This window comes from Lactuca serriola, chromosome 6 (assembly GCF_051521515.1).
Source record: "Lactuca serriola cultivar US96UC23 chromosome 6, Lser_US96UC23_V15, whole genome shotgun sequence".
Taxonomy (NCBI): Eukaryota; Viridiplantae; Streptophyta; class Magnoliopsida; order Asterales; family Asteraceae; genus Lactuca; species Lactuca serriola.
The window spans coordinates 88,357,210-88,429,298 of NC_136413.1; the positions used below are offsets into that span (position 1 = coordinate 88,357,210).

Genomic DNA, 72,089 nt, shown 5'->3' on the forward strand with positions numbered 1-72,089 from the left:
TGGCCTCACCACGTTCTCCACCACCACCATTAACCCTAGCCGTCACATATTCTCCCCAATTTAAACAAATGGCGCTCAATCAACTGAATTGGAAAGAATAAACACACACTTCGCAAATGAGTTGCTCATTCTTTGGTGTTTTTCATGATCTGAAATCTTTTCCTTCTCCTCCGATTGATGGATTGACATTCTGGTCCCCGACGGTAGTACTACCAGGTCATATACGCTACTATGTCTCCATTAATTCTCCTTCATTTCCTCTTAACTTTGTATTTGTATTTGTATATATTTATATTTATATAATTAAAAAAGAGGTCTTCGATTTCGTTGTGGTTTTTTTCCCCGATCCCTATGACAATTCGGTAATTCCTGCTTGTGTGTTTTGCTTTTTTTATCTCATCAACTACCAAAAATAGGGAATATTGCCTTACTCAGTCCCTGCACAAAAACGCAGAGAGTATGATCAATATTCTGCACTTTAAATTGAAATTAATTTATTGATATATCCTTACTTTTCTTCTAGTTGATACATAAATGGCTTCAATTTCTTCTAGTCCTTGTACAGCAGAAGATATTTTTAAAGATTATAGCGGTCGTTATGGCGGGATAGTTCGTGCTTTAATTCATGGTAATTCAATTTGTAACCCTAACCCTAGTTTTAACCCCCAAAAACTTCCGATTTTCACTTGCTAGTTTCTAACCATATTTTTCATTTATTTTTCTCAAATGTCGACGAATTCTATGGCATTTGTGATCCACTTTCCCTTTTGAATAGTTCGACACATCATTTTTTTCTTACTGGATTTTAAATTGCTTTAACACACACATACAAACAGATATAGAATCATTTTTTATTTATTTATGCTCACACTAATGTCATTGCAATGAATAATAGTGCACATTTGCTTCTATTCTTTGAGGTGGATTTTTCCAATTCAGTTGATAATTCCAGGGATATTTCTAAAAGGTGTCAATTTGGCTATGTTGTTCCTATAGTAATTGATGTTTCAGTTCAACGATACACTAAGTTAGTCCGATTGTACTCAACAGTAAGTTTATTTTACTGTTTACCCATGTTAATTTAGTTCCACTTGTAATGGATTTCTAACTATTTTTCTCTAAAAAGATTCATAAAATGCCAGGTCATACTCACAAATGCAACAACAATGCCATTTGAATTCAGATTCGATAACCCATTTGGTGTATCTCCCAAGATTCTGGACCCTATATGTCATCCTATTCGTTGTTGTGTGTCTGTGCATGATGTGTGTTGGCCTTCTGCTGGGACTGGGAGGGTAAACAAGGGATCAAATTTAGATATTATCATGATGCTAATATTGCTGACAAGATAGAGAACCAGGATCAGTCAAATAAGAGGTGTATTCACATGATTACATTAAGTAATCCTTTAATAGTGAAAAACTGTTTACCAGTTGAAGTATCTGTCATGATTGAGGGTGGTGGAGTTTCACATAGCATGCTGCTTTCAGAGGTTGGTATCTCTATCTTCCACATTTTCTTTATGTCCTTATAATTTATTTCATCATGAGTTATACTTTTCTAACATCTGCAGGTTGAAACTTCTTTTTATCATATTGATTCTTCTCATGATCTTTCGTTAACTTTTGATATACGCGGGTTTAGAGCTTCTGTTCTCAAGTTCTCATGTGCATAAAAGTTCAAAATCCATTAACTTCTCAAGTTCTCACGTGCATAATGGTTTTTTATCTGATGATGATACGGGATTTATGCCTTATAGGATTGATAATTTCTCAAATGAGGTTTCTTACTTCCTGCATATTCTTGATTTCTTAATTTCCCTGTGTTTTGATTAATGATTCAATTTTGTTGACATGTTGCAGAGAGTATGTATTTATCAACAAAAATGTGAAGCTTTTGAGACTGTTATACATTCCTACACATCTTGCCCTTATGCATGGGATTAACCTTCTTACCCACATCGTCTAACTGTTGAGGTATGCATTCCATTTACCAATCATATGTTGTAATTATTGATATATATATATATATATATATATATATATATATATATATATATATATATATATATATATATATAATTTTTTTTGAAAAATTAGTACGACCAGTAGCACTTCTTTTCTTTTTAGGTTGCTGCTATTGCCTGTTACAAGTTTTAATTTCTAATTTCGATTATTCAATTGATTTAGATGTAGGCAACAACGAAAAAAATTGTATATCAATTAAATGTTGAGGGTGTTCATGGAAAAATTATTATAGATATTTGTACTTTAAATTTTCTATACTTATTTATCTGTTTTTACTACCTCCTCACAGTGGTAACCATCAATGATTAGCTTGCTCCACGTGATTCTGAGTGGATGGTTCATGTTCATTGCTTCTTATGTATTTCTGTTAGTCTAATTACTTTCCGCTTATATCCTAAAGATGCCTACCCATTATCATGTTTCTATATGATTGAGATTGGGTTATGAGTAGATTGTTGTATTTCAGATGCAAACATTCCTATTTATCACCTTATTCCTTTTCTAAGTGCTACATTTTTTTCTATATCATACAGGTTCTCAACATCATTGATTCCAGTTATCATCTCTTTAATGATATAAAAATCCCATGGGTTTCACAAGGAGTGTTGGATTTGGCATCAAAGATTTCCTCTCAGTTCCAGCCAGAAACTTTATGAAGGTAATATCATCACATCACATTTATAACATGTTGCTACTTTTTTAGCATTTGAAACATAAGTATTATTAAGAAATAAGTACTACTTTTGGCTTTTGCAGAGTCTAGCAGAACTCGTCACAGGCATGACACATGGAATCACTAGTCTTCTTAGTAATACAGCAAGACTCGGAGGAAGTTGCTTGCAAATGTGGAGACTCAAATCGAGCAAGTCAAAAATAATATTGATATGAAAAGAGATGAAATGAGAACATAACTTTTTGATCATTTAAGCCCAGATGAAAAGACTCTCGTTTCATGTTTTTCTATAAAAAGTTGTTTTTTTAGTAGTGGGAGAGTTCCTTCATGGAGGTGCAGTTCTTGATTGTTGCTTTCATGATGACACCTCTGGTTTTAGTGCTATTGCAGATAACACTGTCACAAGATATGACTAAATGATATACATATACTTTCTTGGATTATTGACTTATTTTTTTCTTGAGTAAGTTTCAAGCTACATTCCTTTTACATCTCTCAGGCTTGTTTTTTACAACGAAAGGGAGGATCTTTTGAGACGCCATGATGCCCCTGTTCGCTGTATCGAGTACTCTTATGCAACAGGTTAGTGTCATTCATTTCCTCATTTGTTTTCATTTTGTTAATATCATCATGCATTCATACTTTCATTTCCTTCTATTACATCGTTGTGTTTTCAATTCTTTTTCTTGTTGGTGGTTTTTAGGGCAAGTGATTACAGGGAGTTGGGACAAAACTTTGAAGTGTTGGGGCCCACGTGGTGGAGGTGCACAGGAGAACATTGTTCCAAGACCACTAAATATGAACATTTAACATTTAGCATATATATATATATATATATATATATATATATATATATATATATATATATATATATATATATATATATATATATATATAAACATTAAATATTTGTTGTTTTTTCAAGTTTTTGGCAGATATACAAGTTGATGACGAGAACATTGTTCCAAGACCTTCAGTGAGTTATGATGATGTCCCTTAATAACAATGTAGTATTATGTTATATAGTTAGGGATGATTATTTGTATTTGACATGTTAGTGCAATGAATTATCTTTCTTATTTATAGTATTTTATTTTGTATTTTGTATGACATTAACTTTTGTGCAATGGATTGTATTTTTTGTATATGGTATTTTATTTTCTATTATGAGACATGAAATGAAAATTTAATTTGAAAATTAGTAAATCTAAAAATAATTTTTAAAAAAATAAAAATAAAAATTATGATACGCAAAAATGTGTGTCATCTTCATTTATGACATGGTCTTTCTTGACAGCGGCTTTAATGAAATACGTTGTGTGTCATAAATGTGCGTCGTCTCTCGTTATGACAGGGCCTTCCTTGACGCACATTTGCGCGTCATCTGAGCGTTTTACGACGCGCAATGAGCGTCGTAAAAGGCTGTTTTTGTAGTAGTGATGGTAGTTTACTAGTAATCTAACTGGGACGTATGAACATGGATGTATACCCTTGCTATCCAAGGGCATGGGATGAACTGGAAGACCTTTTATGACTATATATGTACAGATGATATATAACTAATATTTAAACGACCTTCGGACGAGTACTCGATATCCCACCAGACCACATCTCAAGCGCTAAAAGGAAATAGGGTGGATAGCCTTCCTAAGTCTTTTAAACATTTCTTATATAACTATACATATAGAGGCATGCAATTTATAATATAAAAGCATAAATAAGTTTTGTAAAACCTTTGAACATAATTATCATCTTAAGAAAAGATCGACTTAATGTCAATCTATAAAACGGTTTGAAGGCATGGGTTTGATAAAACAATTTAGTATAAGGAAACATTTGTTTGAATCACAATTGTAAATAAAGTTTGAAATAAAACATACAGAGTAAAATGTACAGTGTAATAAGGAGTTTTAAAACATATAAAATGTTTATGAAAATCATTTGAAGGAAACTGTTTGGTAAAACGGCTAATGAGTAGTAAATCATTTAAATGCTGCTTATTAATCACATGTGATTGATATAATAAGTGGCATGATTCTACTTGTATCCCCCCCATAAAACATTTAAAAATAGTTAAAACATTGATTAAGGGGTATGAACTCACCTGTTATGGGTGATACGGATGAACTGAAGAGGTAGGACCGCTAGGTGTCAAGTGAAATCTTGAACACACTCTATGATCCAAATTAACATATAATTTCACATATATGTAACAAATTAGTCTATAAACAACTAATAAACAAGTCAAGACACCCTAGGACATGCTAAACACCTTTATCAAGTGTTATTAGCCTCTAGGATTGCATCTAAGTGTTTGTAGGGGAAGCTATTGTGTGTAGGGCTCAAGGAAAACTCCACCATGAAGTTCATGGCCCTAATAACACTACCAAATGAGTTTACGGTCGTAAACTCATGAGTTTACGGCCGTGAAACTCATACCTATGTGTCCATTTGATGTTTGATGCTCTATAAGGCCCTAATAAGCATTTCTACTTAATGGCTTGGTCTATGGAAGAGTTTAGGGCATTATATAACTCTTTTTAGGAGTTTAAGGCCCTGGGACCATATTCCCTTGGAGATTATGGCCTTTATCTCCCTTGGGAGGATGTTTATGGTGTTTTCAAGTCCCTAAATTAAGTAGGAACTAAACTAGGCTATTGTACAAGGCTTAAGAAGAGTTTATGGCACCATTTGGCACCATTTTATGGTGTTCACGGCCCTAGAACCTTTTGGGCCGTGAACACCTTACTCTTGGTGTTCTAATTGTGTTAGCTAGTCCTAAACTCATTTAGGTACATGCCTAAATTAGTCTCTTGGCTTAAGGATGATTTTAAGGGCATTTTGGTACTTAAACATGGAGTTCACGGCCCAAGAACCTCCTTGGCCGTGAACTCACTTTCATCCTTGTTTCTAATTGATTTTGGTGTCCTAAACATGTAATAAAGGCTTCTAGTTTGAGTTCTAAGGCTTTGAGGGTCATTGGGACACTTTTGGCCCTTAAAATGGAGTTTACTCTCCGCATGTTCTTGGGCGGTAAACTCCCGAATCTCATAGATTTGCTATGTAATCTAAGCTATTAAGCACATTATAAGCATTATAAGACAACTAGAGAAGTGTACTCATGATTTGGGATAAAAACCCGAAGATCCGTGCGAGAGAAAATGGCTTTTCTCTAGTTGGAAATGTAACTAATGACATAATTTGGTTCAGAATTCTATTTATAGTCCTGAGATATTTTTGGCAGAAAATATTTTTATTCCCGAAATGATTTCTAATATAACAGAGTATCGGAATAACAGTGTTGCATGAAACCCTAGTGCATCCACTCTCCTGATATTTCCTTAAGTGTAAATCTTGAAAAACTGCCAAACTTATACCCGAAGTCTGAATTTTCATTGTAACTGTTCTACTTCTATTGGCTTGATATGGTTTGTTCAGAATGGAAATTTCGGGTTGTCACAGTACCTTTGGATTTGGATTTGATCAAGCAAATACTCTTATCATATCACTTTTCATTACATAGCAGAATTCGCTATCAAATTCAACCCGATGGCCTGCCTTACATAGTTGGCCAACACTGATGAGATTGTGTTTAAGACCTTCCACATAAGCGACACTTTGGATAGAGAAATTCCCAGTTGTAAGAACACCATAACCTCGGATTATCCCATTCGCTTTGTTGCCGAATGTGACTTTTCCGCCATTGCAAATTGGCCTAAAATCCCGAAGGTACTCCAACCTCCCGGTCATGTGCAAGGAGCAGGCATTGTCGATTAACCATTCTTCTTCTTGTTCCTCCTTGTGCATAGCCTGAGAATTACATGGTTAGTTTGGGTACCCAAACGAGTTTGGAGCCTGGGGTAACTGATGATTTTCTAATTGATGCATGAGCTGAGGTTGCAGCGACAGGTTTCGTGTCAAGTTTTAGGCCTAGTCCTGGGTATTTGTGAGTTATTGGTGTGTTGTGAGATTTAGAAAAGTTACGAGGTTTTTGAAAATAACGAGATTTGACATGAGATGAGCCTTTTTTGACAACTACATAGATATGTAGGAATTTTGTCATTTACCCTAACACTTTGCTTGGTCAGCGGTCTGGGTGAAGAAGTAGGCTTGTGACCAGTCTGAGAGAAGTGAGATCTGACCGTGGTGCAGGAGTGGGAGAAGGTGTAGATCTCTTGGAAAGTGATTTCATAAAACTTTTATGTGATTTCAAAAGTGTTGGAGTTGGTAGAATCCCCTTCCATTTTGGGTCATCTGAGGAATAGATTTGAAAACAATTGCTTCGGAATGACTTTACTTTCTTGTGGGTTGTGTCAGATGTTTTTGAAAGGGTTTTAGAAACTGTACATTCCCTTTTCTTTGTTTTCTTGATTGAAGAATTTTTTGAAAAGTAATTTGAGAAAACAAGCTTTTCTGGACTCTTAGATTTTGGAATTTTGACCTGTTTTTTATTTTTTGAAAAGATTTCTCGGTCTTTGCCATGAGATCGAATTTCCTCTTTGAAAGCCTTTTTAGCCTCGGTTTTTGGAGAACTGCAGTCATTGATGCTCAGCAGTGGTTTCCTGGAAACCTTTGATATTTTTTGAAAACGAGGACTTGATTCATCCGAACTAGAGGATTCAATATTTTGGGAGCATTGACCCACTTCAAAGTTTTCTATGGGTATTTCATGATGAATTGGATGAATGGTCATAGTGCTCTTGACTATGGTTTGTGGTAAGGAAGATTGGACTATCGCAGAGTAAGTCTGAGTTGAGACTGTTATGGGACACTTGATGATAGGCAGATGGATAGACTGTTGTTCATGACTACAGTGAGAGACACTACGGTCTGAGGGCAGAGTTGGAAAATCTTCAGGTCCTTCCACAATGATTTCCTCATCAACAACTGATGAAGTCTGAGAATTGGGATAGATTGTGCCATTGATAGGATTTTGCTCACTTGAGTGACCCAAAAATTCAGGAAACATTTCCTCAATGACACAATTGTTACTCAGATTATGAAGACCGAAGTGAGCACTGATGTATTCGGGAAAGGTTTTGTCATTGACTGGGAAATGGAATTCTCGGTCGGGAGGGACATAGAGACGGTCCTTGTTAAATCAGGGTGATGAGTCCTTTGGCGGTAGAGTACCCATTGGACCAACCCCAATTGTATGTGTTGTCCATGGTTCCATTATTTACAAGGTTCTCAATAGCTTCACTTTAATTAAAGAGATTTTCTATTAAAAGATTTAAACGTACAATTTCAATCTGAGCTAAATCTCTTTGGTTCAAATCTATTTCTAACTATGTTTCACTCAACATTCTTGCATTTTCTCTAACACTGAGTCTTTTTCTCACATATCTACTTTAAGTCTTTTGTCCTCCAGTCGTCCTCTTACGTGAAACATCTCTTGTGACGCTATGTTCTTCTCATCTAGAGCTTTGTTATAGTCTGTATGGACGGCAACACATGTGTCATTAAGATCGTCTATGAAGACTTGATAGTCATGCATGCTATAATTTAGAGTTTGAATCATAAGTTTTACCTGTTCGATGATGCTTAGAGTCCCATCCTTTTCCATGTAGCAGTAGTTATTTTCCAACTTTGTAGACTCATCCTTGTCCGCAATTGCCAACATGAAAATCTTGCCTTTTCCCTTGACGTTGATGATGTCTTCATCCTCATCTCCGGATGACCAAACTTGATGGTCCCTTTTCACATGGGCTACATATGCCCTTGCTTTCTCCTTTTCCTCCAATTCTTAAGCCAATCTAAGATAGAATGCTCTATCTTTCACCACATTAGCTTTGCAGTCTTTGGCAAAGTGGTTCTACTTGTTGCACTTATGATAGATTACAATATCACTTTTATCTTCTGAAGAGGTACCGGAGTCATTTGAATTGGTGGGCTTTAGTGCCTCTTTGGGTTGATTGTTATGAGGTTGTGGTGGTGAGTGAGTGTTTTTAGAGAAACGGGAATGATTGTTTTGAGGATTGAAGTTGTGGTTGAAGGGGGGTTTGTTGAACTGCTGATTTTTATGAAAAGAAGAGGGTGGTAGCCGATTGAACTGTTGGCTAACAAGAGCAATTGCGTTCTGGAATTCTTCATCATCATCATACTCTGAGTCAGCTTCGTATGACTGTGGAGGATTTTCATACGAGGAGAGTAAGATTGAGTATGTGGTGCTTGTGCTATGAGAGCAAGTGGTCCTCCGAAGTCAGCACAATCCTTGAGTATCGTAGATTCTTGTGCTTGCAATTCACCATAGAGCTTGTAAAAAGATAAAGAATGGATCTTTCTATCTCCTTGGACTATCATCTTAGCAGTCGTCTAGTGTCTTCCCAGACCATTGAGAAATTGAAGATTTGTCTCATGGTTGCTCGAACCGTGCCAACATTAGATAACTTAGTGACAATCAAATTGAACCTTTTGAATGAGTCTTCCAAACTTTCACCAGCATGAGCTTTGAAATTGTTAAACTCATTGAGTGCGGTTGTGAGCTTCTTATCTTGAGCTTTTTTTGTACCCTTATATAAGTTCTTGAGAACATCCCAGATCTCTTTTGTTGATTTGCAGTTTATGATAATGTCGAAGTTGTCAGGAGCAACTCCACAGGAAATTTCATAAAAAGCAACAACGTCATTTTCCATTTTGTCGAGATCATCTTTGGTGGGACGATTCAAGACTGGTTGACCTCCTCTTAGTCTGGTTGTGGCTCCGTCAATTTGAACTGGTGTAAGAACAGGGACATGTGGCCCTTCTTCTACAGATCTCCATACATCTATTCCAAGTCTCCTTAAGTATCTCTCCATCCTCTGAGACTAGTGATGATATTCGTTTGCCACCAATAGTGGAGCTCTGTTAGAACCACCATCACTGTTGGAAACATTGAGTGATAATGCTTGTTCCATATTTCCTTGTTTTTGAAAATGCTTTTTTTTGTTTTTAAGAAATGAGTTTCAGTGGTATAGAAGGCTTTTTGAAAATCAGAGTTTTGTTTCAAAACGCAACCACTTTGGCTCTGATACCAATTGTTGAGAGAAAACTTGAGAAAAACACTTGAACAAATGTTAGAAAAAGTTTATATTGCGGAATTTAAAGTTTAACTCAAAGGATCATAAAGCTCAACAATAATAAAAGTTAGAGTTAGATAGTTAGATGGTTAGATGCGGAAATATAAGGAAATATAAATGGCAACAAGTATTATATCAAGTATACACTTAAGTTGATTCTTAACAAGGAATGCAATCAGGCCATGTTAGTAAGTGATATCAAACTCAGTGATTAAGTCAAGATTGACTTGCTCTGACGGAGAGGTTTAGATCTGTTATATTACAAATTATGTTTAGTAGAATTTTGAGAGTAAGAAGGAGATGAGAGAGTGAATTATGAAGTTCAAGAGCTATGATATTCAAGATGCGTAGACTTGTATTCATTTAGAAAGAGAGAACTCTTTTTATAGAGTCTCAAAGATTACAAATGTCCTATCTGTTTAAAGTTGCCATGCAAGGCACATTGGATAAAAGAGAGTACATTTAGAAAAACAGATAAAAGACTAAGACTAAGTGTTGATGACGATGACTGCGGTTGTGGTACTTGACTGCGGATGAAAGAGTGGTTGCGGATAAGGGAGAGGCTGAGATTTGGATTAAGTTTAAGAGGGTCACTTCTATGTTTCAACACCACAATTCTTTATCGGCTGCCGCTAGCATATCAAAGAATTTTTTATCTAATACATTTGGCTCCTCCTTAGGATTAATAGTATTAAAATTAGGAGCCATTGCATCTATGACCATTTCTCTATAAGAACATTCACTTTCATTAAATTTTTTGTTTGAATCATCCACCCCTAAAAACGTATTGTCATCATCAATGGATGTTTCACCATGTTTATCCCAAAACCAATATTCCTCAACAAAACCTGATTTATACAAATGATGTTTAACAGTATCAGTGTCTCTATATGGTATGTTACGACATTTGATGCATGGGCATTTGATTCTATCTTCATCTATGAACCTATGTTGATTGGTAGCAAAATCTATGAATTTTTTCACTCCTTGTATGAAAACATGCGATATATAACTACGATTGTCTTTTCTTTCATACATCCACTTTCTATTTGTATTGTTCATGGTGTTAAATTTGTAAAGTATACATTTAAATAACACAATATTATATGTTCATTAATATTGATTTGAATTAATAGATGAGATTTGAAGTAAATATATATGTAGAATATAAATATTGCAAAGGTACCTTAACAACAACTCGTTTCACAAAGTTAATGATCGAATGTTGAACCAATCTTCAAAGTTTTCTAATTTTAATGGTTGATAATTTGATAATGGATTATAATATTTGTAGAATGGTTTAATTGAGTTCGAGAATTGCAGAACACATATTCAAAGAAAGAGTGTCTGAGGGAACCTTCGACAACCCTGATTTCAATGTGTTAGATGGATACTAGGTCAAATTATTGGGTCAATATTATTCAATACTAGGTTAAGACTCGTATAGTACACGGGTAATTATAAATTTAAATAACATGCATAATAAATATAGATAGAGAGCTAATTATATTATATATTCTATATAGATAATTTTTATTAATAACGACTTGATTACCAACTTATTTTTAATTCCATTACCTATACTTGATTACCAAAAAATATTTAAACCTACTCAAACACCATAGCAACCAAAAATGACTAAAATGCCCTTTTACCAGAAAATAACAACATAAAAAAAAATTATATACAACTACATATGCAATACAATATAAACACTAACATTGAAAGACCAATATTATCAACCATTTATATTTTTAAGAAATATACAAAACCTACCAAATTCCACATACCAATGGCAAACCATGTAGTATCTTTGTGAATGCTCATCCTCTTCATGGCCTACCGCAAATGCTCCTTTAACAGAATGATGTGGCTCTTCACATCGGAATGTGATGTTATTCGTTGTAAGTACATGAACAACATCAACAGTCCGCAACAACTCTTTGGCACTATCAACAACACCCGTGTACTCCCTATTATCCGGAACTACCCAACTAAAATACGCATCAAGTAGTTGTAAACCTACACATTAAAATAACTATGAATTAATCCAATGTAGTCGTTTCAACACAACAGTAAATATTATACAACACAACACAACTAATATACTAGCCCCAAACTACAAACATGCATTAATTAACTATATACAAAATTTAATGTACATATAAACCATACATACCTTGATCACACTGAGGAGGCCCTCTTGAAATGTAGATCATTCCAAGAAAATAAATTGCTCAAAATGATCCACATCTGCTACCTCTTTTAACAAAGCCACTCCGACTTCAAAATTTTCATTACAAAAGCACTCCTTCTATTAACAGAATAACAATATCATTAACATCAATTACACTAAACATTAATAAATGGAATAGATTACATATAGTTACTGAAGATACATATACCATTCCTTGTCTAAACATGGCTTCAATGTTATTATGCAATGCACATGTGCGTATAAATAAATTAACATTCAGATATTTGGGACCCATTCCTTCAATCATATGCAGAGATGTTGTTCTGAACACTTGAGGATCACCCCCACTTCATACATCTTCTTTGAACTTCAAAAATTTAAATACACATGAAATAACTAATAAATAAAGTTGTATTTCATCAAATATACATTCATTAGTTGATGTTTATTGAGAATTACCAAAGTCTTGTAGAGATGATGTCTTTCACAGATTCTGACCCTACTATTACAATAATCCGACTCAAAATCTCTATTGGAAGATCATCTAATGAACGACAACTTTTGGTATTCGACATTCTACTTACAAAATACACATTGGTGTAGTTGATTTCAATTTTTTTTTAAAAATTAGGTGTAACTGTGAAAAACAGTGTAACAGGGTATGGAAAAAAACTTACTTTATGATGCTTTGGTCGCAAGGACTAAATACGGGAGTCACTATTCTCGGAGAAAATTGATTTTAAGAACGATTACCCTTCGATGATTTGGGGGTTTAAGTGTTCGTCTGCAGTTTTATTGTCAGGAAGATTTGAGACGTTATGAATGGTTGAAGAACTTAAACGCCGATATGACATCAGAAACATCATGGCGCCTAAACGATATAAAGTGCAAAAAGACCAAAGTGACCTTGAAATCATTCCAATATGTGATTACTAAGGGTAGTTTTGTTAAAACATACTATTCAAACATTATAACCTTTTATGGGTCAAAGTGGAACTTTGGCTATTTAAATGAAAAAGATTAAAATAACATATATATATCATAGTTCATAATTATAACACAACCATTTAATTTTACTAACATAATATAAACACTATTATAACACAACCATTTAATTTTACCATGACATATATGGCATCCATGGATGTTACCATCACAACCATGACACATATGGCATCTATGGGTGTTATCATGACCTACATGGCATCCATGGGTGTTACCATCACAACTATGATATATATGGCATCCATGGGTGTTACCATCATAACCATGACTACTTTACTATGTACCATACACAATCCACATTCTAATTACCAAATCCAAAATAGAATACATTTATGTACTGATATTAAACCAAATTACAAATATATATTAACATTTCACCAAATTACAAGTATATATTCACATTACACCAAAATACATATATAATATGCATCACTAATTGGGTGAATCAAACAACCACCATATAACTACTCTAAACTAATGTCAAACATCTTAGCAAACTCAACCAAACATGTACCCTACAAACAAATATCACAATTAAACAACCAATTGTATTCATTCATATAAACTTTTCCATATCTGCTCACATAAGGATGCTTTACACAACTTTTGTGCAAGCCATGGAATTGTATCTGCTTTGATCTCCTTCCCCTAACCAAGTGGCTTCAAACCTTGTAACAGGTTTGTTTCAGATTCCAACTTCTTCTTGTATTAATGTAAGAATTATTCAACATGATCAGAGCTTCTTGCTTCCTTTTCATTGTCTTCGGCCATCAACAACATTCCCAAAACGAATATCGCATACAACTGTCCCTTATCGGCTGCATCTTGAAGCTACTGTTTCCCCGCTTCATCTTCTCCTAACAAAAAATACTTAGCCTGAAATACATTAAGTAATCATACAATTTTAATATAAACAAATACAAATATAGAAAACAAATTGCATGTGTAAATTTTAGAATGCATAATAAAAGAGTACAATTCCATCGTTGAAGAGTATGTGCGGGTGGTTCAACTTTCTACATCTATGGATGACTTCATCTGTATCAACACTAAATAGAAGAAACCTTAGTCGATTTGTGAGTCCTTGTTTTTGCTAGATTTCACACATTTTTTATTCTTAAACTATCCTCTAAACTATAATATCTAAAGTTTCAATTCTTTTACCCAAGAACCCTCAATTAGGCATAATTTATCATAGCATATGTCACAATTTATATTCATAATAAACACAATTATAATATAAGTCTCGATGCTAAGAAACATGTATTACAATTGTGTGCTAGATACATGTGTTATTTATAGTCTAGTGTAAGTAACTAGAAGTCTGATAATTCTCGGATCCTCCAGAATCAACATATGAACGTTATTTGACTTGGTATTCCGAGTCTTTTGTCTGGTTGAGATGACCCTCCATTGAGAATGTGTCTTGTGTTGACTAGTTCTGCACATGTGAGAAAAATAAAGAAAATATAACCGTTATAAGTGTTAGAAGTAGTAGTGGTAGTAGTCATGATCCCGAGATATGTTTAAGAATCCTGTGACTTTAGAAATATTTAAGGATCCCGAATATGATTCAAGGATCCTGCTCCTAACATATACTAGGCATGTCTGATCTAGAACATGACGGAATGTGGGGGTCGTAACCCAAAACCTCTATAAAATCTTGGACATGGAATATTATGGAAAACGTGCACAAAACGAAACAAAGAAGAAATACACAAGTTTGGATATGCTTGGGGATAACTCATTCCACTTGTTAGCCAAGATGTATGGTAGATGAATCTGTTGACAACTCACATATATGGTCGTGGCCAAGCTGAATATGGCAGCTTCATCTAGATCTATTTGGGCAATTTTATTTTTCTAGAAAATGTTTTCTATTTGCAAATTTCGTATTTTTCGTTGTTTTTATCCAATTTTTAGATAGATGTGTATATGTACTCATATTCCGCATATTGGGAACACTTATGGATTTAACAATCTATATACTTTCTTTTTGTGCCTAAAATTTTGAGCTTCGCCACACATTATCTGAAGTTGAACTTCTCCATAACCTTAAACATTATAAGGGAGTACGAAAAGCGATCGGAAACAATACGTGATATATCCGGAGGAATACCAATATTTTGTTTTCCTACCCTATATCTAGTTCAATTTTACGATAACTCAACTTGATACACGTCATTTATTTGGACCAATATTTTGGGTCTAGCATGAATATGGTTGCTTTATTAAGTATAACTTTAATGGGTAACTTTAAGATTTCAAATCGAGTTTAAGTTATTAAATACTACGTTGATAGTTTATTCAAAGTTCAAACTAATCAAAATTTCAAGTATTACTCGAGTCAAATAAATCTAAGCTTACATCAAATTGATTTTTAGAGTTATGACATTGAATTCAAACTTAAAATGTTTATTTTCCTTGTCGGGGTAGCCTTGGAAATATTGGTATTATTATTTGGAAAGGTCACCGTCGGAGAGAGTGGTCGGCTGTCGTACCTTTTCAACATGGGCTTGGTGGGGCCTTTTACAAACCGCCCCAATAAAACGTTAACAACTACGCTCCATTTTGACCCACCGAACCCGGACCCGAACCTCTATCCATAAAATTATGATTTTTAATTCTTATATATATATATATATATATATATATATATATATATATATATATATATATATATATATATATATATATATATATATTGGTTACTAATATTGTTTATAGTTTATTATACATCTTATTTAATGATTTATTTTGACTTTGTTACTCCACACACATCGAATGAATCCGTTGTTTAATCTTTTAAAACTTAAAAGAACCTAGTAAACCGTTAGATCTACTCCTTTTACTAAATATATTTTTAAATTTATTGGACATAGTAGAAGTGACGGTGGAAACCATAATTTATAAATTAAATATTCCCATTAATTATAGATGACGGTGATGATTAAAGAAACACTCATCTAAACATGTTAAAATAATTTTAAAAATAAAATAAAATTATTTTTTTATGGGATGATAAAAGAATACATACATCTTTATTGTACACCGTCTTATCTTAATTAAATTGTTTTAGCATTATTCACCTTTAGTAAGAACATGTACTTTTAAACGACAATTGTGACATATTAAAATCTCTTTTGACGATTTGTGGTTGCCTTTTATATTATTTCGTGAACCGATTTTGATCTTTTCAAAAAGTAACTTTATGTAAAGACATTGTTTCTATCTAATTACAATTTCTTAATATGATGAACATAGAAATGTCATTAAGAAAAAACCAGACAGTTGTGTCATATTTTTAGCTGACACGATACGATACAACAATTTTTATATAACACGAACATGCATGATAAAATGCCGTATTTTGTTTTACTAACACGAAAATCATCTAATTAAAATATCATAAAAGCGACCAACATGTCTAACACAAAAAAATAATAAATAAAATAAATATTTAATTTATTTAATTCAAAATTAATCTTAGACAAAATTGCATTTTTCGTCCCTATGGTTATCCAAAAATTGTGGATAAGGTCCAAAATATTTTCAAGTTGCATGGTTGGTCCAAAACATGAAACTTCTTGTGGTTTTGGTCCCTGGAGTTAACTCCCGTCTATTTCCTTCCATTTAGTGTAGCACGTGCCCTCCATGTGAGGGTAATTTCGTCTTTTCATCTATTGGTCCCTGTGGTTTGAAAACTCCTTTAAGACCCAACCCACAACGTCTCTCTTCTCTTTCATCTTCATTCAGACAACGCATCTTTCTCTCTTACTCTTTCTTGGTTGATCGATTTCTTTGTTCACTCACAATGGTGCAACAACTGTGTTTTTGTGGAAGAGATGTTGTTGTGCGAACCTCCTGGACAGATTTAAACCTTGGTCGTCGTTTCTTTGCATGCCCTAAACAGGTAACAATGTGCAAAATTAGGTCAACGATTTTGATTTAATAATCCATCCACTTTTCTGTATAATTATAGGATTCAAAATGTGGATTTATTGGGTGGGTTGACCCCCCCCCCCCCCTCATGTGTCCAAAATTGACAACTATAATACCAGGATTGTTGAGAACAATCAACAGGCATGAGCTGGATTTGGGGAATATGCAACATGATTCAACAAAACTCAAGATGTATTTGGTTATAAGTTGGGTTCTGCTTCTTTTGGTTATCTACTTTAGGAATTAGGACTTACATGTTAGGGTGTAGTTTTTGGAAGATTGTTGTAATGTTGTGTTTTGTAAGCTGGAAGTGTTAGTTTTTGTTATAAATTGTAAGCTGAAAGTGTTAGTTTTTGGTTATCAGTGGTAACTTGTTTGAATGAAAGTGTTAGTTTTTGTTATAAATTGTCTCAGTAGTTTTTGTTATAAATTGTCTCAGTTGAAATGGTTATGATAATAGTGTATGGTGCAATGCTGAAAATGTTAAATATTGACTATGATGTTAACCATAACAGAATACCAGAAAGTACATTACCAATAGCTGCTTTAACAAAACAAAAACCAAACATTACCATTAAGCAGTACCAAAATTACATAGTTATTGCATAACCATGTTCAAAAGTGCATAACCATTACATAACCAAGTTCAAAAGGGCATAAATATTACTTAATAACTATAGTTTTAAAACATTACCAACTATTACAACCACAAATAAAACACAAAATCTAGTAGCCTACCCTTGCAACACTTCAAACTTCATTTGCTTGACTGGTACCTCCATTCCCCCCCCCCCCCCCCCCCTTTACCCTTGCATGTCCTGGCATTATGGCCCTTGTTCTTACACTTACTACATGTCACACTCACAAATTTCCTAGTTAGCTTCTGACTTTCACATTGACCTTGTTGTGGGTTCTCTTTCTGACTTTGGCTTACACTCTTCTCATCAGCAGTCTGCCGCCTTTTCTTTTTTGGTCTTCCTGGCTGCTTGTGGTGTGGTGGAGGGGTAAGGGTTGTTGGGCAATCACTCTTAGGTCACATGCTCCTTCCTTTGATAGGGTCGACTGTGAAAGAGTACATGCTTTTCCATGTTTCTAGCCAATACACCTTATGCACATAGGTGTACAGTTCTCCTACTTGCTCACCATTGTCTGCCATTTCATTGATTGTTGCAATTGCATGCTTGCAAGGCATGCCTGTCAACTCCCATTTCCTACAACTGCAAGTCATCTGCCCTATGTCCACAACATGTTGATCATGCCATGCCCCTTTAACCTGGTACTTACTCACTCCATTCCATCTTGTAGTGTATTGTGAAGCACTTGATATGTTTGCCTGTAACAACCTTTCACCAGTAGGTGTTAGTGGACCTGTGCACTTGTTTATCACCTTCATCACATTACAAACTCTTTTCATAAGATATTCCCTTATGAACTCCAAACAGGTTATTATTGGTTTATCCCTTCCTTTTACGAGCTTACTGTTGAAAACTTCACACAAATTATTCAACAACATATCTGACATTGCCCTACCTGTTATTATATAGTACATGTTGGTAAGTAAAATCAATGGGAAATAATGAAAATATATAAAATTATACAAATAAGTAATTACCTGAGAAATGGCTTCTAGCCCAATGATGGGGAGGGATTTTCATAAGTCATTCATACGCTTCCATGTCATAGGATATGAACTCTCTCATCAGTGTTTCAAACTCCGGGATGGTTGTGGCTTTAGCACAATTCCACAAATGTTCCTTGTACTCCGTAGTCCTCCATACTTTTCTCATATTCTCATAGATATGCCTTAGACAATATCTATGTTCAGCACAAGGAAATATTTGTGCAATAGCAGGTATGAGACCCTGTTTACATGAAGGAAATAACTAAATTAGTATATAAGTATAAGTTAGTTGTCTAGCAAAATATGCTAACCATAAAAGTACCTTCTGTCTGTCACTGATAAATGTGAAGTTTGAGTTAGCATGCATGTCCAAGTCATTTCCAAGACATTCCAAAAACCATTTCCAGCTATCAGTGTTCTCAGTCTCCACAATTGCATATGCTACGGGATAGATTCCATTGTTGGAATCAACCCCAACAACTGTAAGAATCTGACCTGGGAATGGTCCTTTCATGATTGCACCATCCAAACCCAAAAAATCCCTCATCCCAATCTTAAACCCTTTTTTTAAAGCTCCTAAGCACACATACATCCTTTTGAATTGTCTGGTTGAGTTGTTACAGTTAGGCTCAGACTCCACTTGAATTTTTACAGTTGTATCCACATTTGTTTCTTGTAACTCTAACACATAATCTCTTAAAACTGCATACTGTTTAATATAGTCTCCGACCACCATTTTTGTTGCGAGAGCTTTAGCCCTAAAAACTTTGTCACCCGAAATACTAACCTCATAATTCCTTTGTAGCTCCTCTTGAATTGCACGAATTGGCACTCCAGGATTTGATTCAATCTGATCCATAATCTGTTTCGAAATGAAGGTGGCAGTGCAAGCTTTGATTTTTCAGGACTGAAGGCAGATGTGATTGCGATTATATGTCTTTACAAACCAGTACTCATTATCATTTGCCCTAGATGCGTGGAGTCTCCAAGTACACTTGGCCTTTTCTTCAATTACTTCTTTTCCCTTTACCTTTTTTGTGGTAGGTCCACCAACCCCACTTGCATTAACTACCACAGTTCCCTTACAAACAGATGTCAACCTATGTTTGTCATTTTTTGTAAAACAAATATTTCTTCTAGTCTCCAGTGCATGGCTATCAATTTTTTTCCTTTAGTTCTTTTTTTGATTTATATTTTTGTCCTACATGGAAGGCCACCTTGTGTACTTCACCATGAGAACACACTCTCTCCTTGCCTAACTGTTTGATGATCTCCCTTCTTTTACTATCATTGTCTGAGTCTTCACCCATAGAATCCCATTCATCATTGTTAATAACCTCTATATCCTCTACTTCCTCTTGAACATCATTACCCTCATGAAACTTATACTCACTCCCTAAGTACTCTGCATCTGTGTCTATACCCATGTGAAAATTCCCCATGTCTACTTCAATATCCGGAATTAGGTTATCTTCATCAACCATAAAGTCACCATCTTCACTATCTTCACTGTTGTCTTCACTGCTCTCTGAATCATCATCACTACTTGCATCTACATTAGCCATGTTGGGTGTTTTTTTTTGGAATACTTTCATTAAATTCAACCCCATAGAAAGGGTCAAAATCTTCCAACATTTCCTCTTCTACACTATAGTTGTCTTCAAAAGGGACTTCATTTGATTGGTGTTGCTTATTCATAGCAGTACACCCTTCCTCTACACCCTTATTTGCAATAGGTTGCCCCTCCTCTACACCTTCATTCACTGATTTTTCAACCATTTCTACATCAGCATTAGTAGTCACAAGGTCAACTTGATCACCTTCAACAACACCTATTCCTCATTTGTCTACCCAATCCAAGCAAAACTTTTTACTACATGATGAGCTACCTTGGGTAGGTTTCCAACCTCTGCCCCTACTCAACTCAAGTGTGAAAGACCCATACCTTGCCAAGGTCAACCCTACAGTAGGGGATACGGGCTGAGGTGGTTCCTCATATTCTATCTCTTCTATTATAACCCTTCTAGGACAATTTGGGGACATGAAATAGGTAACTAACGTTGTTTCTCCATGCTCTGTGTACACTTTTATCAGTTTGTTCTCACTCACATATTTTGATAGGTTACGTACATCATCATCATTACCTAGAGCTCTTAGTCCAAAATCCAAACCCTCATTGGGCAAACGGAAATGGTAGTAGATGACAGGTGGAACAACATACCCTAAATCTAACATGATAGAGTCCATTTCGTGTATGGAGAATTCTTCTATATCGACCACGTCAATGTATGCTACAACCCCTTCAATATACTTGATGCCTGGAAACTTTGTGAACTTCCCACCATGATGAAGTTCAATACTGAACATGGTGGGATGTCCAGCTTAAAAAAAACAAAAAACGATTTTCAGATTTCAAAAGTGTAAGAACGTGATCAAATACAGAGCATCTTACCATAAATTTGATTGAGATCAATTTCTTCACCGTGTGCTCTGATGGACCACATTGTGAGAACCATTTGCGAAATTTCAACTACAGATTGAAGCTCGATCAGGAAAAAGGTTTGTGATTAGGGTTTTTTTATCTTCACGTCGTCAAAGGTGGGTGAAGGAATAGGAGTAGCCAACTGATAATTAGGGATGATATACACAAATAGGTTGTAGAGCTTTCAATTGACGGTAATGTGTAATACAGATGAAAAGACGAAATTACCCTCACATGGAGGGCACGTGCTACACTAAACAGAAGAAAATAGACGGGAGTTAACTCCAAGGACCAAAACCACAAGAAGTTTCATGTTTTGGACCAACCATGCAACTTGAAAACATTTTGGACCTTATCCACAATTTTTAGATAACCACAGGACGAAAAATGCAGTTTTGTCTTAATCTTATAAAACATGAAAAACAAATTCTAATATCATTTTAAATCTTGAACATAAATACAAACACAAGACAAATACAAATTCAAACTTTATATCAATTTCATTTTGTATAGTATATTTTTCTCCGGTTCGTATGTATGATCCGCCCTAATTACTATGATTCATAAGTCCAACTTTATTTTATCAATTTACTTTTTTTCTTTGAACAATGAAAGCAAATAACAAATTAGGATCCGTTGGACATTCAGTAACCTATTGAAATTAAAAATTGAATTTAATTAAAGAAAATACTTTATTAAGTTTAAAATTTTATTTTAAATAAATGAAATTTCAATCAAAAAATATTTTCAAAAAAATTTTAAAATTTTTAGTTTTTAATTTAATACAATTTTATAAATTTTAAAAAATATAACTAATTTTTTTTCTTATGATTTCAAAAAAAAAAAAAAAAAAAAAAAAAAACCAAGCTCTAATTTCAAAATTTGTTATTCAGCTACATATTAATTTATAAAATTCGTGTGTGGCAGACGCCATTTGAGAAGTTCTTTTTGCTAAATTCGGATCACACATGGCGGAAGTTGCACGTCGTGCTTCCCAGGTGTAACATCCTCCGACGTCGGTCATCCAATTCCTCCCCCAACTCAATGCTATATTATGTCTCCTCGAAACTCGATCCCTTTTTATGGCGTCTATAGTACAACCTTTTCTTCGTCTATCCGAATCTAAGACTATTTAAATCCAATTTCACTGGAGTCGGTTAATGTATGTCTTTCACAATTCGTGGCCGAGATCCTGTTTTTGCCTTCACACTTGAATTCAACTGCTACTTGCACACCTACCGCCGGCGATCCATAACCCCCATTTGAGGTTTTAGCTCACAGTTTTGACGAATTTAGGTTTTCATTTCGTGATTTGGATATGGAAGTTGGGTTGGAGTCGAAGACACTTGTTTGTAGGTGTTGAAAAGTATATTGATTAGGTTACAAGTTGTAATCATACCTTTTTTCTGATGATTAGAAAAGGGTTCCAATTGAATCTAGGTTTTTTCTTCATTCTTCTGTAGAAGTTTCAAAGAGGGGTATACCGTATACATTTATACAGATAGAAAAAAAATAATTTAAATTAGTCGACATGGTTAGCGGGAATATTTTCCATTTTAGAAAGAATTCATGGCCGCCTGAGGAATATATAAATCGGACGACTCTGCAACTGGTGAGTTGAATCGTTAGAGTCGATATTGTTTTCATTTGCTATAGTGATCAAAATGCAAACATAATTTTTGTTAACTGTTCGTTTTAATTTTCGAATACAGCTTGATTTCGATAGTGGTGCACCTCCCGAACAAGCATGGAGAAGGAAGTTAAACACACATGCCAGTATTCTCAAGGAATTCAGTATTACTTTCAAAGAAGCAATAAAAATGGTGATTATCAGTTTCTGTAGAATCGTTATTATCAACTCACAAGAAGATTTCCATGGCTTGAAATTTCGTGTTCTATAAATTGCAGATTACCCTTGGTATACGTTTGTGGTCATATGTAAGAGAAGAAGCCTCCCATGGAAGGGTAATTAACCAACTCTTTCAAGTTTCAACTATCTTCTTCTTTTCCATCATTTCTTGTGGTTTGATTGGATTCATTTACGCATGATTTTTGGGTTTATATTCACAGAGAGCACCCATTGATCCCTTCAATCGTGAAGGAAAACCATTAGCAAGCCAAGGGGTTCCTCTTGGTGGGATGGGGTAAGTAAGTTTTGAGCAAACATGGAGTTTGTAGTTCATGATGTGATCATTCTGAATGTCCATTTGACCAATTTTGACTTTTTTTTTTACAGAAGTGGCAGCATAACTAGAGGTTTTAGAGGAGAGTTCAGGCAATTCCAAATCCTCCCGGGTACATGTGAGGCTTCTCCTGTGATGGCCAATCAATTCTCTGTAAAGCTCATGCCTTTTTTTTTTTTATCATTTGTCTCTTATATCTGTTTGTTTCCATCTTTTGAACTCAAGAAAGTGGCTTTTAGATGTTATTTGTTTATTCAAAGGTCATCAAGCTGGATTCTTTTAGTTCTAAACTATCATTTATATATAATTTAACTGCAGATTTTTATATCGAGAGAAGGTGGCCACAAAAAATATGCATCAGTTTTATCCCCTGGTCAACACGAAGGGATAGGGTAAGGGGATAAATTCCAACTCTTAAACCCCTTTTGCTCTTTTCTTGTGTTCAACATATTTTCCTTCTTAAGTAATAATATATTTGTTTGTTTATATTCCAGAAAATGTACAGATCAAGGTTTATCATCATGGGGCTGGAATCTGAGTGGTCAACATTCTACATATCATGCATTGTTCCCACGTGCATGGACAGTTTATGATGGTGCATTTTGCCTTCTTATATTCAACTAGAAAAGCATGTTATATTAACTTGTTTTATAACCCCATAATATGAAATTGAAATACTTTTTTTTTGCTTATTTTCAGGCGAACCAGACCCTGAACTAAAAGTTTCATGTCGCCAAATTTCACCATTTTTGCCTCATAATTATAGAGATAGTAGCCTTCCCACTTCTGTTTTTGTTTATACGGTATTAAATTCAAGAACCCAATATCAAAATTTATACATTTTGTAATTTAATAATTTACAAAATCTTTACTTTCTTTTTTGTTAGTTGGTGAATACTGGGAAGGAAAGGGCACAAGTCAGCCTTCTTTTAACATGGGCAGTAAGTTTGCTTCTCCTTCTTCAACTCACTGCTGTTTTGAGCATTTTTCCACATCGGTTTCTTGAATATTTATTTGTTTTGTTTTTACTTTTTACTTTACAGAACTCAATTGGAGGTGTCTCACATCTTTCAGGAGATCATGTGAATGAGCCTTTCATGTGAGTATGATTTAGGGCTTTGTTTCTTTTAATTTTTTTCTCAAGTGTCTGAATTTGATTAAATGACCACTTTACCCTTGTGAACAACAGAGGCAAAGATGGAGTGTCTGGCGTGCTTCTACATCACAAGTAAGTCACCTTTACATCTTTCTTCATCACAATTGCAAATTTGGGTTAATAATTTATATTATTTATAACTTTTACCATTTTATCCATATAATTTACAGAACAGCAAAAGGGAACCATCCTGTAACTTTTGCAGTGGCTGCCTGTGAAACCCAAAATGTCAATGTGACGGTTTTACCGAGTTTTGGTTTGTCAGAAGGAAGCAATGTTACTGCAAAAGAAATGTGGGGTAAAATGGCACAGGTAAAAATTAAAATTACCTATGTCTGCTTAAAACCCTAAACCTTAAACCTTAAAACAATCTATTGTGATTATGTGTAGGATGGGCAATTTGATCAGGGGAATTTCAATGTGGGCCCCACAGTTCCTTCATCAGCTGGGGATGCAAATTGTGCAGCAGTGTCTGCTTCAACATGGGTTGAACCAAATGGGAAGTGCACTGTGGCATTTGCAATTTCATGGTCATCCCCCAAAGTTAAATTTATGAAGGGGAAATCGTATCACAGGTTGCTCATCTTTACTAAAGTTTCAAACTTTTCACTACCATATTTGTATTCCTTGAGTTTTTAAAATGAAATTTGTTATATGTTTTGCAGGAGGTATACTAGATACTATGGTACTTCTGAAAGGGCAGCTGAGAACTTGGTTCATGATGCTCTAACAAGTAGGCATGCTAATCTGTTACACTTCAATAAATAATACTGAAATTAATGTTATTATATAAAATCTTTTTGCAACATTAACAGCTTGTTTGCTGCATCTTGCTATCAGATTACAAAAGGTGGGAAGAAGAGATCGAGAAATGGCAAAATCCAATCTTGAAAAATGACAAGTTACCTGAATGGTAAGTGTTTCATTTTCTAAAAATAATCTTATTTTCGTTTTATTATCTTCATCTTTTTATATAATGTATTAAAAACTTAACTTTTCAGGTACAAATTTACATTATTCAACGAGCTCTACTTCTTGGTTGCTGGTGGCACAATCTGGATTGGTACTAATCTAATCTTAATCTCAACCCTTTTCACACAACAAACAAACTTCAATTAATACAAAACTAATTTAAATACCTTCAAAATTATGTTATTTACAATTTTGTATCTTGTAATAACCTTTTTTTTTTCTTCCAGACACACCACTACCAGCAGCCGACTTTGTGCATGACACCACAATTAAACCCAAATTAACATACGACACAAACGGTGATCAAAATGGTATCAACAACAGTTTCACATACGAAGACGAAAATTTCACAACTTCTAGTGAAGAAGACGAATTAGAACCTTTAAATCCAGATTTAGACAAAGAATCAGAATCAGACGTGGGAAGCTTTCTATATTTAGAAGGTGTAGAATACATAATGTGGTGCACATATGACGTCCACTTCTACGCATCCTTCGCCCTCCTGGCCCTCTTCCCAAAAATCGAACTCAGCATCCAACGCGAATTCGCGCGCGCAGTCCTCTTCGAAGACCAAAGAAAAGTCAAATTTTTAGCAGACGGAAAATGCGGGATCCGAAAAGTCAAAGGCGCGGTCCCACACGACCTCGGGACCCACGACCCGTGGCACGAAATGAACGCGTACAACATCCACGACACCTCCAAATGGAAAGACCTAAACCCTAAATTCGTCCTCCAAGTCTACCGCGACTTTGCCGCCACCGGAGACTTATCCTTCGGGGCGGAGGTTTTTCCGGCGGTGTGCGCCGCCATGGCCTACATGGAACAGTTCGACCGCGACCACGATTGTTTGATCGAAAACGACGGTTTCCCGGATCAAACATACGACGCATGGACCGTCCACGGCGTCAGTGCGTACTGCGGTTGTCTCTGGCTGGCCGCGCTGCAAGCGACGGCGGCTATGGCGGCGCAGCTAGGTGACGTGGTGACCGCGGAAGGGTATAAAGGTAAATTTGTGAAAGCGAAAGCGGCGTTTGAAGCGAAGCTATGGAACGGGAGTTATTTTAATTATGATAGCGGGTCGAGTGGGAATAGTAAGTCGATTCAAGCGGATCAGTTAGCGGGGCAGTGGTATATGGCGGCTTCTGGGTTGGGGAATTTGTTTGATGAGGTTAAGATTAGGAGTTGTTTGCAGAAGATTTATGATTTTAATGTTGGGAAAGTTGGAGGAGGGAGGATGGGGGCTGTGAATGGGATGCATCCGAATGGGAAAGTGGATGAGAGTTGTATGCAGTCGAGGGAGGTGTGGGCCGGGGTTACTTATGGTGTTGCTGCTACTATGATTCATGCGGGAATGGAAGAACAGGGTTTTGCTACTGCTGAAGGGATTTTTACTGCTGGTTGGTCTGAAGATGGTTTTGGGTAAAAGTCTATTTATAAATTGAAGAAAGAGCAATTCACTTTTGAAAAAATTTTATAATTCACAATGTGTGGTTATGTATGTAGGTATGCGTTTCAGACACCGGAGGGGTGGACAATGGATGGGCATTTTCGGTCGCTTGTGTATATGAGGCCGCTTGCGATTTGGGGGATGCAATGGGCGTTGAATCCTGTAAAGGTGGTTTTGAATGCACCTTCGATTAATATGATGGACAGAAGACTGCATGAATCGGAAGATGATGGACAGACTTCGAGGAATGAGACAGGAGAGGGAGTTAGGAAGATGGTTCATAAAGGCAAGTGCTTGGTGTTTCCTTGTACTTGCTGACTGACACGTGGCGGTATACATGATGAAAGGGGCTAACCTGACCAATCTTTTGTTAAATAAAAATGAGGTGGTGGTGGCTAAATTTATTGTTATGTAGTCGTTTAATCTCTAATTGATTTTTGTAAAATGTACAAACGATTAATCTTATTAAATACTTCTGGCTTCAAGCTTCAAAGGGTGGTTTTTAACCTTTGTAGAACTATCGTATGTTTGATTTACGTAAGTAATATAAAGTTGAAGAAAAGAAATATATTATAATGTCTGGTTGAATCGAATCGAGTACTTTATTATTATTATTATTATTATTATTATTATTTTGAATACACGTTTTTTCAATTATTTTGAATTTTTGTACATCATAATTCATACATACAACTCGAATTTGCTCTTCGTTCCAATGTGGATGAACAAATTGCTTGTCTATGTATTTGTGGAAGTTCATTGTAGAGATATTTATTAGTTTCATATTACATTAATTTGTCCTTTTTTAATCATTTTGCATACGTATTTATGATTTATTCAATAAACTAAACATATATACTTATCATCTCACAACAGACTTTTTAGAAAATGTACACTAAAATAAGCATATATACATATCATCTTACAACATACTTTTTAGAAAATATACAAAATTCTTCGACCATATATTATTAGTTGTATTATTGTATAGCCTTTTTCGTTTAGGTTTATGCATAGCCGCAGCCTTAGGCATAATATTTCGTGTATATATTTTGTATATGTTGTTCCTTTTGAATCAATGAGTAAGATCTTTCATCATGGTTTTGGAGTAGCTTCTAATCTTCTTTCCTTGTATGTTCCTACAAACTCTCCTTATCTCTAAGGGAAAATGACTCTTGAGGGTAATTAACTTTTGCGTTTGTATTTATTTGGTCCTTTTTTTTTTTTTTTTTTTTTTTTTTTTTTTTTTGTATTCAATATACCATCGAACTTGTTGTTGGTGTTTATCATATCCCTTTTGACTGGGTTTTGACCTGTAATAGTCGGTCAAAGGGTTATGGTGAACACAAACAACAAGTTCGATGATATATTGAGTACAAAAAAAGGAAAGTGACCAAATGAGAACAAACGCAACAGTTGGTTACCCTCCTGATTCATTTTTCCTTTACTCATTTACAACAAATCACACATCATCTCCTACTGATATTAATGACGTTATGCTGCTTTTGTAGACACATCACCATAATATTATTATACATATTGATGTTGTATCTTATCTCATGAGTTAGATCTTAAAGCTAAGTAAACTAAAAAATCATAGCACTTGTGATTCCACTCGTTTGTAGACTTGTCTAGAATCCATGATACGATAAATCATTTGATTGGAAATGTAAATGTAGTCATGAAATGTGCCTGCTTAGTCAACATTCCCCTAATAAATATTCAAGTGCATTACAAAGTTGTACATGCATGAATAATGTCCTTTCGTAGGTTATGTTTTGAAGAGAAGCAAGAATGAATCTCATAAAGTCATTAACATTAGTAGGAGATGATGTGGGATTTGTTGTAAATGAGTAAATGGAAAATGAATCAGGAGGGTAACCAACTGTTGCGTTTGTTCTTATTTGGTCCCTTTCCTTTTTTTTTTTGTACTCAATATACCATCGAACTTGTTGTTTGTGTTCACCATAACCCTTTGACCGTCTATCACAGGTCAAAAGCCGGTCAAAAGGGCTATGGTAAACACCAACAACAAGTTTGATGGTATATTGAATACAAAAAAAAAGGGACCAAATGAGTACAAACGCAAAAGTTAATTACCCTCAAGAGTCATTTTCCCTATCTCTAACCGTGTCCAACAGCTAGATTTGTCTTGGATGTTCATTAAGACTGTGTTTGGCGCGCCACAGCTAGCTGATAAGCTAGCTTATTTTTCGAGCTTTTTTTATGTTGTCGTGTTTGGTAAGCCAAAAAGTAGCTGATAAGCTAGCTTTTTGAAAAGCTACTTAGACTCGCTATTTAGGAGCTTTTTTAAAATTTTCCAAATACACCCCTTAATTAATTATAGAAACACATATTTTTACATGTCCTTTTATGTAATTTTATATATTTCAGCTAGTTTTTCAGTTAGTTTTACCAAACATCATTTTTTATCAGCTAGCTTTTCAGCTATCAGCTAGTTTTTTATTTAACAGCTAGCTTTTCAGCCATCAGCTAGCTTTTCAGCTAACAGCTAGCTTTTCAGCTAGTCTGCCAAATATAGCCTAAATCTTATAAATTGAATACATCTCAAAATACATTATCAAAACATCCTTATCAATTTCACGAAGAGAAATTAAATATCCTCCTATTTTTTCTTCCATCAAATCTTCCTACCCAATTAAATAGTGACACGTGTAACATTTAATGTTCAATTAATGATATTTTAATATACTAATATTGTTGGATTAGTCTCTAAGTCCATAACTATTTTGGTATGTACTTGACCCGATGGTGCATGGTCCTTTTGGGTTGCCTTCACCGAAGCAACTTGATAGGATGAATTATGGAGAGAAAGGATTAAATATGATTTATTAATATATTATGAGAATAATATATTAAAGGAGAAATCATATTGTTTAATTAATATTAGTCAATAATTAATTGGTAATTAGTTTTGTGACTAAAAGAGATTAATTAAACTTAAGGGACTGGAATTGTAATTATAGGATAATTGCAATTTGGGCCATGGATTGCCTTGAATCAAGAGGTGGACGAATTCTATGGGGAAACCCATAAGAATTTCGTCCATGGGCTTGATTAAAGGAGTCTATGGGTTGCTTAGGGCTTAAACAACCAAATTAGGGTTTCCTTGTTAGATAACCCTAATAGCCTCACTATATAAAGAACCCTTAAGGCTCAAAAACGTAGGGAACTTCTTTTCTAGGGTTAGAACACATTTTGGGCAGCCTCCATCCTCTCTCCTCCTCATCCTTTTGCTTATGGTGTTTGTGAGCCATTAGAGGAGTGACACTTGTGACTCTAAGCCTTCCAAAGTCAATTCACAGAGGAATTAGGATTGTTATTGCTACATAACAATCAAGGTAACATTATGAACCTATTCTAATATCTAATATGATTACTTGTATGCTAGAATTAGGGTTTATAGTCTTGGATTCAAAGCATGTACAATAGAGAAACCTAGATCCAAGCATTAGGGTTTGTATGAGCACATAGGATGTCTTATGACCAAAACCCATCAGTGGTATCAGAGCCTAGACTGGTTTCTATTGTATTGATGCTTAACATGTTTGGAAAATTCGATTTTTTGGATTCTGGAGGCTGGACTCGCCGAGTCCATGGCTGAACTCGCCGAGTCCATGCAGACTCGACGAGTCCAAGGCTGACTCGACGAGTCAACTCGTCAGATTGAGGGTATTTCGCGATTTCTTGCTGTTTTTGCTTATGGATAGTTACCTTATCATGTTAGATCAATATTAATCCGATTATATGATATATTTGACTATATTTTTGATCTAATTGAAGATATTTATCAATTAATAAGATAATTGTTTCCTTATAAGATAATTGATTAATTATTTTGACTAAATTGATAAATTGTTTTGCAAGAAATCATTAAATAAATCAAATATGGATAATTATGTGATTAACTGTTAATTTGAATTATTTGTTATTTGATCCTTGTTGTTATGAAAAGTTTCATATTTTGCCCTTTAGGTTTTATAGTTTAAATTTGAACCCAAAAGTTTTGTTGTTTTGAAATTTAAATAGTTGAAACCCTAATGTTTTGAAAAAGGTTTCAAAACTTGCCCTCAAGTTTTGGAATTTAAATTTTGATTAAATGGTTTAATTTTGATGTATATTTAAATTCTAAACCCTAATGTGTTGAAATGTTTCAAAACTTGCCCTCAAGTTTTGGAATTTAAAAGTTGATTAAAAGTTTAATTAGGAATGTTAAATTCTAAAACTCTAGTGTAGTTTTGAAAAAGTTCAAATGACACCCTTATGATTTTATTAATTAATTAAGGTGTATAATTAAAAGAGGTTTAATAAATCCATAAAATTTAAGGTCTACAATTTAATTGAATTAAAAGTATAATTGTTAAATTAGACCACCTAGTATTTTGAAAGTATAAAATACACCCTATACTATATATAACATTAAAAGTCTAACATTATATATATGTATGAGTAAAAGTCAGTCTTACCGTTAGTAGGCCTCATTCACGAAGCTGGTCTATAAGGGGTGTTTAAGGAAATTGCCTATAAAATGGCGATTGAATGGGTATCCACTCTTACCCACCGCACTCTTGACTAGTGGAGGGTCGTTAGCCGAACGGGTAGGATGGGACGAAACCTTCCATTATAAGTATAATGAATTATTAAAGTAACTAAATGTTTTCATAAAATTCCCAATCTTAGTTACTTAGGTAAAAGTGAATTGATGCAATTCCATGAAATTACACTTTGTGCCCCTGCGAAGACGTTAGTGGAGCGTGTGTGGTTTACCGGCACACTAAATGGGTCTAAGCAAAGGTAGCAAAGGGTGACTCAATGTTTGTCATAGTTCGGTGGAGCGTGTGTGGTTTACCGGCACATCGAATAGGTGACTGTAACATGTGAGGGCACCATGTAAGTTTGCATGGTTATTCACACCCGCTTTGTGATCCACGGCATCCCAGTCACAAACAAGAGGGGCATATCGAGATTTAAACATGCCATTGAAAGTTCAATGAATCTCAAAGGATCTAGGAGTTTTCATAGATTTAAAACTTAAATTTCTTTTTCGTTTTTCATAGTGGAAATTAGAGAATCGTCATTCACTTACCTTCAAATGTTCTGCAATTAGGGTTACGACATCCCTCTCCCGAGTTGTAGAATATTGTGTTGGGTCCTAGCCTTAGTATCTCATTTGGGTGATTTACTAAGGACTCAATCTATCAACTAACTTGAATTCATTTTTCTCCCGTTTTGTTGATGTCAAAGTTCGACAACTATGGTCTTCCCAAATCCCGTGGAACAAGCATTCCACATGAAGATGATATTCCACGATTCGATCGAGGAACAAGAGATCATGCTTAACTTCCTCCTCCTCCTCCAATTATTCTCCCTAACCTACAAGTTCAAAGGCTTGAAAAGTTCATGATCACTCAAGCCCTTTTGGCAAGTAAACATAAAGAAGGAAAGCCGGTGTGTGCACACATCCTAGGGATGAAGTCACACATTGATAGGTTAAGAATGTTGGGATTCGTTGTTTGTGAGGAAATGACTGTTGATTGGGTTCTTCAGTCACTTCCTAACTCATATAGTGAGTTCGTAAGAGAGTACTATATGATGAACCACGACGTGACCCTTATAGATCTCACCTATATGCTTATTGCTGCTGAATCAGAAATGATTTGGCGCAATAGAAAAGCAATGTTGATTGGTGAATTTGCCTTCGAGACCTCTATGGATATAGACAATGGCAACGAAAGACATGCTATGATCGAAAAGTTTGATCATATGAGAAAGGCAATTTCTAAATTAGTTCCATTGCTAAGAGAATGGGCATTGGAGACGAAGCAGCCCCATTTACCTAAGAGATCTAAGAGATGGGAGAGTCGAAACGCATGGCTCTAATATAGATAAAATCCATTGACTAACTCTTTTAAGCTTCATTCTAGATTCTTAATACATAATATGATAAGATTACAATTGATGTTTTGTAGAATCGAAGAAAAGAAAGGGAGCTTAAAGGAAGAAGTGAGCAGAATCTAACCATGAAGGAATGGATTTCGATCGTATTTCTCAAAGATTAGATTCTTAAGCTACTACTTAGAGTTAGAGTTAGATTGCTAAGAAAGATATATTAGCATAAGTTTTTCAATGAATTGCATTGTAAGGACAAATTTTTCCGCAATAAAATAAATTTTGATTTTAAATTTTATTTATTTATCCTTGCAATGGCGTGTATGAAAAATTGATGTTAAAATGTTTCTATTATTAGCAATAATGGATTTGGTTCTTATTGTGTTATGGAAAGTTGAGAATTTACCAAATAAGGAGAGTTTCTCATTGCCCAAAGTTTTAATTGGACAGAAATTTGGAATCACGCAACTTGGTTGCACGATGAATGAGAAATTTCATATTTGGAAATTAGACAAATTCATTGACAAAGTGTCAAGTGAAGGACTAAGAGATCGAGCACACAATGTTGCGTGTTGATCAAGTCCACCATAAGAGTAACAATGATATTCGTCATGATTTACTAAAGGTTTAGTAAATATGATTATACTTACAAGATTAAGTGTAATTCTGAATTGATTAAAGGGTTTAGATCAATAGCAGAATGAATAAGAAGAATCAAGTAGGCAGAAAGATAAAAGTTTCTCCATTCTAAGAAGATGGGAGAGTACCTTTTATGCTTTATGATAGGTCTTAATGATTAAAAACCATATCTCAATTGATCCTCTAAGTGAGTCTTAGTACAATTGTATGTCTAAGAAGAGGAATCAAGAATTGAAGAAATGGTTAAATCAATAAGTCAATCATACTTCGTTCCAATAACAAGTCTTAAAGTTAAGATTGTGACATTGAGTGAAAGGTATTAAGAAGGTTTGTAACTTTCATTAAATGTGGAAAGTTGTGATGTCTTGGATAAGACAAAGACCAACTAGGACCAATTTATGAAGTGTTTTGATAAAAGCTACACTAACTCTTGAATATTTGTTTGTCAAGAAATGGTTTTTGACAAGAGAATCTTATATGTCAAGGAGTCAGTGGGAGTCTTAATGGACTTGAAAGGTTTCAAGAACAAATCAAATAAACCTTATCGATCATCACTAGCACACGAGTTGAGGTTTACAACCTATCGTGTTGATATTATTTTGATTCTATGCCAATCCAATCGAGTTAATTATGCATGTGAGTTCTATGAGTTCTCATTTTGAACGCATAAAGGCAAAGCACCTTAATCAATGAAAGGTACATTGATAGGAAAGGGTGAGCTGCTTAACTACTTGGAAGACATGGTGGGCAGCTGTGCTACCATAAAGGCAAGAAATCGAGATCAAGAAAGTTCGATCCATAAGAGTTTGAATTTGTCATAAACTTTGGTTTTGACACATTCACATGGATAGGAACAAATACACAGTTTAAATCTAAGTGTCATAAGATTTCCTCCTTCATGAAAATGATTGTGAGGAAATGCTTTCACTAAGAAAGATTTTAAGAAGATAGTGATTATAAAATTGCATTCTCGAATTCGATTATGGTTATGGTATCCCTTTCTATAATTTGAATTGTGAGGTTTGGCAATTAGTCTTAATTGTTTAGACACATATATGAACTATCGAAGGCAAATGTGTATAAGTTCAAGAAACCTTGATAAAAGATTATCAAAGCACTAAGTATTAAAAACATGAACTTAAGAAATTTAATAAGTATTGTTTTCTGAAAGTTAAGATGTTTATGAATACATGTCGATGCTAGTGGGAGCATAAGTGTTATGTTTTATAATAATCATCTTGATAGTGGGAGCATAAATGTTATGATTGTATGATTATTAAGGAAAGTATTGCAAGGTTAGCAATATTAATTATAGAAAACAAGAGTCATACTTTGCAAAGTTGTAAGAGTTGAAAGGTTGTTTTGCTATAATTAAGGGAGAGAATATTACGCTTCATTTCAAATCTAAAGGATTAGGTTGAGAAATGTTAATAAATTTAGTCAAAGGTACATAGTGTGTTCTTAAAATTTCAATTATGATTACGACATTCCTCTTCACAATTCGAATTTTGAGAACATAGCAAATAAAACATTATGCATCGTGTCCCATACGCTTCGGGTATAGGATCGATTGCAAATGCTTTAATGTTTGACCATTCTAAAAATCTTCCAAATGTCTAGCGCATTTAGAGGGAAAAGGGACTAGAATCGGTTTTGACTAAAATAATTAAACTATCAAAGGACAATCCAAAGTTCGACGAGGATTGGTCGCTTGTGAGTAGTTGGAAGTATAGTATTGGAAAATATGGAAATGTTTTCATATTGGATGGACCATATCGACATTATTAGGAATAGATAAGATTCTATTAAGAATGAGTTGTCATATGGAAAATATGGAAGCGTGTCCATATTGGGAATTGAATATTGAAAATCTATGACTAGATTAGAAACTTTTATGCAAAAGGATGTTCAAAGGAATGTACTTTGAGTGAGAGACATCATATCTAAGGTATTGTCTTGTAACAATCTCCGATAGAGGACTTTGTAATATCATTGGCAATAGTCTTTGTGACTTTGGTACAGTGACATTACGAAAGGATAGTTGCATAGAATGTTAGAATCTAGCATATTCTATAAGTAGCAAGAATTTGATATTCTTTCACTTATGGAAAAAGGATTTGGAGTTGTGAAATGAGAATGATTGGAAATGTGTCCGATGTGATCTATTTCACAAAGTAAGAACCATAGGTAAACATTGTGTGCATACTAGGAGCATGGGACAAGTGTAATAATTCAAGTATGAAGTTGATTACCCGAAACGACAAATAATGAGTAATCGATATGGTGATAAATAAAAGGTGTTTTGTTTATACTCAAAGGTTTGAGGCCATATGGGATTAGTATTATTCTAGTGTTTCACCTTTGGATGTTTTGACTTCCAGAATAATTGAGTTTATTAAGAATAATCGAATTACTCAAACGGGCCACAGTTGTTCATATGTTGGAAGTAGATATGAATGAAGACTGTCGTGAATTGGTGTGTGGATTGTCTAAAGAGCATTAGACATAAGCAAATGTTTGCTGCAACGTTCATGAGTGCTTATGAATATGATTTGAGCATTGGATTAAACCCACGCTCACTTGGATCACTCCATGAATTGTATCACGAGTGATTGGTGAGACGATAACATCTTATATTCTTGAAACCGAGATGTGTGAGTTGTATCTTGCAAATCGGTTGCACATTGATAATATGTAAACGCACCAGTAACTTGGTGTTATAAAACATATTGTTGTGTGTGATTCGGTGCGTGAGTACAAGCAAACATTGTATCAAAGTTTATCCGTCCCTTTTATCCAAAATAGGATAAAAGTGATATCTTTGGGCCCCTCGATGGTTTAGTGATGACAAACGTAAATGCTCGGCCGGGCTAGGGCTAATTTGATTTGTTCAATTAGTCTGTCGTCATAAATCGGAAATCGAGATATAGTACAAAGATAATGATTTGAAATCATATCTTATATGATATCTAGAATGGAGGAATATATGATCCCTTATCTAAGGACACGCGTATCTGATAGGATCAGAGTTGACAGCGGCTTTGGAAAGCTATGATTGCAGATCAGGATCTGAAGTCATACGCATAATAGTTGTTAGACTTATCCAAGTGGGAGACTGTTGGATTAGTGTCTAAGTCCATAACTATTTTGGTATGTACTTGACCCGATGGTGCATGGTCCTTTTGGGTTGCCTTCACCGAAGCAACTTGATAGGATGAATTATGGAGAGAAAGGATTAAATATGATTTATTAATATATTATGAGAATAATATATTAAAGGAGAAATCATATTGTTTAATTAATATTAGTCAATAATTAATTGGTAATTAGTTTTGTGACTAAAAGAGATTAATTAAACTTAAGGGACTGGAATTGTAATTATAGGATAATTGCAATTTGGGCCATGGATTGCCTTGAATCAAGAGGTGGACGAATTCTATGGGGAAACCCATAAGAATTTCGTCCATGGGCTTGATTAAAGGAGTCTATTAGGTGCTTAGGGCTTAAGCAACCAAATTAGGGTTTCCTTGTTAGATAACCCTAATAGCCTCACTATATAAAGAACCCTTAAGGCTCAAAAACGTAGGGAACTTCTTTTCTAGGGTTAGAACACGTTTTGGGTAGCCTCCATCCTCTCTCCTCCTCATCCTTTTGCTTATGGTGTTTGTGAGCCATTAGAGGAGTGACACTTGTGACTCTAAGCCTTCCAAAGTCAATTCAAGGAGGAATTAGGATTGTTATTGCTACATAACAATCAAGGTAACATTATGAACCTATTCTAATATCTAATATGATTACTTGTATGCTAGAATTAGGGTTTATAGTCTTGGATTCAAAGCATGTACAATAGAGAAACCTAGATCCAAGCATTAGGGTTTGTATGAGCACATAGGATGTCTTATGACCAAAACCCATCAAATATAACCCATGTCATTATTTAATTAGGTAGGAGGATTTGTAAGAACAAAAGTAGAAGGATATTTAATTTCTCTTTCACAAATTCAAATCATCATAATCAAAATGCAATGCAAATGTTTCTAAATTTCAGATCCAAGTCGATTTCATTGCCCCATCTATTAAATGATGGATGGATTGACGTGTCCGTATTAATGACACCAATAATGGTTGGATCATGAAAACGAAAACATTGCATGTAACATCCCGACTCCCAGGTATAATATTTAATTAATTGGCATTCATGATGTCAGAGAAACTCGACGAGTTGGATGCCCCAACACGCCGAGTAGTGGATTTAATGGCCGCGTGATTTTTAGAGTCTACTCGATGAGTTGGAGGACCCCAACTCGACGAGTAGGAGCTGAGTGAGAAAACCCTAATTTTCAGGGTTTATGTCCTATTTAAAGGACTTTAAGCCTTCATTTCCACCTCCCTTATCATCTTAACACACCCTAATTGAGCTATATCCTTGTATGAGAGAAGGAGAGGCTAATATTGCATATTTTTGTGCATTTTTGGAGGAAGATTGAGGAGCAAAAGGCTTGGGATGAGAGGGAGCTCTTGGATCCGGTGTTCTTTCATTTTTAGCTTCTATTTGAAGGTAAAAAGCTACCACCTTGATCATTGTTTGGTTAGATCTCTTTTCTAGGGAGTTTAGGGCCTTTTTCCATCCTTCTTTGAGTTATGGAGTTGTTTGAGCTTTCCATGGAGTTGAGACTTCATATATGGACAATATGAGGTCCCTTGAGCCCAAAGGTCCAAGCTTTATCAAGCTAGTGGCAAGATTTTATGCATTAAACCCTATATAGAGCTTGTTTTGGCATTAGGAGCCCTAGATGCCATGCATGGACGTAAAGCTTGCAGCTTTACGTGGTATTTCAGCCTTGGGAGGCTAGATATAGAGTTTGGGACCTTAGTTCTGCTTAGAATCATTTGAATGAGAATTGGTCTAGAGAGACTCGATGAGTGCATGACCCAACTCGTCGAGTAATCTAGGGTTTTCCCCAATAGTCTGGACGCGCTACAACTCGGCGAGTTGATGAGGCAACTCGACGAGTTGAGTTGGATTTTCCTGATACTTCAAAGAAAAATAAGGAACTGACGAGTCGCATAGATGCAATCGATGAGTCAAGTTAACATGGACTGTTGACTCGGGTGTTGACTTCTGTTGACTTTTAGGGTTTGGTCAAGATATGAGCGAGGAGACCAAGGAAGGGTAAAATAGTCTTTCACCCTTTCCGAGAGTAAGGAAAGAGGTTAGCCTAACTTGTAAGAGTTGTGATTATAAAGTGTTAATTAGAGATGATTATATTATGCAGGCAGAGTCTAGACTTGGGGTACTAGAGTTACTTGCTTACTTACGAGGTGAGTCTTCTCATTATACTTACCTGAGCGGTAATATTGTATGACCAGAGGGTCTTATTTAAGTTATTGACCAAAGGGTCCTATGTGCTTATACTGAGTTATGTGATATTATGCATTTTGTCTCTGTGATATATGTTATATTATTATGTGCCTTAGAGTAAGACCGGAGGGTCCAAACCGAGTTGTGAGACCGGAGGGTCTTCACTGAGATATAGGGCCGGAGGGTCCAACCCGAGTTATGAGACCGGAGGGTCTTCACTGAGACACATGACTGGAGGGTCCACATCAAGCCGTGAGACCGGATGGTCCTCACTGAGACGCATAACCGGAGGGTCCATGCCGAGCTAGAGCCATTAGAGGCTTATTATTTGTGTATGTGGTATTTTGGGGAACTCGCTAAGCTTCGTGCTTACTGTGTTGTGTGTTATGTGTTTCAGGTACTTATCAGGATCGTGGGAAGGTGCTGACTTGATTATACACACCTGTTCGAGATTATGTTTGAGGATTATGGGATATTATCAGTTCTTTTGTTGATTGGTGTTTTGACAATTGATACGTTTGTGGTTTTTGAGAAATGTGACATTGAGTTTTATGTGGTTTAAAAGTGAAATATTAGTTTGAAAATTTATGGCGTTACAAGTTAGTATCAGAGCCTTGGTTTGAGGGATTCAGATGTACTCTTGGGTATGTCTGGACTCAAACTGAGGATTTGAGAAAATTTTCTAAAAAAATGATTTTTCTAAAACGAGTAAGAGTTTTAAAGAGAAAACGAGATGAAGCAGTGTGTACAATCAGCCAGAGTCCGAACGGTGATTTCCCAAAACACGATTACTTGTTTATATTATGAGATATTAGAGCTGTATGCTAGAGGATATGCTAGGTATTTCAGAAATTAGGGCTAGATTTGCCTGATTCATGATGCCTTAGCCTAGGGTATGCTATTGATTGATCTTATCTGCTATTTGCTCTATGTTTGTACTGAGTAGGGAGAAACATAGCAGGAATCTATTAGAGAGAATTTTGAGTGATCTAGGAGAGATACCTAGATGAACATTGAGGATTCTACCCAGATAGTAGTTTGATATCCGTGATGGATAGAGTACTGTGAATTAGGATCATAGGAGGAGGACTTGGGACGACTACAGGTTGGTGTGGAAGGTAGTATTGGGCCCGTACTATTGAAAGCATCGGATCTATATTCGACCCAAGTAAGAATCTTAGGATGCTAAGGAGCATGTAGGGGTGGGTGACAGAGTGTGTGTGTGTGTGTGTTGATCTAGTCTCTGATGATTTTGTGTTTGCATTTCAGAGACACTATGGTGATTACCCACAACAACCCCTGGGGGCAGTGGTACCAGTGACGAGGAGATCCGCATGATCATTTATGAGGAGGTGGCCGCAGCTATCCAAGAGGCCATACCAGAGATGTTCGGGTCTATTAAGACCACGTTGATTGAGACATTCGATGAGCGATACGTTGTTGTCACGGAGGCTGCTGCTGCTGCTAGGCCACAAGGAGGTGACTCGTTGTTGTTCCGTGAGTTCAGCAACACAAAGCCACCAGAGTTGGATGGGATGCAGGACCCGATCGATGCCGTGAGATGGATCTACGCCATTGAGGGGTGTTTCTATACATATTCATGTCCAGAGCATCTGAGAGTTCGGTTCGCGCTGAACCAACTTTGCTTGGGAGCGAAGGATTGGTGGAAGTTTGTGGCGACTGATTTCACCCCTGCAGATCATGTTGTAGTGACTTGGTAGAGGTTCACCAAGTTATTCAGAGATGAGTATATTCCCCAGGTGGAGAGAATGTTTGGCACATGAGTTTCTGTCTCTCAAGCAGAAGACAAAGTTAGTGATAAAGATTACGAGGATGTTTCATGAGAGGGCACTATTCTGCCCTAAGCACGTGTCCACTGAGCAGGCACATGTGAGTTGGTATTTGAGCATCTTGAGTAGAGATATTCGGGAGTTCGTGGCGAACTCGTCTTATCAGACATTGGCTGAGTTATAGACCAATGCTAGGAGGAGAGATATTGAGTTGGAGATTCAGACTAAGGAGGAGGGAGAGCAGCAGGGGAGAGATAGGAGACCAATGCAGTCGCAGTCGGCGACAAAGCCAACTAAGCCCACTGATTCGAGAGCTGGAGGCTATAAGGGCCGCACTTGTGGAAAGTGCGGAAAAAGTCATGAGGGATCTTGCCGAGTGGGGATTTTCTACAAATGTGCTAAGGAGGGGCATATGGTGAGGGACTACCCCGAGGGATTTTCGGTTTGCTTTCACTGCAATCAAACGGGCCACCGGAAGGCCGAGTGTCCCCAACTCACTTAGGTATCAGCCCAACCTGTTTTTCCTGCTGCTTTACGTGTTACTGATGGCTAGACGGGGAAGGTTGAGCCTCCGAGAGCTTATGGGAGAGCATTCCAGTTGACTAAGGAGGAGGTCCGTGCAACGCCTGATGTTGTTGTTGGTACGTATCTCCTTATTTTACGTTATTTTGAGATTTGTTTATGCTTATATTGTGCTGTATGTAGGTACTTTTCTTGTGAGTTCTGTGCCTGCTTTGGTGTTATTTGACTCGGGTGCGAGTTGATCTTTCGTGTCTTTATCCTTTAGTCGTCACATTAGTGTCAGTATGTATGTGAAGTATGAAGCTTAGATCTGAGGAGTAGGGGCTTAATCCATTAAGATGACCCAAACAGACTGAGGAACTCGTCGAGTCCATAGAGAAACTCGAGGAGTTGAGTCGATTTTTCACGATGTTATACCAGGTAGAAATCGATGAGTCCAAGGAGGGACTTGATGAGTTGACTCAATTTGTCACGACCACGAGTAGTAAGGAAACTCGGCGAGTTGAGTCAACTTGGAGTGTTGACTTTGACTTTGACCAAGCGTTTACTTTGACCGAGTTTGACCCATGAAGGGGTCTTGAGAAAGGAATGATATTTAAGGGATTATTGGATTTTGACTAAGTATTATGTTGGTAATGATAGCTCGGGGAGTCGAGAGATCAGCGGTTCGGGGATCTTCTAGCTAGTAGCGAGAGGTTTATTCGTGATTTTCTGCTTTCAGCATTGAGAGGTGAGTTTTCTCCTTTAGGAACGGGTCCAAGGCACCAATTCTGGCCCGTTTATGTATGTTAGTATGTTCCGGACTTCAGTCCGATGCCGGGTGGGGCCTAATGAATGTTTACATGTATGTTTTCGAACTACGGTTCAATGCCAGGTGGTACCCAATGAAGGAATGCATGTTTAGTTATACTTGTTGTCTTTGTGATACTTGTCTGTGCCTGGTAGGGAGGTGAGTGTGGATGGGGTCCCGTATCTCATCCTAGATGAGTGTGGACGGGGTTCCATATCTCACCATTAGCAGAGTAGGGACGGGGCCCGTGATAGGCTGGGCCATAAGACTAGAAGATATAGTGTTGTGTATGATTCTTTATGTATTAGAATGATTATATGTTATTGTTGTATGTTCATAGCGGGCAGGGCCCAGAGAAAGGCGTGGCCTGGTAGAAGTAGATATGTATACCGAGCGGGGCTCGATGCCAGGGGGGCCTGATGCTAGACTCTGTCCAATGTCAGGTGGGGCCCGAGGAAGGGGCTAGGGCCCAGTTATGTGGTTATGTGATTATGTGTATGGTATGTGGTAGTCTGGGGATACTCACTAAGTTTCATGCTTACACTTTTCAGTTTTGGTTTCAGATACTTCCGGTAGCAAGGGGAAGAGTTCGGGATGACTGCAGTGCACACACCATTTATTCAACCTGGGGTGTTTTTACTCTGATATATTTGACAAATGTTTAAGATGTTTTAAGAATAATGACTTATGAATTTATGTAATGTTTGATAACTATAGTTTTATTAATGATTTAAAATGAAATTTTTGGACCGTATTTTTGGGATGTTTCAAGTTGTTTTCAGAGCCTTGGTTTGAGGGATTTAAGCGCACTCTCGGGTTTGTCTGGACTCAAACTAAGGACTTGGTATGAAAATTTTTAAAAGAAAAATAATTATTATAAAAAGGACTTTGAAAAACGAAAAGCATTTTGAAAAGAGAAAAGAATTTTGAAATGAGAAAAGGATGTGGTGCATGCAATTAGCCAAGCTCATGTAAGTACTCCCAAATTACCCGTACACGTTTATGTTATGATACGTTTATGATAACTGCATGCTAGATTAGGGCTAAGGATCTAAGGAGGATGCCTTATGTGCCTGTTATATGTGTATGAGCTTATGAACTGCATGCTAATACAAATTAGTTAGTGATATGATGGCCTGATTAGGATATGCTTGATTATGTTTACTCAATGCTCGAATACTGCTTGCTTTGTGCTTTTAGGAGTTATAGTTATCTTTTACTAACTAGTAAACAGATACGTTAAGTTACATATTGCAAGGACTAAATAATTTCAGAAGGTTAGATCTAGCTCTATTTCACATCTCTTGTCTGATTCCAACCATTGTAGGGTAGGATCTCTCATTTGAAGACTTATCTAGTCTTAGTGATATGTAATGGTATTCGCGAGCTAGTTAGGGGGAGATAGTAGGGACTTCTTATGCAGCTGATGGCAGAGAGTGGGATGGTGATTACCCTAGGGCAAGCCTAGGATGAGATTAGCACGTGAAACAGTAGTAGTAGAAGGGACTCGGTGAAGTCAAGGCAATTCTTGAGGAAAGTACGGATAGTTGTGGATGGTAGTATGGGCCCGTACTACTGAAAGCAAAGGATCCGTACTCGAATCAAGGAAAGCTAAGATGAATCCAGGGAATTTGTAGTATATGAGATCCCTCAAGATATAATGAGTATTCTAATGTTTGTTATAATGTGTTTTTCAGTATGGTGGTACTATGTACTAGACCAGTTAGTGGTTCAGGCGTTGGTGAGGGATCAGGCTCGGTTCTGGAGTCGGGCAGCTGGATGAGCAGATGAGAGAGTTTATATCATCCGAGATTACACGCAGTATTTTAGAACAGACTCCTATGATCTTTGGTACGGTCAGGTAGGGCATTTTGGAGATTTTGGACGAGAGGTTGGGTGCGTTCCACGCCGAGATGGCGGTCATGATGGGGGCGCGCACATTGACATTCAGGGAGTTTAGAGCTTGTGGAGCTCCAGACTATCATGGTGTTAAGGACCCCATTCCTAGCAGTCAGTGGTTGGCAGATGTCGCCAACGCTTTTCGTACTAGCCGGTGTCCCGAGGGGGACAAGGTCCGACTCGCCTCCTGTCTCCTGAAAGACAGAGCAGGTGATTGGTGGGAGGATTTTGGACATGCTATTAGAGACAATACAACTATTGATGCGATGACATGGAGTGACTTCTCGACTAGGTTCAGGGTCGAGTTTGCACCCATGATTAAGGTACAACAGTTAGCATGGAAGTTCTAGGACCTCCAACAGACTACGGAGACGGTGACAGAGATCAACGCTAAGTTTAGGGAGAGAGCCCTTCTATTTCTGCAGTATGTGGAGAACGAGAAGATGAAGAAGGCCCTATATCACGAGATGCTGAGGAGCGATATCAGGCAGTTTGTGAGCTAGTCCAGATGCAAGAAGCTAGAGGATATGATCATTCGAGCCAGGGCGAGGGAGATAGACTTAGAGGCAGAGCGGAAGAGGAAGCCAGACGAGGTGCATACATCTGCAGGATCGGACAAGAGGCCCAAGGTATCAGATTCTAGGTTGAGAGGTCATCAGGACTGTAGCCGCTGTGGCAAGTGCGACATGACACATGAGGGTGCGTGTAGGAGCAGTAGTGGTGGTGATTTTGGTTGCTTCAAGTGCGGCCAGATAAGTCATTATAGCAGGGATTGTATTGTTACCACCACCCAGGGATCGGACCTAATCTGTTTTCATTGTAGTCAGCGGGGATACAAGAAGGCCCAATGTCTGAGTTTGGCTGCAGTAGGACAGGAGGTGACACCTGCCCCTACAACATTGAGGATTACTGACGGCCGTCAGGGCTGGGCAGAGGTGCCTGCCGTGAGGAGCGGGGCTTTCCAGTTGACTACAGAGGAGACACAAGCAACTTCCGATGTTGCAGGTGCGTATATTTTGCTTTCCTATCAGTTTTTATTTATGATTTTATTGCTATTGCCTCACATCTATATGAGTAATTGTATCTTGGAGTTATACTTCCTGCCTATGTTCGGGTTATATGCCATCTGCTTTAATGTTGGTTAGTTTTAGGAAGACTAACAGTCGTAAGCATTAGTTGCCAGCAAGATTGATCACAGGATGATACGAAGGAGTGGGAATCCTTCCAGCTTTGTGTACTGTAAGATGTAGTTGAATCAAAGTGGGGGAGAATCATCCAGGTATCTAGGAACAGAAGTAGATGCAAAACTAGGATGAGTTCGTATTCCCTTTAGGGAGGGGGATGGCCCAAGTGGCTGCTTGGTTTGAGGGGTATGTGAGTTGGGAGTTTGGGAAACTTCCCAACGTAGGGATCACGTCTTTTTGGTGTTCGATAGTTGGCTTTGGGGTCCAGGTTGAGGAAATTCCCGTTAGGATGCGAGTTCAGTCAGGATGTTAGGTTGTGTGCATGATCAGCATGGAAAGTGTTGTAAGAATACGGGATAGTCGTAGCATTCACTAGCAGCCAGGCAGCGTGAAAAATGTTGTAAGACTGCGAGATAGCCGCATCATTCATTAGCAGCCAGATAGCGGAGTGTGGGTGGGGGCCCGTATCTCCCAGTTAGTGGAGTGTGGGCGGGGGCCTGTATCTCCTAGTCGGCAGAGTGTGGGCGAGGCCCGTATCTCCTAGTTAGCATGCTCAAAATCAGGAAAGGATAGGTAGATAGGAATTTGAGGTGGAGTTGTACCCGCGTAGCCCTAGATAGGTGAGACCTGGGGGCAAGGCCACTCTGTAGTATGGTTTGGGTGAGACCCGTGGGTGAGGCCCGTACGATCATAGAAAGGCAGGTGGGACCTGGTAGAGACTGTAGGGTCAAGATATAGGATCGAGAATTCCAGGATTTATAGAGCCATGAGTGGCAAGGTGGATAGAGCAGTTTCGATGGCCGAAGTTTTCTTCGGAAGTCGCTGGGAGCTAATTAAATAGTATTATTTAATTAGTATTGATCAAGAATTAATTTAGAATTAATTTAGTGATCAAAAGAAACTAATTAAATATGGACACTTATATATGGTGGGCCAAGTTCATTTAGGTTGTGCTAAGCTTACATGGATAGTCCATGGAGTGTTTAACCCATGGATCCTATGGAAATGAAAGGTCATGGGTATTAGGGTTTACATGAATATAACCCTAATCCTCCAGACTATATAAAGAGGTCTATGGTTCATGAAATGGGGTTAAGTGCTAGGCACTAGAGTGTGTGTACACAAAGAGGGAAAAACCGATTTCATGAGTGTGAACCTAAGTATCCTTATTCTCAAGTTATTCCAAGGGTTCTTGGTGTTGTGTGAACCATTTGAGGAGCAACACTTGAGGCACTAGGCTCTGAAAGATTCAAGACTTAAAGCTCCATCAAAAGGTATGTCATTCTACTAGTTTCTTATAGTATAGTTGCTTCATATTATTCTAGTTAGGATGAAACCTTGGAATATTGAATATTTGGTTGTAAAAAAATAGAGAAAACATAGATCCAAGGTTTATAGGGTTGCATGTACACCACAGGAGTGTTACAATGCTCAAAACCCATCAGTGGTATCAAAGCCTAGGCTTGTTTTTAATTATACTTGATGCAAATTGCTGAAAAATGCAGAAACTATTGATTTTATGCTATTCTGGACAGTGGACTCGCCGATTCTATGCCTAAATTCATCCAACTCGTCGAGTTGGTTCTTGCACTCGACGAGTTGGACCCCCTGACAGCATATTGATAGCTTCATTTTATTTACTTCTTTTTTTTAGTTTTTTTAGCACATTTCGTTCACATTTTAGTTAATTTCCATGCATGTTTTCCTTTTTGTTATTTTTATGACCATTTCGGGTACTTTCTAGTTTCTTGAGCATTATTGCAGATTTTCTGGAGACTAGCGGAGCGGGATTTTTGGGAGGCGTTTGGACTTGAAGAGCAATGGGGATTTCGGGCTTGATGACTGTGGAGGTGATTCATGGAGTGGGCTTGTCAATTGCTTGAAGGTGTGGAAGTTTTGAACTTTAAATTTGAAAGGGCGCGAAAGAATTCTTGAGTGTGCAAGATCGATATTTGGGAGTTTGCGGAAGTTTTGAGTGATGTGGATAGACAAATTGGGCTTTAATTGAAGAAATATTGAAGAAAAATGGGCTAGAAGCTGATTGGACTCGAACTGGGCCAATGGATTAGCTGTGGGGGCCCAAGACTTGAAGGAGCCCAAAATACCCGTCAGAGCCCGCGGCCCGCATAAGATTCCCCGCGGCCCGCGTGGATTCCTGACAAGGGCAATTTTGGGATTTTGCTAAGAGCTCTATATTGGGAAGGTGGGTGTGCCTATTTAGCCTAATCTTGAAGGTCCGAGTTTAACTTGTTCTCTCTGGAGTTTGGAGTGCTTTTGAAGGCCAAGAACACCTCAAGAACATATTGATTTCACCTCTTGATTATTGTAAAATGTTTGGTACAATTTCCTCTAACTTCGTTTCTTTGAGTTTAGCCATTCTTGGCTAAACTAATCCTGGTTGACTTTTTGTTGAATCCTTTGAACTTTTGTTGGATGTTGAAGGATCCATGAACTTGTTATTAAATCTTTATGGAAATGTTTTATGTTTCATCATATTATCACTACTAGTATGTTTTTATTCATGAGTTTAAATGTGTTTGTGGTGATTAGTTGGCTAATTTCTTGATTAAGTAAAGGATCCTCAAATTAGCAAGCAACAAATGATTTTTGTGTTGCTTTTGCTTCACACAATCATAAAAACATTTTCTCCAACATGGTGGTGAAAGCAATTGACTCCTCTTGGATTTGGTGACTTTTTGGTTCTTAATGCTAGTTGACTTTCACTAATTACATGTTATTTGGAATTAGTGACTTTGACTAAGGAAATTGTTATGAGCTTCTCTAGCCATTTCAACAATTAAGAAAAGTCTAGGTAATCTCAAGCTCCTTGGATTACTATAACCAAATTAAGGATTTAAATCAAATTATTGCACCATTGGATTCTAATGATATGTTCATCAAAAGTCAAAGTGAGGAAACTTTAAGTCAACCATCTCTCCCTTATTGATTTTACATCAAACTCTTATTTTTGTTGCATTTGTCTATTTAAATCATAGTTAATTCTAGTTTGTTTCAAGTATTTCAAAACATCAAAACCCCCCATTTTATTTTTATTGTCATTTTACAAGTATTTTTACAAAGAGATTTTTCATAGAGTTATAAATTGAACCAATCTCCGTGGATTCGATCCCTTTACCACTATACACTATTTTAGTGTGTAATATTTAGGGTTATTATTTGTGTTGGCCTCGACAACCACCAAATTTTTGGCGCCGTTGCCGGGGATTGGTTTATTTTTAATCAATTTGTTTCTCTATGCCTAGATCTCATTGTGCAGGTACTCTAGTTTAAAACTAAAAAAATTGAAGAAAAAGTATAGTTCGGGAATGAACACTCCTTGTATTAAAGATAAAATTTTTGAGCTAGCTCAGTTATTTATGATGATTGAAAATGACCAAAGTGTGCAACCCTCATCTCTTCTTTGTGATTTTTGTGCCCAAAATGGACATCAATCCGACATGTGTCCATATTTACAAGGAGAATGGGAAGAAGTGCAAGAGAAAGGAAGCTACTACTGGTCAAACCAATGGAGTTATGATCAACCTCAACATGATCAATGGTGGGACAACAACCAAGCTTGGGGATACAACCAATACCAAAGCCCATACCAAGCTTGGACAAGTGATCAATACCAACCAACTCCACAATTCCAACATCCATATCCTCCATCTCCTCAACAACTTGAAACACCAAGCATGTCCTTAGAGGAGATTGTGCAAAGCATTGCCACATCTACCCAAAATTTCCAAGAAACAACCCAAGCTAGTCTCAAAAGCTTAGAGCAAAAAATAACACAAATTGCTCAATCAGTAAGTATAATGGAATATCAAGACAAATTACCATCTGAAGAGAGCCCATGGCATAGCGCATGTGTCATTCCTTTGAAAGATGAGAAATTTTTTGATGGCCCAAGAGTGTTATATGGAGAAGAGGAAGAAGGCGTAGAAATGGAAGAAGCTATCAAGGAGGAAGAAGAAATTGAGAAAGATTTCAATGAAACTATAGAGGACATGTTGGGGGTTAACGAAAGAGAGTTTGAGCCCACCAGTACCATTGACAAACTAATTCCAGTGGTAGACGAACCACAAGAGCTAAAAACGATAAATTTGTCGGACTCTTTAAATGATACATATCCCGAGAAGGAAGACACCCAACCGGTCACCAACTCGACCACCATGTCAAAGAGGGAAGAGTTGGTCACCTTACTAAACAAGTACAATAAAGAATATGGTTAGATGCTTTCTATTATCAAAGGTCTAAGTCCGGTATGGTTCTCCCGTAAAAAGAAAGTCAAATACAAGAAAAGAGTCCCAATGGAGGTGTGGAAACTAAAAAATGTCGACACGGGGCAAATTTTCAATGTTAATGGACATCGGTTGAAACCTTTCTATGAAGGTTTTGATTCAAATGTCCAAGATGTCGTCCATTTGGATGCCCCACAGTGTTAAAGTGAAGTTTGGAGGCGTCTCGCCAAAGACGTTAAAGAAGGGCATTTTTGGGAAGCATTGTGCTTTCGTCTTTTATAAACCGAATAAAATGATTTTGAAATTTTTTTTGTTTTGAAAATGTTCATTTTTGAAAAATTTTAAGCTTTATTCTCACCTTTGGTCCAAACGTTTTATTGTGTTTTTGAAACCGGGACTTTGCGGGAATCATTTAGGCCAAAAATCAAGTTTTTTGAAAAATTTCAAATTTTAAGGTGCAGGAAGCCACGCGGCCCGCGTACGGTTATGTGCGGCTTTTGTGCGGCCCATTCCTTGCTCGCGTAAAACAATCACCTCTAGCCCTGTTCAACACACGCGGCCAACATGCGGGTTCCACGCAGCCCGCGGGGCTGGTTTCAACACTTAGTATTTTTTTGAGCTTCAGTTCACGCGGCCTTTACGCGGCCCATGTGTTTCTACCCAAAATTCTTTTGAACCTTCTGTGAACTCAAGAGGAAACCAAGAATGTTACACGCGGCCTCTACGCGGCCCGCGTCCTGCCCGCGCTCCACACAAAAACTCGATTTCCCGGAGATCTACCGGTCGGAATCCCGCGAGACCACCACCATTATTCACCATTTTTCCTCCTCTACAAACCCTTATGCTCTGCCCAACCCTCCAATTTAGGTCATTTCCGCCCTTTCCTTAAGCATTGAGGACAATGCTTGTTCTTAAGCTTGGGATGGGGCATTTCCCTTTCTTTTTAATTTTTCATGCATTTTTCTTTAGTTAGGTTGCATAACATATTAGTTTAAGTTAATTTGTGTTCATTTTTTATTTTATAAAAATTGAAAAAGATTTTATTTTCTTCTTTTCCACTTTTTATTTTTGCGTAACATTGAGCTTAAGGCATTAACATTCTTGCATATTTGTTGTCTGTTTATTCTCACCTCTCTTGGATGCCATGGAACAGGTTCATAGTTATTGTATCATTATTGGTCCAGGATCTTGTTGCTACCTCACCCATCGAATTGGGACCACTAGCTGCAGTTTGGGATTTCATACTTAGGATCAGATGCTGGTAGCTTAAAGGGGTAAGTGATTATGGTCAGGTAGTTTCATGAAGAATTATGCATACAATACTAACAACTGTAGGATATACTATAGCAATGGATGTTCTTAGCCTTGCGGTCACTACCACTGAGAGGATCACACGTGATCATGTTTGAACTGTTAGGATGAAGCATTGGTGCTTGTCCCCGAGTAGAATCCATATCCGGTCTCTTTACATCACCATATCTTTTTGCGATTTTCTTAGAATTTTAGAGAGTCTTTTAGTCCACATTTGGACATTTTCATTATCTTTGAAAAACCATGAGTTTGAAAAGGAGCTTATATTACATCTTTATGCTCCACACATGGTCATTTTCACACTCAGGCCATTCGGATTATATCATTACCCTTTCGGTTCCACTTACACACTTTTGGGAACCAAATTTTGAGTCAAAGGGTTTTCTTGTTAAAATTTTCGATTGTTAATACATTACCTTCAAGAATAAAAAAAAAACAAAAAAAAAAAACAAAAAAAAAAAAACAAAACAAAGCAAAAAGAAGCATGCAAATTTTCAGTTGCAACTATCTTAGATAGGTGGCCGGTTCAACTATTGAACAAATTTTCCAACATCTTGGTCACCCGGCGTTTGATACTCATTTGTACAAGTTTGTTTTATTGTATATAGATCGAGTTGTTTTTTTCTCGCAAATTGGTGATGTTATGGAGACTGTCGAGTCGGATACTACGGGAGGTTTGGGCCAACACTAAGTGAACCGATTCCTACAACGGTGCCCGAGTGATTAAACCTAGTTACACATGAGAGAAACCGGCAGACGTGAGATCAGAGTGTGCACTTAAAGAAGAGCTCCACCCGAGCCCATCCAGTTGTTTTCTCCCTACTACAGATGTTCTTCATTGTATGCATGTTCCATTGAGGCTGCGACTGCTCATCCCTCCTTACTCACCTAAAAGAGTTGTCCTGGCTGTGGTTTATGGTTCCATTGTCATCGGATGAAAAAGTTGTGGGATAGCAGCGAGATCAATTCTGACCATGTTGACTAACGTCGAACAGGTTCCGCGGTTCTATCCATTCTTTTTATTTTCCTTAGGATAGTTCATCCCGAGTTTATTTTAGTCTTGTCTTACTTAAGGACAAGTAAGGTTTAAGCTTGGGGTGATTTGATAGCTTCATTTTATTTACTTCTTTTTTTAGTTTTTTTTAGCACATTTCATTCACATTTTAGTTAATTTCCATGCATATTTTCCTTTTTGTTATTTTTATGACCATTTCGGGTACTTTCTAGTTTCTTGAGCATTATTGCAGATTTTCTGGAGACTAGCGGAGCGGGATTTTTGGGAGGCGTTTGGACTTGAAGAGCTATGGGGATTTCGTTCTTGATGACTGTGGAGGTGATTCATGGAGTGGGCTTGTCAATTGCTTGAAGGTGTGGAAGTGTTGAACTTTAAATTTGAAAGGGCGCGAAAGAATTCTTGAGTGTGCAAGATCGATATTTGGGAGTTTGCGGAAGTTTTGAGTGATGTGGATAGACAAATTAGGCTTTAATTGAAGAAATATTGAAGAAAAATGGGCTAGAAGCTGATTGGACTCGAACTGGGCCAATGGATTAGCTGTGGGGGCCCAAGACTTAAAGGAGCCCAAAATACCCGTCAGAGCCCGCGGCCCGCGTAAGATTCCCCGCGGCCCGCGTGGATTCCTAACAAGGGCAATTTCGGGATTTTGCTAAGAGCTCTATATTGGGAAGGTGGGTGTGCCTCTTTAGCCTAATCTTGAAGGTCCGAGTTTGACTTGTTCTCTCTGGAGTTTGGAGTGCTTTTGAAGGCCAAGAACACCTCAAGAACATCTTGATTTCACCTCTTGATTATTGTAAAATGTTTGGTACAATTTCCTCTAACTTCGTTTCTTTGAGTTTAGCCATGCTTGGCTAAACTAATCTTGGTTGACTTTTTGTTGAATCCTTTGAACTTTTGTTGGATGTTGAAGGATCCATGAACTTGTTCTTAAATCTTTATGGAAATGTTTTATGTTTCATCATATTATCACTACTAGTATGTTTTTATTCATGAGTTTAAATGTGTTTGTGGTGATTAGTTGGCTAATTTCTTGATTAAGTAAAAGATCCTCAAATTAGCAAGCAACAAATGATTTTTGTGTTGTTTTTGCTTCACACAATCATAAAGACATTTTCTCCAACATGGTGGTGAAAGCAATTGACTCCTCTTGGATTTGGTGACTTTTTGGTTCTTAATGCTAGTTGACTTTCACTAATTACATGTTATTTGGAATTAGTGACTTTGACTAAGGAAATTGTTATGAGCTTCTCTAGCCATTTCAACAATTAAGAAAAGTCTAGGTAATCTCAAGCTACTTGGATTACTATAACCAAATTAAGGATTTAAATCAAAGTATTGCACCATTGGATTCTAATGATATGTTCATCAAAAGTCAAAGTGAGGAAACTTTAAGTCAACCATCTCTCCCTTATTGATTTTACATCAAACTCTTATTTTTGTTGCATTTGTCTATTTAAATCATAGTTAATTCTAGTTTGTTTCAAGTATTTCAAAACATCAAAACCCCCCATTTTATTTTTATTGTCATTTTACAAGTATTTTTACAAAGAGATTTTTCATAGAGTTATAAATTGAACCAATCTCCGTGGATTCGATCCTTTTACCACTATACACTATTTTAGTGTGTAATATTTAGGGTTATTATTTGTGTTGGTCTAGAATCATTGCCTTAAACTGTTTTGGACTTATAAAACCCATTTTTGATGTGGTAATGATTATGGTAAACCAATTTCAAGGTTATTATCAAAAATTTCATGTTTATGTAATTCTTGAAATTCTTGATATGATTGTTCATACACTTATGAGTTTTGGTAGATCATAGGAATTATTTGCAAATTGGTTGTTTGTTAATTCTTGATCTAATTTTTTTAATGGAGTCCATAATTTGTCCTTAATTATGGATTACCAAAAGTCATTTCTTTTAAAGATCCATTAAAATTCATAGGTTACAAAATTGAAGTTTGTCTTATGAACTCCATAACTTGTCCTCAAGTTATGGATGTTCAAGAGTCTCTTCATTAAAGTTCTTAAAACCTTAATTAAACTCATAAGTTATGAAAATCCAAAAGTTTTGAATAGTTCAAAAGTTGCCCTCAAGTTTTGCAATTTGTAAAGTTTCCCCTCGTGAATACTTTAATTCCAAGTTAAACCCTTAGAATTTTAAAATTTAAAATCCAACCCTTACACTTTATAGTATTATAAGTTAGTAATATATATACATACATATATATATATATAAAAGAACAAAGTAAGTCTTACCGTTAGTAGGCCTCATTCACGAAGCCGGTCTATAAGGAGGGGGGGGGGGTATAAGGTTACTGCCTATAAAATGGCAGTTTAATGGGTGTCCACTCTCACCAACCGCTTCCTTGACTGGTGGAGGGTCGTTAGTTGAACGGGTTTGTCAGGACTCTAATTCTCCATTCATTATAAGTATAATGATAAATATAAAGTAACTAAACCTTTTATAAATTCCCAATCTTAGTTACTTTAGGAAAATGTGAATTTGGTGCTAACCCATGAAATTACACTTTGCACTTTGCTTAAGTCGGTAGTGGAGCGCGTGTGGTTAACCGACACACTAGCTTGGATTTAACAAGGTAGGCAAAGGGTAACTTAATGTTTATCATAGGATCGGTGGAGCGCGTGTGGTTATCCAGCACATCGATTAAGTAATAAATATTAAGGGTACCAAGTATATTTGCATGGTTATTCACACCTTGTTTTGTGATCCTCGGCATCCCAGCCACAAAACTTGAGAGTGCACAATCGAGATTGAAACATGACATTGAAAAGTTCAATGAATCTCAAAAGATCTAGGAGTTTCAAATCCAATTAAAACGTAATTTCTATTTCGTTTTTCATGGTGGAAATTGGTAAATCGTCATTGGCCTACCTTCAAATATTTTATAGCTTGGATTACGACATCCCTCTTCCAAATTATAAAATATTGTGCTGGGTCATAGCCTTAATATTTCATATTGGGTGTTATATTAAGGACTTTAAATCAACTAACTTGAATTTATCCCATTATAGATGTCTGGTTCAGAAAACTATGATCATCCGAAACCCCATGGAAATCACACTTCCCTTCCTCCACCTCTTCCAATTATTCTCTCTATCCCACAAGTTATTGAATAGTTCAAGGTCACTCAAGCCCTATTGGCAAGCAAAATCTATGTGTACTCACATCTTGGAGATGAAGTCACATATTGACAAGCCGGGAGAGTTGGGTGTCAAAGTCTTGAGGAAGTTGGTTGTTGACTAGGTTCTTCAATCAATTTCTATGTCACATAGTGAGTTCTTTAAGGACTACTATGTAACAGACTATGACATGACCCTTAATGATCTTACATATTTGCTTGATGCTGCTGAATCAACAATGATTTGGAGCACTGGTAAAGCAAATTTGATTAGAAGATCAACTTCCCAAACTTCCATGGACGTTGACAATGGTAACATTGAATCTCCAGAAAAGCTTTCTCTTCCCAATGGAAAGGGATCGGCCATAGTCAACTCGGTTGACCAAATGGTAAAGAGAAAGGCTAAGTTTGAGATATTACCATGTACCATTACCAAAGAGTCCATATGGTTCTATTGCCAAAGGAAGGGGCATTGGTTACGAAGCGACCCGAACTACCTGAAAGATCTGAGAGAACGTCAAGTCAAAAAGTTTGACTCTGCTTCAAGTAAGTCCACTATCTAACTCTATTAAGTTCCTATTTGATGATTCTTAATACAAAATGTGACTCGGTTACATTTTGATGTTTGGCAGGATCAAGCAAAGGGAAGAAACTTAAAGGAAGAGTATGCTGAATATGATCGCGAAGATGGATTTCAATCGCATGGTTTGAATAAGATCGGATTCTTGAGCTACTACTTAGGAGTTATGATAGATTGCTAGAAAAATATGTAATAGCATAGTTTTCATTTAAAGTTGCATTGTAAGGAAAAAGTTTTTTCCGCATTTATAAATAAATAAAATTTTGTTTTATTTTATTATATCTCCTTGCAATGTCATTTATGAAAAATTCATGTTTGTATGTTTCTAGCAATATTAGAAATATGAATTTGATTCTTTCTTTTTGTTGGATTAGTGTCTAAGTCCATAACTATTTTGGTATGTACTTGACCCGATGGTGCATGGTCCTTTTGGGTTGCCTTCACCAAAGCAACTTGATTGGAGAAATAAATAGAGAGAGAGGTTATTATGATTTATTAATATGTTATAAGAATAATATATTAAAGGAGAAATCATATTTGTTTAATTAATATTAGTCAATAATTAATTAAGAATTAATTTTGTGATCAAGTGTAATTAATTAAACTAGAGGGGCTGAATTGTAATTATGTGATAGTTACAAAATAAGGTAAGGATTATCTTATAAGTATGGTGGACGAATTTAAGGTTGGAAAGCCTTAGAATTCGAGTATGATAAGGATTCAAGGATTATCTTATTGGTTGCTTAAATGGATAATCAACTAGATAAGGATAATGACTGAAACCCTATCTCTACACCTATATAAACAACCCCAAGGTCGTGAATTCGTGTATCCCTTCCCAAGAGGTCCCAAATACGAGTTCTAACCTCCCTCCTCTCTCTTTATACCTTCTCCACTTGCTTATGGTGTTTGTAAGCCATTAGAGGAGTGACACTTGTGACTCTCTGCTTTCCAAGGTCAATTCAAGGAGGAATTGGATTGTTATTGCTATATAACAATCAAGGTATGTTCTTAAACCTATTTACATGTGAATTCTGATTTCCATATGCTAGAATTAGGGTTTATAGTCTTGGATTCAAAGTATGTACAATAGAGAAACCTAGACCCAAGCTTTAGGGTTTGTATGAGCACATAGGATGTCTTATGACCAAAACCCATCAGTGGTATCAGAGCCATGATTGGTTTCTATTGTATTGATGCTTGATGTAACTGAAAATCGTGTTTTGGCCTCACTGTTCGACCTGACTCGGCGAGTCACTCTTGGACTCGGCGAGTCAGCCCTACTCGGCGAGTTCCAGAGGGTGACTCGGCGAGTCGGTGCGTCAGACAGTGCTTATCTCGGGATTTCTTGCTGTTTTTGCATTGGGATAATTACCTTATCATGTTAGATTAATATTAATCCGATTATATGATATATTTGACTATATTTTTAATCTAATTGAAGATATTTATCAATTAATAAGATAATTGTTTCCTTATAAGATAATTGATTAATTATTTTAAGTAAATTGATAAATTGTTTTGCAAGAAATCATCAAATATGGATAATTATGTGATTAAATGTTAATTTGAATTATTTGTTATTTGATCCTTGTTGTTGTGAAAAGTTTCATATTTGGCCCTATAGGTTTTATAGTTTAAAATTTGAACCCCAAAAAGTTTTGTTGTTTTGAAATTTAAATAGTTGAAACCCTAATGTTTTGAAAAAGGTTTCAAAACTTGCCCTCAAGTTTTGGAATTTAAATTTTGATTAAATAGTTTAATTTTGATGCATATTTAAATTCTAATCCCTAATGTGTTGAAATGTTTCAAAACTTGCCCTCAAGTTTTGGAATTTAAAAGTTGATTAAAAGTTTAATTAGGAATGTTAAATTCTAAAACTCAAGTATAGTTTTGAAAAAGTTCAAATCACACCCTTATGGTTTTATTAATTAATTAAGGTGTATAATTAAAGGAAGTTTAATAAAGCCATAAAAGTTTAGGTTTACAATTTAAGTAAATTAAAAGTATAATTGTTAAATTGAACCACCTAATATTTTAAAAGTGTAAAATACACCCTATACTATATATAACATTAAAAGTCTAACATTATATATATGTATAAGTAAAAGTCAGTCTTACCGTTAGTAGGCCTCATTCACGAAGCTGGTCTATAAGGGGTGTTTAAGGAAATTGCCTATAAAATGGCGATTGAATGGGTATCCACTCTTACCCACCGCACTCTTGACTAGTGGAGGGTCGTTAGCCGAACGGGTAGGATAGGACGAAACCTTCCATTATAAGTATAATGAATTACTAAAGTAACTAAATGTTTTCATAAAATTCCCAATCTTAGTTACTTAGGCAAAAGTGAATTGATGCAATTCCATGAAATTACACTTTGTGCCCTTGCGAAGACGTTAGTGGAGCGTGTGTGGTTAACCGGCACACTAAATGGGTCTAAGCAAAGGTAGCAAAGGGTGACTCAATGTTTGTCATAGTTCGGTGGAGCGTGTGTGGTTTACCGGCACATCGAATAGGTGACTGTAACATGTGAGTGCACCATGTAAGTTTGCATGGTTATTCACACCCGCTTTGTGATCCTCGGCATCCCAGTCACAAACAAGAGGGGCATATCGATATTTAAACATGCCATTGAAAGTTCAATGAATCTCAAAGGATCTAGGAGTTTTCATAGATTTAAAACTTAAATTCTTTTTCGTTTTTCATGGTGGAAATTAGTGAATCGTCATTCACTTACCTTCAAATGTTCTGCAATTTGGGTTACGGCATCCCTCTCCCGAGTTGTAGAATATTGTGTTGGGTCCTAGCCTTGGAATTTCATTTGGGTGATTTACCAAGGACTCAATCAATCAACTAACTTGAATTCGTTTTCTCCCGTTTTGTAGATGTCAAAGTTCGACAGCTATGGTATTCCCAAATCCCGTGGAACAAGCATTCCACATGAAGATGATATTCCACGATTCGATCGAGGATCAAGAAATCATGCTTCACTTCCTCCTCCTCCTCCAATTATTCTCCCTAACCCACAAGATTGTAAAATTGAAAGGTTCAATATCACTCAAGCCCTTTTGGCAAGTAAACATAAAGAAGGAAAGTCGGTGTGTGCACACGTCCTAGGGATGAAGTCGTGCATTGATAGACTAAGAATGATGGGATCCGTTGTTAGTGAAGAGATGGCTGTTGATTGGGTTCTTCAGTCACTTCCCAACTCATATAGTGAGTTCGTGAGAGAGTACTATATGATGAACTACGACGTGACCCTTATAGATCTCACCTACATGCTTATTGCTGCCGAGTCAGCAATGGTTTGGCGCAATAGAAAAGCAAAGTTGATTGGTGAATCTACCTTCAAGACCTCTATGGATATAGACAATGGCAACGAAAGACATACAATGATCGAAAAATTTGATCATATGAGAAAGGCAATGTCTGAAGTAGTTCCATGTGTTATTCCAAAAGAGTCAATTTGCTTTTATTGCCAAGAGAAGGGGCATTGGAGACGAAGTTGCCCTAGTTACCTAAGAGATCTAAGAGATGGGAGAGTCAGAACGTATGACTCTACTTTAGGCAAAAATCCACTATCTAACTCCATTAAGTTCCTATTCATTGATTATTAATACATGATGTAATAAGATTACATTTGAGTGTTTTGTAGGGTCGGTGAAAAGAAAGGAAGCTTGATAAGAGAGCAAGATGAATCTAATCACAAGAGATGGATCTCGGTCGCATGGACTTGAAGATTAGATTTTGAGCTTAAAAAGTTATGATAGAGTTGTTAGAAATTTTCTTTTGTACATAGTTTTCAATGGATTTTGCATTGTAAGGACAATTTTTTCCGCTGCTTTTATAAATAAAATAAATTTTCATTTGACTTATTTATTTATTTATTTCCTTGCAATGAAATCGTTATGAAAATTGGTGTTTCCATATTTCTACAACAAATGGATATGATTCTTATTTATGGTGTTTATGGAAAAGTCGAGAATTTACCAAATAGGGAGAGTTTCTCATCGCCCAAAGTTTCAATCGGACAGAAATTTGGAATCATGCAACTTGGTTGCATGATGAATGAGAAATTCATATTTGGAAATTAGACCAATTCGTTGACAAAGTGTCAAGTGAAGGACTAGGAGATCAAGTACACAAAGTAGCGTGTTGATCAAGACCACCATAAGAGTAACAATGATATTCGTCATGATTTACTAAAGGTTTAGTAAATATGATTATACTTACAAGATTAAGTGTAATTCTGAATTGATTAAAGGGTTTAGATCAATAGCAGAACGAATAAGAAGAATCAAGTAGACAGAAAGATAAAAGTTTCTCCATTCTAAGAAGAAGGGAGAGTAGCTTTTATGCTTTATGATATGTCTTAATGATTAAGAACCATATCTCAATTGATCCTCTAAGTGAGTCTTAGTACAATTGTATGTCTAAGAAGAGGAATCAAGAATTGAAGAAATGGTTAAATCAATAAGTCAATCATACTTCGTTCCAAAACAAGTCTTAAAGTTAAGATTGTGACAATGAGTGAAAAGTATTAAGAAGGTTTAAAACATTCATTAAATGTGGTAAGTTGTGATGTCTTAGATAAGACAAAGACCAACTAGGACCAATTTATGAAGAGTTTTGATAAAAGCTACACTAACTCTTGAATATTTGTTTGTCAAGAAATGTTTTGACAAGAGAATCTTATATGTCAAGGAGTCAGTGGGAGTCTTAATGGTCTTGAAAGGTTTCAAGAACAAATCAAATAAACCTTATCGATCATCACTAGCACACGAGTTGAGGTTTACAACCTGTCGTGTTGACATTATCTTGATTATGTGCCAATCCAATCGAGTTAATTATGCATGTGAGTTCTATGAGTTCTCATTTTGAACGCATAAAAGGCAAAGCACCTTAATCAATGAAAAGTACATTGATAAGAAAAGGTGAGCCGCTTAACTACTTGGAAGACATGGCGGGCAGCTGTGCTACCATAAGGCAAGAAATCAAGATTAAGAAAGCTCGGTCCATATGAGTTTGAATTTGTCATAAACTTTGGTTTTAACAAATTCACATGGATAGGAACACATACACCGCTCAAATCTAAGTGTCATAAGATTTCCTCCTTCATGAAAATGATTGTGAAGAAATGCTTTCACTAAGAGAGATTTTAAGAAGATAGTGATTGTAAAATTGCATTCTCAAATTCAATCATGGTTACGGCATCCCTTTCCATAATTTGAATTGTGAGGTTTGGCAATTAGTCTTAATTGTTTAGACACACATATGAACTATCGAAGGCAAAGGTGTATAAGTTCAAGAAGCATTGATAAAGGATTATCAAAGCACTAAGTATTAGAAACATGAACTTAAGAAATTCAATAAGTATTGTCCTTTTGGAAGTTGAGATGTTTATGAATGCATGTCGAAGCTAGTGGGAGCATAAGTGTTATGTTTTATAATAATCATCATGATAGTGGGAGCATAAAAGTTATGATTGTATGATTATTAAGAAAAGTATTGCAAGGTTAGCAATATTAATTATAGAAAACAAGAGTCATACTTTGCAAAGTTGTAAGAATTGAAAGGTTGTTTTGCTATAATTAAGGGAGAGAATATTATGCTTCATTTCAAATCTAAAGGATTAGGTTGAGAAATGTTAATAAATTTAGTCAAAGGTTCATAGTGTGTTCTTAAAATTTCGATTATGATTACGGCATCCCTTTTCACAATTCGAATTTTGAGAACATAGCAAATAAAACATTATGCGTCGTGTCCCATACGCTTCGGGTATAGGATCGATTGCAAATGCTTTAATGTTTGACCATTCTAAAATTTTCCAAATGTCGAGCGCATTTAGAGGGAAAAAGGACTAGAATTGGTTTTGACTAAAATAATTAAACAACTATCAAAGGACAATCCAAGTTCGACGAGGATTGGTCGTTTGTGAGTAGTTGGAAGTATAGTATTGGAAAATATGGAAATGTTTCCATATTGGATGGACCATATCGACATCATTACGAATAGATAAGATTCTATTAAGAATGAGTTGTCATATGGAACATATGGAAGTGTGTCCATATTGGGAATTGAATATTGAGAAATCTATGATTAGATTAGAAACTTCTATGCAAAAGGATGTTCAAAGAATGTACTTTGAGTGAGAGACATCACGTCTATGGAATTGTCTTGTAACAATCTCCGATAGAGGACTTTGTAATATCATTGGCTATAGTCTTTGTGACTTTGGTGCAGTGAAATTACGTAAGGATCATTGCATAAAGTGTTAAAATCTAGCATATTCTATAAGTAGCAAGAATTGATATTCTTACACTTATGGAAAAAGGATTTGGAGTTGTAAAATGAGAAAGATTGGAAATGTGTTCAATTGATCTATTTCACAAAGTAAGAACCATAGGTAAACATTGTGTGCATGCTAGGAGCATGGGACAAGTGTTGGAATTCAAGTAAGAAGTTGATTACCCGAAACGACAAATAATGAGTAATCGATATGGTGATAAATAAAAGGAGTTTTATTTATACTCAAAGGTTTGAGGCCATATGGGATTAGTATTATTCTTATGTTTCACATTTGCATGTTTTGACTTCCAGAATAATTGAGTTTATTAAGAATAATCGAATTATTCAAACGGGCCACAGTCGTTCATATGTTAGAAGTAGGTATGAATGAAGACTGTCGTGAATTGGTGTGTGGAATGTCTAGAAAAGTATTAGACATAAGCAAATGTTTGCTGCAACGTTCATGAGTGCTTATGAATATGATTTGAGCATTGGATTAGACCCACGCTCACTTGGATCACTCCATGGATTGTATCATGAGTGATTGGTGAGTCGATAACATCTTATATTCTTGAAACCGAGATGTGTGAGTTGTATCTTGCGAATCGGTTGCACATTGATAATATGTAAACGCACCGGTAACTTGGTGTTATAAAACATATTGTTGTGTGTGATTCGGTGCGTGAGTACAAGCAAGCATTGTATCAAAGTTTATCCGTTCCTTTTATCCAAAGTAGGATAAAAGCGATATCTTTGGGCCCCTCGATGGTTTAGTGATGACAAACGTAAATGCTCGGCCGGGCTAGGGCTAATTTGATTTGTTCAATTAGTCTGTCGTCATAAATCGGAAATCGAGATATAGTACAAAGAGAATGATTTGAAATCATATCTCATATGATATCTAGAATGGAGGAATATATGATCCCTTATCTTAAGGACACGCGTATCTGATATGATCAGAGTTGACAGCGGCTTTGGAAAGCTACGATTGCAGATCGGGATCCGAAGTCATACACAGAATAGTTGTTAGACTTATCCAAGTGGGAGACTGTTGGATTAGTGTCTAAGTCCATAACTATTTTGGTATGTACTTGACCCGATGGTGCATGGTCCTTTTGGGTTGCCTTCACCAAAGCAACTTGATTGGAGAAATAAATAGAGAGAGAGGTTATTATGATTTATTAATATGTTATAAGAATAATATATTAAAGGAGAAATCATATTTGTTTAATTAATATTAGTCAATAATTAATTAAGAATTAATTTTGTGATCAAGTGTAATTAATTAAACTAGAGGGGCTGAATTGTAATTATGTGATAGTTACAAAATAAGGTAAGGATTATCTTATAAGTATGGTGGACGAATTTAAGGTTGGAAAGCCTTAGAATTCGAGTATGATAAGGATTCAAGGATTATCTTATTGGTTGCTTAAATGGATAATCAACTAGATAAGGATAATGACTGAAACCCTATCTCTACACCTATATAAACAACCCCAAGGTCGTGAATTCGTGTATCCCTTCCCAAGAGGTCCCAAATACGAATTCTAACCTCCCTCCTCTCTCTTTATACCTTCTCCACTTGCTTATGGTGTTTGTAAGCCATTAGAGGAGTGACACTTGTGACTCTCTGCTTTCCAAGGTCAATTCAAGGAGGAATTGGATTGTTATTGCTATATAACAATCAAGGTATGTTCTTAAACCTATTTACATGTGAATTCTGATTTCCATATGCTAGAATTAGGGTTTATAGTCTTGGATTCAAAGTATGTACAATAGAGAAACCTAGACCCAAGCTTTAGGGTTTGTATGAGCACATAGGATGTCTTATGACCAAAACCCATCACTTTTGTGGTAGTGTCTAAATTTACCAAATAAGCAAAGATTCTCATCACCTTAGTTTCAGTTGGATAGAAACTTGGAATCATGCAAGTTGTATTGTATGATGAATGAGAACTTTCATCTTTGGAAAATTAAGACTAATTCCTTGTTCACATGTATATGTAAGTTAAGTGAAGGACTAAGGGATCGAGTACACATTCTTGTGCACTGGTCAAGTCCACCACAAAAGATTGATAAGACTATTCGTCATGATTTACTAAAGTTTAGTAAATATGGTTATACTTACAAGTTTAAGTATAATTCTGAAGCATTGGAAAAGTTTCGATGTATGGCAGAACGAATGAGAAGAATCAAATTTGGCAGAAAGATAAAAGTTTCTCAAATCTGAAAAAATGGGAGAGTACTTTAGTATCATGTTTTATGATCATCTTAATGATTGTGAGACCATATCACAATTCATCCTCTAAGGACATCTTAGTGCATTCTTATGGCTAAGAAGAAGAGTCATTTATTGTTGAAGTGGTTAAATCAAGAAGATGAGTCATAATTCGTTCGAAAACAATTCTTAGAGTCATACTCCAAGATTGTAACTTGAGTGACATATCTTAAAGAAAGGTTTATAACACTTGTCAAATGTAAGAGTAAAATGTGTTCTACTCTTGTACATTTGAAATTGGTAAGTTGTGATGTTTTGGATAAAACAAAGACCAACTAAGGCCAATTTTGTGAAGTGTTTGTCTTGATAAGAATCCTCACTATCTCTTGAATATTTGTTTGTCAAGGAATGGGTCTTGGAAAGAGAGTCTTATATGCCAAGAGGACAGTGGGAGTCTAAAAGATCCTGAAAGAGTTTTAAGATCTAATCAGGAATAAAACATGTAGTTTATCACTAGCAAACTACTTGAGGTTTTGTAACCTATCATGTTGACATATTCCTATTTATGTTCCCATTCCAGTTAAAGTTGGCTTTGCATATGAGTTCTGAGAGTTCTCAAATGGTTGCATAATAACTTGGAAGCAATGGCAGGCCCTTCCGCTGCTAGGTGGCAAGAAGTTAAGACTGTATAAGTTCAGTCCATATGAGTTTGGATTTGTCACTTACCTTGTCTTGTGAGGTTTTGACAAATTCACATGGATAGGAACACATACACCATAAAATCTAAGTGTCATAAGGTTTCTCTCTGATTCATGAAAATGATGGTGAAGAAACGCTTTCACTAGGTGTTTTGAAGTAGATAGCAATTGTGATATTTGCATTCTCAAAGTCGTTAGTGGAGCGTGTGTGGTTAACCAACACACTAACATGGACTTGTGAGGAATGGAAAAGGTCTAAAAAATTGAGACTATGATTACGGTATCCCTTTTCATAGTTCTGAAATTGTTTAGACAAATATGTGTTCTATCTAAGGAAAGGTGTATGATTTTGATAAAGTTTATCAAAGCATCTCGTATCAGAAATCTGAACTTTAGTAAGAAAGTCAATAAAGTATTGATTTCTAGAAGTCCAGCTAATTTCTGAATACATGTCAAAGCTAGTGGGAGCATAAGTGTTATGCTAATAATCATCATGTTAATGGGAGCATGATAATTATAATAAGTGTTGCAAGTTAGCAATGTTAATTATAGAAAACAAAAGTTTCAATTGGGAAAAAGTTGTTTTGCTATAATTAAGGGAGAGGAAATTATACTTCATTTCAAATCTAAAAGCTTGAATCGTGAGATTTTAATCAAATTTAGTCAAGTATATATATGAATGTTATGTTGGAATGGTTCAACATAAGGAAATTCTATATATGGGAACATTATTTGCATTCTAAAATTCGATTGTGATTATGACATCCTTTTTCATAATCTGAATTATGAGAACATGGCAAATAGAAATAGAAATATTATAGCAAAAGACTGGCCTAGAATCATGTCTTTATGTGAGGCATCATGAATCATGTCCCATATGCTTCAGATATAAGATCGATTGCATGTGTTATAGTATTCATCTATTCTAAAGTTTTCCAAATGCCTAGGGCATTAAGAGGGAAAAATTACTAGAACTGGATATGACTAATTTGATTAAGCAATTGTCGAGGACAATCTAAGGTTGGTTGCTCAGGGACAGTTGGAAGTATGGTGTAAATTTTTGGAGAGGACCATATTGACATATTCTGAAAAAAGGTAACTCTTGTTCAGAAGTGATAGTCAAAATGGGATCTGGAAATGTTCCTATAGGTAGAAGTTGCTCATTAAATCTGTGTAAGATTAGGAAACTTAATGCAAAAAGGATGTTCAAAGCAATGTACTTTGAATTTGAGACTTCGTTTCCATGGAATGATCTCTTTTGGAATAATCTGTAATGTCTGTAGACAAGGCTTTGTGACTTTGTGCATAGTCATTACAAGAGGATCAATGCATATAAGTTTAGAATTTGACAGATTTCGGTAAATGGCAGGAATTTGGAATTCATACATTTATGGTAAGGATTTGGGATTGTGAAATGAGAATAATTGGAATTATGTTCAATTGATCTATTCCACAAAGTAAGGATCATAGACAAACATAGTGTGCATACTTGGTGTATGGCATAACTATAGTTTGGACAAACATAGTATGCATGCTTAGAGCATGGCATGGCTATTTTTTGATTCAAGTATAAAGTTGATGATTTGAAACATTATACAATGAATAATGAGTAATCAATATGGTGTTTAAATAAAAGGTGTTCTATTTACTCTCAAAGGTGCTTGGGGCCATATTGAATTAGTATTATTCTTGTGTTTCACTTTGCATGTTTTGACTTCTAGAATAACTAGGTCATTCTTCCCGAATGACTAAGTTATTCAAACCATCCACAATTGATAATACGTTGGAAGTAGGTATTAAGGCAAGACTGTCATGAAGTTGGCTTGTAGATGTCTAAGGTGTTGGACATAGCAACAATTGCTACAACATTCATGAGTTCTCATAAGTTCTGAGTATTGGATTATTAAACCAACGCTCATTTGAATCACTTCATGGATTTTATCACGAGTGATTATGAGACGATAATATCTTATATTCTTCAAACCTAGAGATATGAGTTGTTGACTATGAGTTGGTTATACATTGATTGCACGAAAACGCATTGGTAACTCGATGTTATAAAACATGCCTTTGTGTATGATTCAACAAGTAGTAGAACAAGCATATGAGTCGAAGTTTATCCATTCCTTTTACCCTTGGAGGGATAAAAGCGATATATGTGGGCCCCTCGATGATTTAGTGATGACACCCCGAAGTGCTTGGCCAAATCTGGACTAATGTGTTTTGTTTAATTAATTGGTCGTCATAAATCGGAAATCAGGAAACAAAAAATGGAAAGAGAGAATGATTATAATCCATGTCTTGTCTCCAAATTGACTAGCTCGAATCTACAAGCGTTACAATGTTGTACCAGGTAGAACTCAACGAGTCCGAGGAGAGACCCGACGAGCTGACTCATTTTGTCATGGCCACGAGTAGCAAGGGAACCCGGCGAGTCAGGGGGTGACTCGACGAGTCAAGTCAACTCGGAGTGTTGACTTTGACTTTGACCAAGCGTTGACTTTGACTTTGACTTTGACCGAGTTTAACCCATGAAGGGTTCTTGAGAAAAGAATGATATTTAAGGGACTATTGGATTTTGACTAAGTATTATGTTGGTAATGATAGCTCGGGGAGTCGAGAGATCAGCAGTTCGGGGATCTACCAGCTAGCAACGAGAGGTTTATTCGTGAGATTCTGCTTTCAGCTTTGAGAGGTAAGTTTTCTCCTATAGGAACAAGTCAAAGGAACCAATGCCGGCCCGTTTGTATATGTTAGTATGTTCCAGACTTTAGTCTGATGCCGGTCGGGGCACGGGGAATGTTTATATGTATGTTTTCGAACTACGGTTCAATGCCGGGTGGTACCCGATGAAGGAATGCTTTTTTAGTTATACTTGTTGTCTTTGTGATACTTGTATGTGCCTGGTAGGGAGGTGAGTGTGGGTGGGCTCCCATATCTCATCACTAGCTGAGTGTGGATGGGGTTCCATATCTCACAATTAGTAGAGTAGGCGCGGGGCCCATGATAGGCGGGTCCTTAAGACTAGAAGATATAGTGTTGTGTATGATTCTTTATGTGTTAGCATGATTATATGTTATTGTTGTATGTGCATAGCGGGCGGGGCCCAGAGACAGGCGGGCCCGAGTAGAAATAGATCTGTATATCAAGCGGGGCTCGATGCCAGGCGGGGCCAGATGCTAGACTCTGTCCGTTGCCGGGCGGGGCCCGAGGAAGGGGCAGGGGCCCAATTATGTGGTTATGTTATTATGTGTACGGTATGTGGTAGTGTGGAGACTCACTAAGCCTCGTGCTTACAGTTTTCAGTTTTGGTTTCAGGTACTTCCTATAGCAAGGGGAAGAGCTCGGGATGACTGCAGTGCACACACCATATATTCAGCCTGGGGTTTGTTTACTCTGATATATATGACAAATGTTTAAGATGTTTTAAGAATAATGACTTATGACTTTATGTAATGTTTGATAACTACAGTTTTATTAATGATTTAAAATGAAATTTTTAGACCGTATTTTTGGGATGTTTCACATGTTCCTTACAAGCATGGTAATATTGATTAAACAAGACAAAATTGCAAGAATGGTCCTGGTGGTATGTCAAAACTAGCAACTTTGGTCCGTAATGGGTTTGGCTCGCAAGGATGGTCCAATAGTTTTGTTTTGTTGCGATTTTAGTCCAAAAATTTTAAATTTTTTTATAATGATGGATTTGCCCTTTGTATTTTCCCGTTTTAATTTTTTATTACAGAAATAAAAAAAATAAAATCTCTCTCTGTTTCTTTCTTTCTTTCTCTCTCTCTCTCTCTCTCTCTCTCTCTCTCTCCTCATCACCTATAACATTACCCAAGAACATTACAATGGAAAATACCCAAAAAATCTGAATTATCAAAAGATAATAATGCAGAAATTTTATTTAGATTTTTAAATCGATCTAGATGGATAAAAGGGAAAGGGATTTTTGTGCCCGTGTTCAATGTTTGATTGGGTGATATGAACGCGAATGAACCACAGTAGACATGAAGGAAACATGAATGAAATCAAACATTAGCCTCTGATTGATGACCGATCGTGAAGAAGATGAAGCGCCTCCGGCGCATGACGGGACCAGAGAAAATGAAGAATCGTAAGAAATCTTAAGTAACATTTCGATTAAGGGGTGTGGTTCGACGGTGGATGGCGATTCACGATGGGAAGAGAAGAAGGCTCGCATGCCGCTAATGTTGGTGCTCCTAGGTCGATTGATAGCAACGAGGGAGATCGTCAGTGGGTATAACGTGGTCGTCGACCATGGAACAAGTGAGGGAACATGATAGGTAGGGCAGTAGTGAGGGTCGATTTCCTATGAAAGCTTTGTTTTCAGAAATTGATGGGGCCGAAGAGAAGGAAAGGGAAGGCAGTGAAGCTTCTCTCTTCTTGTTCTGATAACAAGGTGCGATGCGGAAGGGAGAACCAGTTAAGCTAGGAGAGCAACAACATCGGTGCAGGTGGTGTGTTTTGGCAGTGGAGCTCAACGAGAAGAAGGGCAGGTGCGATGGGGGGGGGTGTTCGGCGTTGTTGTTTGCTCGACAATCACATGTTTCCTTTCATCTATCTTCTATTTACTTTGATTGTAAATCCATGTGGTTTAGTCAATAGATTTAGGTTAAGATGAGTGTTTTTTGATTGATTCTGACAGAAATGGATAAATGGAATGGATAAGTGAGGTTAATCTTTTATAGGAAATCGATGGGTGTATGTTTGTTTTGCTTGAAAGAATCGATGGGGTGTAAATCACTAGGTTTAGGTTTTTGTTTTGGTTGCTTGAAATTGCCATGGAAAGAAGATGAAGCAATAACAAGGAGTGGCTATATTTCTCATTTGCAAGTATACATGAAAAGAATAAGAATTCTCTTGTGTTCTTGGCTGGGAACGAATGCAGAAGGGAAGAACAAGGATATGTGTTGATTGTATCGGTTTATTAGAGAGAGAAAGAGAGATAGATTTTATTTTTAATTTTTCTTTAATTGTTGTAATAAAAGAAAAATCGATAATAAAATAATAAGGGGCAAATCCGTCATTATAAAAAAGTTCATAGGAAATTGGATTAAAATCGCAACAAAACAAAACTATTGGACCATCCTTGCGAGCCAAATCCATTTTGGACCAAAGTTGCTAGTTTTGATATACCACAGGGACCACTCTTGCAATTTTGTCATTAAACAATTCAAAAGTGAAGCATTCTTGGTCTTCCTTTCCAAAAAGAAGATACATATGTCCCATACCCTATCTCATGGCTAGTTCTTATACGTGTGTGTGTGTGTGTATATATATATATATATATATATATATATATATATATATATATATATATATATATAAAGAAATAGTTTATTAAGAGGAATAAATCTCATCTTGACTACATAAGCCTTTTTCATAGGCCACACCATACCTGAAAATGGCTTTTATAACTGCTCAGTTAAGGATCAACGTTTGACCATATCAAAGCACAGTACTCCCTATACTTAAGTCCCACTATGTATATAGGTGTTAAGGATACAAAGATAGTACCTTTTAATCAAGTGTCACCCATGACTGCGATTTATGAGTTGATCTTGATGTGGGTCCGTTCAGTTCTAGTTCTCTAACAAGTACCTATGAAACTTGGTTACAACCACTTGACTACTTTCATCTGGTAAGAGTAAACCAATCCAATTCATATTAGTCTTACTTCATAACTGCTCCCACAATCATGACCGACTATCAACTTTTAGAATAATAAGATTATTCATGGATTAGACATGTTAATATAGAACACAGCAAGTATTGATGCAATGATCATATCCCAATATATCATAAACAATATAATAGTTGTTGTCTTAATGTTCTAATATCCAAATACTAAATTCAAACCAAAATCCCATTACTAGAATAATAAAAGTCTTATGGCTGAAGTATGACCACTCATACTTAAATTAAAAGGAAAGACTTTGTTAATGGGTTCGACTAAATTTAATTTGTGTGAATTTCACGAATACTATATCCCATATTTGACTTTTACTCTAGGTATAGTCAAATATCTTGGGGAATATGATTGGTGTTCTTTCGTGACATAGAGTCTCTTAGCTTGATTAAGTGAACTCTCGAAGTCACAAAGATTTCTATGTGATCCTTGAATGGTAGAAATCAACATAGTTTTTCAATGAACTCATCCATCCAATTATATTTGACTTCAACTTTAAAATTTTTGTATTCTTATTTTGTAGTAGATTGTGTCATTATGTTTTGCTTGGACCTTATTCCAACTAAACTTACTCTTCATTCCAAAATAAAGTTAGAATCCAATTATAATTTATAATTATCTATATTTATTTAGAAATCAAAATCATATGTAGCTCTTTACACCAAGATTTTATTCTAAACTAATTATCTCATATACATTCTCTTAGCTCTTCTTAAGTACTCTTAGAATGTTCTCACAGTCATCTAGTGACTTAACCATGTATTCAATTTTGTATGTCATGATAGGATATAAATGATGGATTCATTTGCCAAGCAAACAAAATATAAATCATTTCATCTAGCTCAACGTATGTGCTAGGTCTTTTGAGACAGACTCAAAATGTGTCATGTAAAAATGCAAAGAATCATCCAAAGGAATCTTGTATCTTGACCTCATTCAAGATATTGTTAATTCATGCAAACGAGTTTAAAACTTTCAACATTCATATTTATCTATTTCTATAGATTTTACATTCCAAGAATGTATCTTGTCATTCCTAAGTCTTCCATTTTAGAAATACTTTTCGAGTCAAGGTGAAAACCACCTTGTATAGTCGGAATGTTATTTCAAATGATTAAATATGTCTCATTCATACAAGATTAGCAATCTCACTATCCTCCCACTAGTTCTTTTTAAACAAACACAAGTTCCTTTCATTTTGATATAAAAGCATACATTGTATCTTTATATTAAAATGACTATTCCAACCTTGAGATGTTTACTTTATATCCACAAGTGGATCTTAAGCCTTACACCATTGGTTAGGATAACATGGATTAAGAAAACCTCCATACTAAGCTATATATATATATATATATATATATATATATATATATATATATATATATATATATATATAGATATATCTTCTAGTAGATGTCTATTAATAAAAACATTCTTTCTTGAAATCTATTTGCTATATGTCATATTAAGAATATGAAGTTATAGTAAATAATATCCTTGTTGATCTAATCATAGCTACTTGTGAAAAGGTTTGATCATAGTCAATGTCATGAGTATGATAATGACCATAGTCAATGACATAAGTATGATAAAATCTTTATATAACAAGTATTACTAAATGTGTATATATGTCCATATATATATATATATATATATATATATATATATATATATATATATATATTCTTTCTAGAATAATTTCTTACTCCTTCTAGCCTTGCTATAGAGAGAACAATTAATCAAGCCCATACTTGATTATTAAACATGAATTACATCTCAATGTTCATAAATCTAAGTCATTTTTCAGATTCAAGATCTGATATAACATTTTGATAGTTGATGGTTTAACTAGAAACCATCAAGAACTCATCAATGAGAGATTCCACATTTGTCAAGTCATATATGATTTCTACTATTATTGTGAACAATTTGTGTTTATGAATAACTATTATTTATGTTTTTCAATTTCATGTTAAAACTAGTTCCAACAATTGTTACATTATATATAAAA

The 72,089-nt window shown here is 36.1% G+C and overlaps 3 protein-coding genes across 3 annotated transcripts; 1 reads left to right on the plus strand and 2 right to left on the minus strand.

Moving 5' to 3' along the window:
* Positions 1-17,935: 17,935 nt before the first annotated feature.
* LOC145059988 (uncharacterized) lies at positions 17,936-18,557 on the minus strand. The gene is made up of 2 exons (XM_079007734.1): positions 18,515-18,557; positions 17,936-18,432 (listed from the first exon to the last, which is right to left on the minus strand). Exons 1-2 carry the CDS (start codon positions 18,555-18,557, stop codon positions 17,936-17,938), a joined length of 540 nt encoding a protein of 179 aa, XP_078863860.1.
* A 3-nt stretch (positions 18,558-18,560) lies between these two features.
* On the minus strand, positions 18,561-19,382 carry LOC145059990 (uncharacterized). Its single transcript, XM_079007735.1, has 2 exons — positions 18,846-19,382; positions 18,561-18,764 (listed from the first exon to the last, which is right to left on the minus strand). Exons 1-2 carry the CDS (start codon positions 19,380-19,382, stop codon positions 18,561-18,563), a joined length of 741 nt encoding a protein of 246 aa, XP_078863861.1.
* A 2,541-nt stretch (positions 19,383-21,923) lies between these two features.
* On the plus strand, positions 21,924-27,256 carry LOC145060558 (uncharacterized). The gene is made up of 18 exons (XM_079008204.1): positions 21,924-22,617; positions 22,718-22,828; positions 22,914-22,970; positions 23,076-23,149; positions 23,242-23,341; positions 23,507-23,580; positions 23,683-23,783; positions 23,888-23,991; positions 24,076-24,129; positions 24,232-24,287; positions 24,378-24,416; positions 24,515-24,656; positions 24,735-24,919; positions 25,010-25,077; positions 25,185-25,257; positions 25,346-25,407; positions 25,544-26,735; positions 26,820-27,256. The coding sequence occupies exons 1-18, from the start codon at positions 22,537-22,539 to the stop codon at positions 27,079-27,081; spliced, it is 2,835 nt and encodes a 944-aa protein (XP_078864330.1). The 5' UTR covers positions 21,924-22,536; the 3' UTR covers positions 27,082-27,256.
* Positions 27,257-72,089: the final 44,833 nt, after the last annotated feature.

Coding starts and splice junctions, on each gene's coding strand:
- LOC145060558 (XM_079008204.1), top strand. CDS start 22,537: ATGGTTAGCGGGAATATTTTCCATTTTAGAAAGAATTCATGGCCGCCT. Junction 22,971..23,075: donor AAGAAGCCTCCCATGGAAGG/GTAATTAACCAA, acceptor TTATATTCACAG/AGAGCACCCATTGATCCCTT. Junction 23,150..23,241: donor GTTCCTCTTGGTGGGATGGG/GTAAGTAAGTTT, acceptor TTTTTTTTACAG/AAGTGGCAGCATAACTAGAG.
- LOC145059990 (XM_079007735.1), bottom strand. CDS start 19,382: ATGGATCAGATTGAATCAAATCCTGGAGTGCCAATTCGTGCAATTCAA. Junction 18,765..18,845: donor TTATCAGTGACAGACAGAAG/GTACTTTTATGG, acceptor TCATGTAAACAG/GGTCTCATACCTGCTATTGC.
- LOC145059988 (XM_079007734.1), bottom strand. CDS start 18,557: ATGAAAATCCCTCCCCATCATTGGGCTAGAAGCCATTTCTCAG. Junction 18,433..18,514: donor GGCTAGAAGCCATTTCTCAG/GTAATTACTTAT, acceptor ATATAATAACAG/GTAGGGCAATGTCAGATATG.